Genomic DNA, 72,089 nt, shown 5'->3' on the forward strand with positions numbered 1-72,089 from the left:
AGAACTTCAGAAACTGCTTTTTCCCATCAAACTGCTGAATCTGATCAGCAGAAGAGTAATTTTGTGTCTTTTGATGTTAATATTAATACACTTACAACGGAAAGGTATGAATGAATGTAAGAAAAAATGTGATCAAACTCCTTTACAAAATATAAACAATTCAAATATACAACAGGAAAATACACCAAGATACTCTACACACTATGGACGTGATTCTCCAACTTTCTGGAAGCTCGCCATCAAACTGCCACCTCTCTCCTCAGTTTTGGAATTAGTGGGTCCATGGTGGAATCAAGAAACCGCATTTCTCACAAGTCCTTCCATGTTCCTTATAGTACTGGTGTGAGGACCACACTCAAAATTCACTGCATTAGTAGAATATGGAAAGCACAGTTCTAGTCTGGTAGGGGAGATGAATATTTTTCAGGCAGAACTGTAGGCTAAGGTATCTCTATCAGGGTTAGAACAAAGATTTATTTTCAAGTAAGTGTTTCTGCTTGAACTTTGGTCCTGGATGCTAGTTGCTCCTTTGTGCTTGGCTAGAGTTGAAAGTTTTCCTTCCATAGAGAAAGTGATAGCCAGAGAGGCAGTCAAGCAGATTTGTGCAATTTAAGTCTGTTTTTCTTCCTACTCTTGAGAGGTCTCCCCTGCCTCTGTGCTTTAAGGTGGGGAGCTCTCCCTTTCCAACAGCTCTTCAAAGATCTCATTATGCATGTAAAAGAAAACATACCCAGAGGAAAGTCTAGCGTTTTGCATTGTGGCTTCTTCGATATTTGACACCTTCAAATCATTGAAAGTGAACCACTCCTGCCTCACAAAGTCGAAGGCATCGCAGATATAGTGGCCTGAATCTACGCTCTTCCCAAGATGGCTGAGAACACCAATGAGCCGGTAGGCCTGAGGATCTTCCATCTCAGCTTCTCCTTTTGGTTTCTTGGATGCAGTTTCTGTCTTTTCTCTACCTAAATAGCCCTTTTTTCCAGACCTTTTTTTGAGACCCGATGCACCTGGGGAATTCATCTTGGTTCCCTGGATGCCTGATTCCTTTGGTCTGAGTTTCTCTGTGCACTTTTGCTTTCGAATCTTTGGCTTTGGAAAGCTTTGAAGCAGTGCCAGCCAAAGGGCTTGTTCATAGATTTTCATCCTTTCTTCATGTGGGGTCTGTTCAGCCACTAGGGAAAATTCTTCTGAAATTTTGGCTTTTTCATCGTTATCTTCGGTGGTCTTAGCCACAGCCTGAAAATCTGCAAAGATATTGATTCTCTCGTCCTCTAGTTTTGGATTTTCAGGCACTTTCTGACATATATCTGGGTTGCTGATGGTTATATCTCTCAGAGAAAATGAGCCATCTTCCATATTCATCGTTAAGGCCATTGCTAACAGCTCTCTTGCAACGATTATTGCATCTTCTGAGTCTGCCCATGCGGAATCTAGTATCTTTAGTACAGAGTATTTTCCGTGGTCTTTTTGTTTCTCTTCTTCTCTTGAACCTTCATGAGGATCATCATCTTTTTGTGGTTCGGACTCTTCGTCTGGTACAATGTGTGAAGGCAAAGAATTCATGAATTCCAAGGCCATCTTTGCTGAAGGTCTCAACTTACTGATAGCTGTAGAATTTATGTTTCGAAAGATTTTTAAAACTTTGAGATTCGTAAGATGTGTTTTCTTGTTTAAAGGAAATGGTGGTCTGGTATCTTCATTGCAAAGGGAAGATATCTTTAAATTTTTGGAAATAATGACTTCATGGTAAGCCTTCTTGAAGGACCGAAACTCAAGAAAGTTATAGCGCTTCAGATGAACAATAAGGACCCTAGGTAGCCTACTGAATTTATACATTTTAGAAGATGTCCTGTGTTTACACTGTTCACATGTATACTCAAGATTTTCTGTTCCAAAGAAAAGATCAAAACTAGACTGAATAGAAAAGGGAAGTCCTTGCTGTTCTTGGGGAAGACTGATGGAGAGGTGATTACTCAGTTCTGTCTTAGGAACAACATGCCCACAGGCTTTACAAGTAATGGAGCACAGCAACTCAAACTCGAAATTAGTGCTGACAGGACAAAAGAGCGCTTCCTTGGCTGCACTGCCAACCAAAGATGGTTGAGGTAAATTTTCTTCCTCAGATTTAACTTCAGTCTTTCCAATTGTGCTTAATTTTTGCATGTTTTCTTTCATCTTATTTAAATAATGACCTAAAAACTCATGGGCATCATTCTGCTTGTTGCCAGAGAATATCTCTGCAACTGCTGAAATGGTATTTTTCATATTTTCAAGTAACTTCTTTTTGATATTTACGTTATAAATATCTTTCAAGACAAACAGCTGTGCCAAGTACATGCTAAGTGCATCAGGGGGAATTTTACACCATGGGAAACTCCGACTGAGTAAATCATCAGCAAATGATGGAATCAAAAATAAAGACTGTATAACTGCATTCATGTAACAGGTATTTCCCAAATTGGGGAGGCCTTGCCATAGTTTCTCTGGGTAGTAGTCAAGAGTCAGTTTGAGTCTGTCACAAAATGGGTCATTCTTATCATGCTTTGCTTGTGACAGAAATGTGAAATATATATTCTCAGATAGTTTTGGGAAAAGATTAGTGCCATGTAGGTGAGGACTGTTCTTATATAAAAATTCTAAATCTAATTTATTCTGTTTTAACCCTTTTAACTTCAGTTCCTTCTTCTCACTGTGGCTTACATATCTTAATGGGTGTGTCTTGGATCTCCTCGTTCTCACAGAGCTACTCTCCTTTTGGGAATCCAATGAGGGCTTCTTCATTCTCTTCCCATATCCATCTTCTAATAACTGTTCATAGATAGATGTTGGTGATTCTGATGCAGATGAACGTGAACGCTTTTTTTCTTTCTTAAAAGACCGACTACCTGACTTCTTACCCACTTTTTGAGATGAAGGTTCATCAACTGTCTTCTGTACTGTTGTGCTGGCAAAGGCACTGCTATCCACATCAGGTCTTATGGGTGGTGGAAGATCATCTTGATGGACTCTATCCAGGAATGCCTTCAAATTTTTGATATCTGTAGAGGATGTTCTTTGTATAAACAAGAAGCTATTATCTTGGAAAGTTAAATACATGTGATTCACTTTTTCTCCACAGGATTTCATGATCACGCTTTTAATATTATTATTTAGTTCAAAAGTTGTGCTTTTTCCATTAACGAAACAGACCACCAATCTAGTTTTCTTCTTTCCCACTACTTTTACAATTGCTTCCTTTGGCTTACACATCCCCTTCTTCCTGGTCCATATTTGGACAAAACCATGTGCTACCACAGGAACCATGATTTTTCTACAAATAAAATACACCTATCTTGAATTATTGACAATCTTAAAGTTCCAATATGTTGGCAAGTTCGCCTCTGGAGACAACACCAAAGAAATAGTTCTTTAGTTCTGATCCTGTTTCAAGTGTTTAACCTAGAGTCTCTTCGGGCTCTGGATAATCCAGCTCTCTAGTGATAAGACCAGTATGCTTCAAGAGCTATCCACGGTTGCATGAGGGCAGAGTCTTGATTCCCAAAGCAAGGCCTCTATGGAAAAATAAATCAAGAAAAATTATTTGAGTTATCAGAGAAATGCTTGGATAGAATTCAAACCTTACTCTCACAGTAAATCTCTTTTCCACTGCAATACTAGATTCTATCCTGATTAATTTCCACACTTCAACTGAAATCATTAAACACTTGGAAGACTTTCAGTACATAGCTGAAAGGCATAATGAACAGTGTCTCAAGTGTATGTATATGATATGCTAATCCCCCTGTAACAGAATGACCCCACAGGCCAACCACAATAAGTGAATAAGAAAGTGAGAGGCCCTGCGCAGCCCTCAACCCAATAACAGATGGACAGTTGAATCTACTTCCTTCCAAATCCTGTTATGTTCCTTTCTCACATGTAGCACCAGAGTAAGTCCATACATTCTACCCCATGTAGGGTGGGGGCCTAACTACCACTGCTTACAGCAGGTGTCAAAGAATTGACTAACTCCAGCTCTGGCCACAGGGTCCACATAACTTTAGCTAGCTCCCTGTACTCAAAACCAGCCGGGAAGGATTAGATGTACTTATTCACTCAAAAATTTAAATTTCTGAATAACTCTGTAGTGAACCAATCTGAATTAATGAGTAGCTCAGCACTTAGCACTACAAATGTTTTTTATCAGAAAGCATATGTCCAAGAATTGATTGGAAATTATGTTTTCTCCCTACATAGTTAAATATTATTCCTGAATCTTGTCTATGTTATTAACTTGCTCAACAAACCCTATCTTTATGAATAATACTAAACGAACCTTCTGCTTGATTCCTATCCAAATTATCAAAAACTCAAAATTGGTGAAGCATACATTAATGAGGTTTTTGTTTTATCAAGTATTTTATCTATCAACCTACGTTTACTAAAGTAGGGATTGCACTCATCCATATACAAAAGTGCATATGAATCCAAGTGAGAATGATTATGTTTATCATGGTGGAAATGGGGCCATAAAAACTCTGAAGCACAACTGCAAATTCAAGCGCTTGGATTATTTATAGTTCACTGTCCTACTATTGGTGCTAAGTAAGAGTTTAAACTATTCCTCTCCACAAAAAGTCTTAATTGCTCCTATTTCAACCACTTGAGAGAAACTACAACCCCAGAACCACTTCTAGTTTGCATTTCAAAATGCTGTGATCCCAGTTGATCTGTATTTATCAAAAATGGTTATTCATTCTTTCACATGATAGCCAAGATAATCTAGACTCTCATGGCATTTCCACTCTTTGCTTTCAGAAACACAGTGTAGAGATGTGTTTCCAAAACAATGGCTCTACTTGTCATACTTCTTCCCAGTCCAACTTGCTTCCATTTCATTCCCAAATAAAGGAGACTTCTTTGAGTCCACCGAGCACTGGAAATGAAGATTAAGGACTGTGTTGCTGATACAGTTTAATGGTCGCTGCTCACTTCCTAGCACATCTTTAGCTTAAATCTCCTTTCTCGATTCTGCCTCATTACTCAAAGGCTTTTAGGGTTTCTGATTGGTAGGTTTGGGGGAAGATTTTAAACTAAAATGTATCAATTCTTTAAAACTCATCTGGAGAGAACTTTGTGACTATTCTATACAGCCTAAAGTAAACTTCAGCAGTATGATACTCTTCCTCCTTTGCCAGCCCCTCATCAAATTCAAAACATATGGATGACAACTACATTTAAAAGTTACTAAAGTCAAGGTGCTTTTCTCTCATTTTGGTCCACAAACTCAGTACTCTAAGTTTGATTAATCTACTAGTGCAACACACTGGGCTAGCAGCTGATCTCAAAGTATAGCCAGAAACTCATAAAGTTGCACTACTCCTATCATATTTGGAGACATGGCCTACAGTGTCAAGAACTTGATCCAAAGGTAGAAATACTCCAGGTAGAAATGTCTGCTTTGTTGTCACTCTACTAATTCACTTTACATTGATCTTCTTGGTCACTGAGTATTTGCTAAGCACCTGTCTTATGCTGATTATGAGCTCCTGAGTGTCTGCTTCATGCCAAGTACTGGGTCAGTGTTCTCAGGGACAAAATGATGCGAACACTCACTGTCACTAAACATCTTAGACTCCAAACATCACTGCGTAAACATCACAGTTAAAGGGGCCTTGCTTCCAGTGGGAGAATCTGGGGAAATATCCTTTCACTGCCATTTTCTTGAGCTTAACACATACCACAGGTGGGAGCTGTATTTTGTAAAAGAGATCACCTGGACTGAGATTTCTCAAGCCCTACCCACAACTCTGCAAAATGATGAGGCTCAACCTACTGTTTTGCAGAGCAAATAAGAAACTGGTCCTTGGGGAGAATGCCTGCAAACTTGAGAACCTGGAAACTCAGGTTACTCATTCTACAGTAAGATAACATAATGAGGACTTGTGAGGCTTTTAGAGTATTTACCCTCTGTATCCCTTGTTCCCACCATTCATGCTGTCATTATTTCAAGAATTCGAAGTGAGAGAACAAAGCCAAACCTGGCATGTGGGGAGAAATCCTGCCCAGTTACTCAAGCAAGCCTTAATGGATAGAAATGACGCAGGACCCATGAGGTGGTACGCTAGGCACTGAATGCACTAAGCAGGGAAGATGGGGCCGGGTATCACCAGAGGTTTCCAGTGACTCCTAGGTATCTCCACAAAGCCCGACCAGGGGCTTAAAACACCCAACAATTTCAACTCACACTTACTTTAAACTAAACATAGCTTAGTGTCCTAGGATAAGCCAAACACACTATCAGGGCCAGTAAGATAACTGAAAAATGATCATCTTTTTCCTTTGAGGACTCTATGCTATAAGACTATGATTCTAGGTAGAATATACTTAATAAGCACATTGAATTTCCCAGGACAGTGCAAAATAAACGGTATTTCCCCCACTAATGAGATGACATGTTTTAATCTGGGCTTAGCAACCATGGTCACCATACAAAAAAACATGGTTATGAATATGTTGGTTTTGGCAAATGGGAAGAGGGGATTTTCAAAACCCAACAGACATTCATTATTCATTCATTCCTGAAACAAACTTGTATGGCACATTAGCAAGCATTGGATTAAGCACTAGCTATAGAAGAATGGGAAAAAAAAAACCCCAAGATTTTATAAAACTTTCATTCTAGCAGAGGGATAATAATATACAAACATAAAATACACAGAATACCAGATGGTGGTAACTGTCGAAGAAAACATAAAGTTAAGAGGACAGGGTGTGCCCCAGGCTTGATGGGGATGTACTTGCTGCCTTCCCTAGAGTGGCCCGAGAAGGCCGGACTGATAAGCGTGACATCACATAGCAAGGCCTTGCAGGAAGTGAGGAAGCAAACACTTAGATGCAGGGTGCTCCAGGCCCTCAGGTGTGCTTAACACACTATAAACAGAAAGCAGATCAGCATGGCTGGAGATCAGTAAAGAAACTTCAAGATAGAAGAGAAAGAAGGTGCAAACGTTTTGTAAACAAGCAAACCAAAAGAGTGAGTGGACTGGTAAACTTGCTGAGCAGCACAAAGGGTCCACCTTCAGGCTAGTAGTTGTGAATTTACAGCAAAACCAATGGGTGTGTTTGAGTTTTTCTGCAGCTATACCTAGCTGTCCGGCTGCCACGATGCAGATGTGTAATAGACAGAGTTATGAATTTAACTTTGCTCAAGATTTTGCTATTAATAACCAAGTAAGAAGGAAATAACTAACCTAGACAGCATATTAAAAAGCAGAGACATTACTTTGCCAACAAAGGTCTGTCTAGTCAAAGCTATGATTTTTCCAGTAGTCATGTATGGATATGAGAGTTGAACCATAAAGAAAGCTGAGCGCTGAAGAATTGATGCTTTTGAACTGTGGTGTTGGAGAAGACTCTTGAGAGTCCCTTGGACTGCAAGGAGATCCAACCAGTCCATCCTAAAGGAGATCAGTCCTGAATATTCATTGGAAGGACTGATGTTGAAGCTGAAACTCCAATAACTTTGGCCACCTGATGCGAAGAACTGACTCATTTGAAAAGACCCTGATGCTGGGAAAGATTGAAGGCGGGAGGAGAAGGGGACGACAGAGGATGAGATGGTTGGATGGCATCACCAACTCAATGGACATGAGTTTGAGTAAACTCCAGGAGTTGGTGATGGACAGGGAGGCCTGGCGTGCTGCAGTCCATGGGGTCGCAAAGAGTCAGACACAACTGAGCGACTGAACTGAACTGAACTGAAGAAGGAAAAGTCAGGTGTCAGAAAGGAATGATTATAAATATGGACTAGAAAGGGTGAAATGGGAGTGGAGAACAGAAACATGGAGACATAGCCTAAATCTCAGGAGATAGTGGGTGTGGGGCTGGGGGTGGGGTGGAAGCATCAGGGGACCAGTTCAGCCCCCACTTCTGTAGCTGTACTTCTGCCCCGGGCTTCTGAGCAGCTGTCAACTGCCTGTAGATTTCCTTCTCAAATTCTACTGCCTTCTTCCTTTCGGTTCTTCCATTCTTTCTCCCTTGGCCCCAAAGCTGGAAGTAACGAATGGGAATGGGGGTGGAGAGATGAAAGTTAGGAGTGTGTGGACAGGGTTAGAGGCAGGCAGGATCAGATGGGGGAGGGGGAAGGGAAAACCAGCCCCTCTCTTTTTTCAACTTCCCAAGTCTGGGTTAAAGGTCAACACATCAAGAGGCGCACGGCCTCTAGGGCATTAGCAATTAAATCCTGTCATTATGTTTGGCCCCAGCTTCAGTGCACATGGCTTTTCAAAATGATTGGATCAGGGCAGACTGCTTCTTTCTCTGGTTTAAAGATGCATTTCTGCACTCAGCAAATGTCCGAGTCATTGTACAGCAAAGAAATGCCATTATTTTGCCTCTTGACATACACTGCACATAAATCTCTCCATAGGAGGCCGGGACCAAAATGGGAAGAAATCTCCACTAGCAAATTGTTCCCATCAACTACTCAAGCTTTGAACCTTTTCTCAGAGACAGGTTTAGCAGAGCTTTTTGTTGTTGTTTTTCATTCTTTTAAAATGATTATGCTAGTGCTATTAATAAGACATAGTTGATTAGGAAAACAGAATGCAGATTCTTTTCCAGAAATTAAATATGATTTCATTAAGAAAGTGCTCTTTCATGACAAAGTGCACTTGTTACATTGAAACCAGAATACTTGTTGGTACCTAGTCGAATATGGACATCAACTATGGACAAAACGTGAAGATGAAGCAATAAGGCACTCCTGACCTCAGACAGGTTGTAAGACAAATATACTGAAAAATGGTAGTTCAAGGAAAACGTATTAAGTAAAACTCAGTTAGTGTTGGGCTTCCTTGGTGGCTCACACGGTAAAGAATCTGCCTGGAACGTGGGAGACAGGTTCGATTCCTGGGTCAGAAAGATCCCCTGGAGGAGGGCATGGCACCCTACTCCAGTATTCTTGCCTGGAGAATCCTCATGGACAGAGAAGCCTGGTGGGCTATAGTCCACGGGGTCACCAAAGAGTCGGACATGACTGAAGTGACTAACACACACACACTTTCAGTTATTGTTATATAAGAGTTCATGGGTTTTCTGCCATCTCAGCTTCTTATGGCATTTCTTCTCTGCCTGAAGTTCACACGTAATCTCCCTATTTTTGTCTTAGTTCTACTCTTCCTTTTAAGATCGAGTCCAAGTCTCAGTTCATTCAGAATGAGTGCTAGGGCTGAGTTTTCATGCCTCAGAAACTCAGAGCATTCACTTTTTTAAGACTGTCACTTAGCCTATGCTACCTTGCATGGCTGCTTCACATGAACTGACCACAAAGTTAACAGGTGCCAGAGAATGACGAGTGGGCATACTCATCATTCTGTACTCATCAACTGTACTCCAATTTCTTTCCAGTCAGTGTGGCGTGAAACTGTCTTTCCCAAGGGAAATCATAAAGCTGGACAAGTAGGAGTCCTTCAAGGGTTGGGATCAAAGAACTTTCCTTAAGAAAACAGTGCCCAAAGTTTTAAGATGAGGGCCGGCAGGACAGGAAAGGGGTAAAATTAAATGGGCTGGAACTGCTCCTGGAACATCAAGCTATCACATGAAGAGACCAGGTTAAATGAGATGGGAGACTGAACAGGTGAAAACTACCATCTATAGAATTTCAAAGGCACACACTCTTAAATGAAGCAATTCTATTATGGTTTTGTCCTCAAGATATAATTGCAAAACTGTTAATATTTGAAACAATCAGTATATTTAACTTAAATAACTTTTAAATAACCTAATAAAATGAGAGTTTCCCTCTTTTCTTGCAATATTGCCAAAGATGCAGAATCAGTAAATTAAAAAAAAACACATTATATAAGAATTGCTATACCTATGTAGAATATCAATTAGTTATCAAATATAATTTGAAGTAAGGGAAGTCATTAATAAGGAGCACTGTAGCATTTCCCCTACTCCCACATGGAAGTCAAGTGTGGCATAGGAACTAAGATTGGGGAATCACTTCCCAAAGAGATGTGTGGCTGCATCTCACACTGCTTGCACACTTATTGAGCAGCTAAAATGTTTAATTCCAAAGTCAAGTGCTAGAATGTGAGAGACTTGGGAATACTTGATATGTTTCCTCTGGAGGTGGGAGGGCAAAGAAACCAGTGCCTGATCAAGCTGAAAAGTCAGGATACAGAATGAAGTGACCCCAATCACAGGGCAAGAGGAGGCCACAGTGAAAGCAAGTTCCACTTGCTCTATTTGGACATGAAACTGTATACGATTTGATGGACTAAGTGCAGATAAGTGGACTACAACCTCATGAGGAAAATCATCCCAAACTGTTTGCCAGAAAAAAGGTGACCCTCCAGGTAAGGGGCCCTTGGGAACACTGCAGAAAGTAGGGAGTGAGGAGAGAAACCACAGATTAGCTGGGTACCCTGGTTCTTTCCTGTGTACAACAAATAGCAAAGTCCCATCCCCAAAAAGCTTTGAGGAGATACTTTTAGGATAATTAGTGGAGTGGATTCTGCTGATGTGGATCAAGCAGGATGTTTTTGGTCTCACACAACACAAGGGGGAGCTACAGCATTTTCCTTTCCCAAGGTAAGAAAGTCCAAGTGTTAGTCACTCAGTCATGTCTGACTCTGTGACCCCATGGACTGTAGCCCTCCAGGCTCCTCTGTCCATGGAATTCTCCAGGCAAGAATACTGGAGTGGGTTGCCATTTCCTTCTCCAGGGGATCTTCCTGACCCAGGGATTGAACCTGGGTCTCCCACATTGCAGGCAGACTCTTTACCGACTGAGTCACTAGGGAAGACCCTTTTCTAAAGTAAGGAGAAGGAGGGCAGCAATTCCAACACATCTTCAGCTTGGTTATGGATAAATGTGACACTGTCAGGCCTAGGAAGAGCTATGAGGGAACTTTACAAAGCCACTCTTGGGGAAAACAAACTCAAAAATGTATTAGATGCCACAAGTGCTGGAATTAAAATCTCTTCTCATACCTTTAAAACACCCATCTGTCTTATCTGAAAGATCAGTTAGTTTACCTGAACAGGAGAAATGCAAAGTTGCCTTAACTTGCTCATTGCTTTATTTTAACTTGTCTGTAAATAGTCTTAGGAATGGATTCCCAAAACCTAAGTCATACCTCCAATCCTTCTAAGACAGCGATTCTCATTCATCTCCCTACTTAAAGCAGTCCCTCATTCTGCATACCAGTTTTTTCCCTCTTTGCTGCCATTAACAAAAATGCCTGTATGTGCGTATGTATGAGGGAGAGAACACTTCAAAAAATCAAAGTAAGTGCTCCTGCTTCCAGTGACTCCAACTCATTGTTTGAAAACACAGACCTCCTCTCTCAGCTTACTCATCTTGGAACAAAAAGGAACTCACAAAGCTGAAATGAGAAAATGAGCAGCTGCTCTGGACTTGCATCCTTGCACAGCATCCCTAGAGTCCAACAAAGCACCTCATTCCTTCTTTCTCTGCTGATATTTTAGTGATGTTTATGTGGTGCTAATGGCAGCACTCCTCAAGTGAAAAAGGCAGAGTTAAGAAGCTCTGCTCCAAATGATGAGCTCATTTATAAAAAAGCACAGTCAAGAAAACATACCACCTTGCCTCAGAGGGCCTACAATCCTTCAAAATGTAATACTGAATCAGTGTGCTATACACCTGAAACTAACATATTATAAATCAACTGTACTCCAATTTAAAAAGGAGGTGGGTGCTGAACTTGCTTTCATTTTCTACCCATAGGACTATGACTTTACTAGCCCTGAATGAACTCTTAAAGAAGAAAGGAAGACATGACTAACCAAGTAGTAGTAGCCTTTAGCATGAAACACTAGGTTACCACTCAAATGTTTTAAACATAACCAATGATCAAGGCAGACATAGCTCAAATGTTACCTCTCTCATGAATTTGTCCACCAGTCTTCTGACTCTTTGCAACCCCACGGACTATACAGTTCATGGAATTCTCCAGGTCAGAATACTGGAGTGGGTAACCTTTCCCTTCTCCAGGGAATCTTCCCAACCCAGGGATCGAACCCAGATCTCCTGTATTGCAGGCGGATTCTTTACCAGCTGAGCCACAAGGGAAGCCCAACAATACTGGAGTGGGTAGCCTATCCCTTCTCCAGCAGATCTTCCTGACCTAGGAATTGAACCAGGGTCTCCTGCATTGCAGGATAATTCTTTACTGAGCTATCAGGGAAGCCCCTTTCAAGTCTCTCAATCATGTCCGACTCTGCGACCCCATGGACTGTAGCCTGCTAGGCTCTTCTATCCAGGCAAGAATACTGGAATGGGTTGCCGTTCCCTTCTCCAAAGTAGTAGTAGCCTTTAGCCTGTAGAAACACTAGGTTGCACTCAAATGTTCTAAACTTATAACCAACAATCAAGGCATACATAGCTCAAATGTTACCTCTCTCATGAATCTGTCCACCAGTCTCCCAACTCAGTGCTATGCCTCTTTCCTCAATTCTTGCTTCTTATCTCTGCTAACTTTAAAAAACATAAACACCTGATAGGAGGCAGGGCACATGTATTCCCCCAGTAGATAAGTGCTGAGAACCAAAGTCATATACCCTTTATAGCTTCCTGTCTATATCCGCATGAGTCTTCTATTCCACTATTTTCATCAATATGACCTTCCTACCCAAAATGACTTGGCCCAGAAAGTTACAAGCTGTGAACAGCTTTTCAGTTCATTCCAGCAACTCTTCAAAACAAAGCCTCAACTAACAGTTTATATCCCACGACTTTTTGAACCTCTTGCCTCCAAATCCCTGTTGTGCCATGCCCACCATTCTAAACTATTTTATCATGATCTTTACCCAATCAGAGTCAAGCATCAATCTTTACCCAAGTCAGATTCTCCATGGATTATTACCTGTGTGTCATTTTTCCAAGACACAGTAAGGATTTCCATTTACGTCTTTTGGATAAGTGAAACCTTATTATTATTTTTAATATAAAGAAAGCTTTCTTTTTTCCATAAAGAAAGCTGAGCGCCAAAGAACTGATGCCTTTGAACTGTGGTGTTGGAGAAAACCTGAGAGTCCCTTGGACTACAAGGAGATTAAACCAGTCAATCCTAAAGGAAGTGAGTGAAGTGAAGTCGCTCAGTCATGTCCGACTCTTTGCGACCCCATGGACTGCAGCCTACCAGGCTCCTCTGTCCATGGGATTTTCCAGGCAAGAGTACTGGAGCAGGTTGCCATTTCCTTCTCCAATCCTAAAGGAAATCAGTCCTAAATATTCATTGGAAGGACTGATGCTGAAGCTGAAGCTCCAATACTTTGGCCACCTGATGTGAAGAACTGACTCACTGGAAAAGACCCTGATGCTGGGAAAGATTGAAGGCAGGAGGAGAAGGGGACGACAGAGGATGAGATGGTTGGATGGCATCACTGACTCGATGGACATGAGTTTGAGCAAGCTCCGGGAGTTGGTGATGGACAGGAAGACCTGGTGTGCTGCAGTCCATGGGGTTGCAGAGAATTGGACACAACTGAGCGACTGAACTGTACTGAACTGGGTAAGTGAAAAGAAAGAAAGCACTTATCTAGAAGTAATCACCATCTTTCCAACCTCTAGGTACTTATGCTGGCTACTTACTTTCCTACTGAGGGCTTGAAAAACATGCACAGAAGCTGAATGAACTAGCGGAATGAGTTATGTGAAAAGTTGGATTTCTTTGGTATGAAAAAACTGAGGCTCATGCTCTAGAATACTGGACATGTCCTAACTAATGTGATAGAGTGGGCTGCTGCCAAGCATTTGATTTCAGTGTTATGGCTTTTTCACTATAAAAAGGGGTTAGAAATGAAGGCCTGCTACTGGAAGGGGATGTTTACTCTTCTGAGATGTTAACTTTCACCTCTGGTTATAGCCTCAAGGTGATTAAATGATGGCTAATTGAGGCAACACGGACAAACCAATTTAATTTACATTAAGAAATCAAGAATGACAGCAATAAACCAAATAGGTTCTCATATACTTTTAGTTAAATGATAAGACACTCAGTTTAATATTTTTCATTTACTATTCTTGGAATGGCCCAGTTAAATAAATGATGACCAAAAGAAAATTCAAATACATGGTCACTCTCATTTCTTAATTACTTCTAATATTCCCTATTTTTCTAATGCCTTTTCTTTTGTTCCCCTGTATTGCCCAAAGCTATTTACACATGCTTTAAATCAGGTTTCCATTTACATCTAGCTATTACAAAGAATCTAGGTGATAACAGCCTACTTTCTCTTTATTGCTCTTACAGCATCTTAGCTTCTGTACGTTTCTCTTCCATTCCAGTCCTTCTCTAGGCTGAGGATCTAAAAAGCTTTTCAAAGGGTATGCTTCTAGCTAGTCCTCATCATTTATTCAAGGCTCAGAAACACGTGATTTTATCATCTGGCTTCTTAAAGAGGCAATGCCTTTCAGCCATCACAGAAAGTAAAACAGAATTAAAGCTAAAAGAAATTTCTTTGTCACTGCAATTCTCAACTACTCTCAGCAACTTCTTTACTGTCATTTAGGTCCTTGCTATACTGAAATCTTAGGTGGCTCCATGCCTAATGAGTGAACACACCAGAGTACCCATGTCAGCATTTTCAACCACTCACAGACACTAAAGCACAGAAGAACAACACACTATAGGTATAATTTCTTGAAAATAAGAAGCAATATTAAGCAGAATGACAGCAATGTATGGAAGCCATGCTGTCTACTTAAAAGAATACTGATCAGAACATTAAGAGACCAGATGTCTGGGTTTTGCTTTGCTACTAGCCAACTGTGAAAACTGGGCACCAACCATCCCTTCACTGACCTACTTCACCTAGTAGAGTTCTGGGCAACAGAACTCTCTGCAGAGGTAGAGATGTAGTTTATCTATGCTGTCTAATATGGCGGCCACCAGCCACATTGGCTATTGAACATTTGCACATGGCTAATGAGACTGAAGTCTAGAATTTTCATTGTACCTAATTTGAAATAGCTACCATATGGGACAGCACAGGTAAGGTGACTGTAAGCATAGCTTAATTCCTTGCCAGTTCTGGAAATTCTACCATTATATTTACTTCCGTATGGCTTTCCAATCCCCCTTCCAGACTGTTGAGGACATCTGACACAGTTATCAACAGACACTAGAGCCCAGACATCTTGGAGTGTGAAGTCAAGTGGGCCTTAGGAAGCATCACTACAAACAAAGCTGGAGAAAGTGATGGGACTACAGCTGAGTTATTTCACACACTAAAAGACGATGCTGTTAAAGTGCTGCATTCAATATGCCAGCAAATTTGGAAAACTCAGCAGTAGCCACAGAACTGGAAAAGGTCAGTTTTCATTCCAATCCCAAAGACGTCAAAGTTGCTCAGTCATGTCTGACTCTGCGACTCCATGGACTATGTCCATGGAATGAATTCTCCAGGCCAGAATACTGGAGTGGGTAGCCTTTCCCTTCCCTTCTCCAGCGAATCTTCCCAACCCAGATTTCAAACCCCAGTCTCCCGCATTGCTGGGGGATTATTTACCAGCTGAGACACAAGGGAAGCCCAATCCCAAAGAAGGACAATGTCAAAGAATGTTCAAACTACTGCACAATTGCACTCATTTCACATGCTAGCAAAGTAATGTTCAAAATTCTCCAAGCCAGGCTTCAACAGTACATGAACTGAGAACTTCCAGATGTTCAAGTTGGATTTAGAAAAGGCAGAGGAACCAGAGATCAAATTGCCAACATCCATTGGATCATAGAAAAAAACAAGAAAGTTCCAGAAAAACACCTACTTCTGCTTCATTGACTACACTAAAACCTTTGACTGTGTGGGTCACAACAAACTGTGGAAAATTTTTAAAGAGATGGGAATACCAGACCACCTGACCTGCCTCCTGAGAAATCTGTATGCAGGTCAAGAAGCACAGTTAGAACTGGACATGGAACAACAGACTGGTTCAAAATTGGGAAAAGAGTATGTCAAGGCTGTATATTGTCACCCTGCTTATTTAACTTATATGCAGAGTACATCATGTGAAATGCCGGGCTGGATGAAGCATAAGCTGGAATCAAGATTGCCGGGAGAAATACAAATAACCTCAGAAATGCAGATAACATCACCCTTATGGCAGAAAGTGAAAAGGAACTAAAGAGCCTCTTGATGAAGGTAAAAGAGGAGAGTGAAAAAGCTGGCTTAAAACTCAGCATTCAAAAAACGAAGATCATGGCATCCAGTCCCATCACTTCATGGCAAATAGATGGGGAAACAATGGAAACAGTGACAGACTTTATTTTCTTGGGCTCCAAAATCACTGCAGACGGTGATTGCAGCCATGAAATTAAAGACACTTGGTCCTTGGAAGCTATGATAAACATGCTGCTGTGCTTAATTACTCAGTCGTGTCTGACTCTTTGTGATACCACAGACTGTAGCCTGCCAGGCTCTGCTGTCCATGGGGATTCTCCAGGCAAGAATACTGGAGTGGGTTGCCATACCCTCCCTCCAGGGGATCTTTCTGAACCCAGGGATCGAACCCAGGTGTCCCTGCTGGCAGATTCTTTACCATCTGAGCCACCAGGGAAACCCAAGAACAACAGAGTGGGTGGCCTATCCCTTCTCCAGGGCATCTTCCTGACCCAGGAATCAAACAGGGGTCTCCTGCATTGCAGGCAGATTCTTTACCCACTGAGACACAAACCTAGACAGCGTATTAAAAAGCAGAGACATTACTTTGCTGACAAAGTTCCATATAGTCAAGCTATGGTTTTTCCATAGAGTTGGACCATAAAGAAAGCTGAAGCTGAAGAATTGATGCTTTTGAACTGTGGTGTTGGAGAAGACTCTTGAGAGTCCCTTGGACTGCAAGGAGATCCAACCAGTCCATCCTAAAGGAGATCAGTCCTGAATATTCATTGGAAGGACTGATGCTGAAGCTGAAACTCTGATACTTTGGTCACCTGATGCAAAGAGCTGACTCATTAGAAAAGACCCTGATGCTGGGAAAGATTGAAGGCAGGAGAAGGAGATGACAGAGGATGAGATGGTTGGATGGCATCACTGACTCAATGGACATGGGTTTGGGTGGACTCCAGAAGTTGGTGATGGACAGGGAGGCCTGGTGTGCTGCAATCCATGGGGTCGCAAAGAGTCAGACATGACCAAGCGACTGAACAGCAAAGCAGGAGTCTACCGAGTTTGTGTAGCTGATAAAAAAAAAGATACCTGCAAAGACCCATTTTGCCATTTAACATTCACACTTTCCCTTTTTACCAACTGAACATAAATAGAATAAGGAAGCCTTCTTATCTCATGAAACAAGATGAAGATGAATACTGCAATAAAGAAGCCTTATTAATTCCAAGAGACAACCACCAGAAGATAAAATACAACCAGAATTGAAGACTGGAAATATTTCTTAAAAACATGGTTCCTTGAAGATGCCACTGAGCCACTGCAATAACCATCATATTTATTTATGCTACTGAAGTTCTGTTTTGTTCCTTGCCGTTAAAAGCTCAGGACCACTGGACATGGAATACCATGAGGGTTAAGTCCAAAGGTTGGGAAAGGAAAAGTTGTACTAGATTAATTGACTTAAAAAGCTAACAAGTTCAGGATGGCAGAGTAATATGAAAGCTCATAAGAGCACTGATCCTTAATGAGCTGGAGCTATTACACAAGGAATGAATTTACAACCAACACAATTTCTGTGATGTGACCCTGTAGTTGGCATTACATGCAGTAAAGCATTTTGTTACATGCAGTCAAAACTTCCTAAATGATAGTTTTAATCATTAATTCCATATTCATGTTGAAAAGCCTTAAGAAGTTTTGACAACCCAAGATAAAACTCTTATGTGACAAATAATGAAAATAATTAAACTCCTACTTACGCAAGCCAGTAGAATTACTTAAAATGAACAGTTTCCTGATAGTCTAAGTTTCTATTCCACATTCACATTCACTTCTAGTATGAAATAGATGGGATTCTGGCTGTCAATAAGGGAGCAGTTCAATATAGAGAGAAGAAATTGTAGAAATGAGAGCTCCACATCAGCAAGCAGAAGGCAATGGGAAAAAAACCAAGCGAGAGCAGTTAACAGCTCCTCTGGATGGAGAGTATGGTGCTGAGTCACTAGGATGTGGAATTTAGTGAACCCAAGATGTGGTCCCAGAGATAGAGAATGAAAAAATGATTTATGACAGTGGAGTCTGAGTTCAAGAGAGACTGAAGTAGACAATTGGTTATCCATTTAAGGAGCTAAGACAGCACCCCTGGGTGGGAATGAAATAACATTCAGATTGCAAATGGCACCTGATGCCACATGTATGACCAACTGAATGAACACAGTGGGTCTGAATATTTACAAGGCTTCAGAATGACTTGACTTTTGCATTGCAAGGTGGATTCCTAACCACTGGACCACCAGGGAAGCCCCAAGAATTACCTGACTTTTAAACATAGAAAAGGGAGTGAATGTGTCTGTGACTACCAAAAAGGTGGGAAAACGTAAAATTTGATTTTTATTCCAGTTAAAGACTTCACAAAATGAGTTTCACAATTGCAGAGAGAAGTCCCTCCACAGGTATCACTGGAAACATCAGCTTGATTATATTTCATCTCACTGAGGGTGTGTGAGCGCTGAGAAGACTAGGAATAGTGTAGGGAACGGCTGTTGATTTTGTCTGTTAGCCAGCAATCAGAGCACTGCCTGCCCATCATGGTGACCCAAGATCCCTGTCCACCAAGATTGGTACAGGTGACGCACACAAGCTATGTGGAGATAATCGGATGCCACAGAGCCTAAACCTCTCGTCTTACAATATAGACAACAGGGACACTGGCAGCTGTGTCCTCTTACCACACGGATAGGGCCTCTTTGTGCCAGGTAAGAGCCAAGACTTTCTGGACAAGAGAAAGCAGCGCTGAGAAATAGAATGAAAGTCAATGCTTTCCCCGGTCTGAGAAAGAGACACAGATATACAGAACAGACTTTTGGACTCTGTGGGAGAAGGCGAGGGTGGGATGTTTCGAGAGAACAGCATCGACACATGTATATTATCTAGGGTGAAAGAGATCACCAGCCCAGGTTGGATGCATCAGACAAGTGCTCGGGCCTGGTGCACTGGGAAGACCCAGAGGGAGCGGGTAGAGAGGGAGGTGGGAGGGGGGATCGGGATGGGGAACACATGTAAATCCATGGCTGATTCATGTCAATGTATGACAAAACCCACTACAATATTGTAAAGTAATTAGCCTCCAACTAATAAAAATATATGAAAAAAAAGAAAGTAAATGCTGTAGGTGAACTCAAGTGCCTCCATCAGATTCCTCAGTGATATGCCATTCATTCCCTCTCTTGCGTAGAAGCCACTTTGAATTGCTTTTCTTTCTGACACTTTTATTTAAAGTGACTCCACTAATATACTATGTGTACATTACTTGGTTCAAGATATATGGTCACTGTAAGAAGCCCATGACATGGATATATTAAGAAAGGAGGATATGAACCCTGAATACAGTATAAACTCATGTCTTAACAAAAATATGACTAGAGAAAAATACCGTGTTAATATTTTTTACTACTGATAGAAAACAAATTCATCCTTGAGACAGGCAGAGTAAGTAGGATTAATCTTTTAATGTGAAAATTCAGGGGCCAGGTCAGTGTTATTTCCTAGATGTAAGTAAATCCCCCATCCCTCTACATGCCAGTGGGCCACAGAGCAGGAACCTCTCTGAGGCCGGTAAATGCTCAGACTTAAGAACTGCTGGCACTGATGAGACACAAAAGATCCTTACCCTCAGTCAAGTTTGTCAGGTAAGGACATTCAGGTCAGAGAAGTTTTGAGTGTCTGAGCCAAGACTAGAACTTAAACTTCCTACCTAAGTACTTACCTAAGTGCAGAGTCTCCTTTCCTAAGTACACTCCCTCCCCTTCCAGTCTACTCATTATGTGAAAGGAAAGGGGACACATTCTGGGGATGAGGAGCAATACAGAGATCTAAAGTACAAGGAATCATGTTAGGTTGAAGGAGAGAGTTGGGGTAATGAGAATATTCATTATTTCGGAAACTAAACTGTCCTAGATAAACTCCAAGAACTTCTGCCTTATTTTGATTTCTATTTTCTAGTGCCCGGAGTCTGTTCCAGGGGCTATGCTTCCTACATGTGGACAAGAGATTAATAGCCTTCCAGAGAGTCAAAAGCAGTGACTGAGTCCTCTAGCATTTACTTCTTTAACTTTAGATGGAGCTGACCAGGTGGGCATGTCCTTGGTCTCAAAGCTCCAATTAATTTTTTCTACCTTCCTCTTTTCCACTCACTTTACATTTTCCCTACTGAGTTTTAATGATGCAAACAGCACTGAAGTACCATCATCTTCCATATGTAAACTGAACATGGATTCACATAACAGTTTTACAGCACTGAACATTCAAGTCACAACTGCTGTCTGGTTTGCGTTGCTCTGTCTTAATGGCCAACAGAAAATACTCTCAGAGACCTTTATAGGAAAGCAGAAAACTTCTTAACATAATAGCATCTTAACAATTCACTGGAATGCATTATGGGTTTAGCTGGTTTTGAGAGTCTGTTCTTTTCCAAGCTTCTGATGCACATTATTTTCCCTCTCACCACCCATAATGAACCTCATTCTCTTAATTTATCAGTCACTCAAAATCTGAGTGACTTTAAAATTGAAGACCATCCACTTGGATAAATTATTTGGTGTAATGCCTAATGACACAACCTAAACAATCATATCAAATCTTACCCTTGAAATCCTAGTCCTGCATTCTATTACCCCATTTAACATAGCCCACAGAATAACTGGTACTGTCACGGAACTGCAATGTTGACAATAAAATTACGGGTGTTATTTATCAGCTAAAGCATCTGTTACAGACCTAGAAGACAATCACAGAAATGGCCGCTGCTTACATACAGGGTGGCTGAAACTCCAGTTTCAAAGACCTTCCTGACGTGTAGTAGCCAGTTAGAGAGCTCAGGTACTAATGACATTCTTAAAAGAATGCATTTAAAATCTGCAACAGAGATATGCTCATGAATATTTGAAATAAAAAAACAGTCTAAAGTTTCAAGATTGATTGCACAACCATGTCTGCATTTACTGAAAAGATGGGGATGGAGGGTATGGAAAAAAATATTGCTTTGACTGAGTTTTTAAGAGAAGTGATGTGTTGCAGTTGGTGGGGCTGGGGGTAAAGGATGTAATTAATTATACTCAGTCTAGTTTCATGATTGAATGGAGGATACCCCAACTCTCAGAACGCTGCCAGTGACAGATTGGAGCTACACAGATGCAGCAATGGCCCTTGCAGTGGCAGTCATTACATTTGGTGTCAGGCGATGTAAATCACAAGCAAAGAATGCAAACCCCCACTCAGAGACAGAGATTAGAGTGAGCCATGGAGTTGAATTATTATGTGAAATGTCTTTCTGCTATTAAAACACAAAAGAGACAAGCCAAATTGCCCTTTAAACAACTGTAAATGCCAGACTTCCACACAGGGAATTTCTTTATCTGTGTTTTATATGCAGGCAATACTTTACTTATTGTTCCCACTGATCCTCCATGGCTAAAGAAAGAAAAATGGAGGATGCCTTAGTCAGCTTGGGTTGCCATAACAAATACCAGAGACTGGGTGATTTAAAAAATAGAAATCTATTTACTCATAGTTTTAGAAGCAAGGCTTGGTTTTTGGGTGAGATCGCTCTTCCTGGCCTATAGACAGCTACCTTCTCACTGTGGTCTCACATAGCCTTTCCTCAGTGTGTGTGCACGCAAAGAGATCTCTCTTTCCTTACAAGGCCACTAATCCTATCTGATTAGGCTCTCACCCTTTTGACTGTATTTAACCTTAATGACCTCCTAAAAGCCTTATCTCTAAATAGTCACATTGGTGGTGAGGGCTTCAACATACGAATTTTATAGACACAATTCAGTCTAGATCAGAGGTGATGCTCACTGGGGCTGAAAGCATGATTTGTTACCAGTGAGATCTGTTCTTTCCTCATCGGACTAAGTCACAGGATCTAATAAGCAAAACAGAGTGTAATCAGGGTCCCGCAGCTGTCTATTAAGGACATTGCCCATGCTGAACAGAAATGAATAAGTACTCATCACATTTGGCAGCCATTTTTTAAAGATTAGACACTCTCCGTCTGACTTACTTCACTTAGTATGATAATCTCTAGGTCCATCCATGTTTCTGCAAATGGCATTTTTTTGTTCTTTTTTATGGCTGAGTAGCATTCCATTGTATATATGTACCACATCTTTATCTATTCATCTGTCGATGGACATTTAGGTTGTTTGTTTGTTTTGGTTATCATAAACAGTGCTATGAACATAGGGGTGCATGTATCTTTTTGAATTATAGTTTTGTCCAGGTATATGCCCAGGAGTGGAATTGCTGGATCATATGGTAATTCTATTTTTAGTTTTCTGAGGAACCTCCATATTGTTTTCCATAGTGGCTGCATCAACTTACATTCCCACCAACAGTGAAGTAAGTTAGAAAAACAGATGTCATATGATATCACTGATATGTGGAATCAAAAAGATGGCACAAATGAGCGTGTTTAAAGAACAGAAACAGACTCATGTAGAGAAGACACTTGTGGTTGCCAAGGAGGAGAGGTAGTAAAAAAGGGAGAGGGATGGACTGGGAGTTTGGGGTTAGCAGATGCAAACTATTATACATAGAATGGATAAACAACAAGGTCCTACTGTGTAGCACAGGGAACTATATTCAATATCCTGTGATAAACCATAATGGAAAAGAATATTTTAAAAAGAATGTATATATGTGTATAACTGAGTCACTTTACTGTAGAGCAGAGATTGGTACAGCAATGTAAATCAACTATACATCAATTTAAAAAAAAGATTATATTATGACCTGAGTGAATACTGTAGAGTTCAGGTGCTATCATACTGTGAACACTTGGGCTATTCTTTCCCAATATCTGAGCACTGCCATTTTCTACCTCTTCCCTTCTGTAATCCCTTGCTACCAATATGGAAGATGTGGTGGCAGTTCATTGGATCTTTTGTTCCTCCTGCCTGAACCTCTTGACATTCCTTACTCTCACTCCTTTCTGACCCATATGAATTTTCTGAAAACAGAGAGCTAGAGATTCCTAGAAATAGACAACTGAGGGATTTCTCTTTGTCAGGAGCTACACAAACAGCTCAGTGACTCAGAGGCAGAAATTTTGGACACATAACATTTGAAATTGCATACAATCATACCCATAAAAAGGAAAACACTAACTGAAAAAGATGGATGCACCCCAATGTTCATAGCAGCACTATGTACAATGCCAAGATATGGAAACAATCTAAGTGTCCATCAGTAGATGAATGAATAAAGATGTCATGTATATATATAATAGAATACTACATAGCCTTTTAAAAACTGAAATTTTGCCATTAACAGTAGCATGGATGGACTTGGAGAGTATCATGCTTAGTGAAATAAGTCAAATACTGTATGATATCACTTATATGATATCACTTAGGATATCAAGAAAACTAACTAGTGAATATAACAACAACAAAAAAAAGAAACAGACTCAGAGAGAACATATTAGTGGTTACCAGTGGGAAGAGGGAAGGGTGAAGGGGAAAGAAGGGTAGGCTTCCCAGGCATCTCTGGAAGCCTACTGATCCCTAAACTCAACAAGACCTTTTGTGAGCTCAGCCTTTTTATACACTCTATAATCTGCATAGAATCCATATCCTTCAGCAAACCCTTAATAATGATTCATTTAAAATTGTTTATTTTAAATTGTTATGTTAGAAAGTTTTAGATTTAATGCCCATCATTATCAACAGTGATACATCTCTTGCATTTCTGGTATTAGTAGTTTGTGTCTTCCCTTTTTTAATCTTCACTACCCTGGCCAAATTTTACTCTCTTTTCAAAGATCCGGATTAAATTTCGTTGTTTTTTTCTATTATTTTCTCGTTTTTAATTTCGCTGATCTCTCCTCTAATTTTTACTGAATCTATTTCTTTCCTTTCATTTACTTTAGGCTCATATTGCTTTTCTTTCTCCAGTTTCCTAACATTTGTAAGCTGAATCATTTTTAAATCTTCTTTTCTAAATTTAATGCTATAAATTTTCCTTCAAGCACTGCTTTTGTTGCAACCTTACACATTTTGATTGATAAGTTTTATTTCCCTTCTTTGTTTAGTTCAAGATACTTTAAAATTTATCTCGAAACTTCTTCTTTGATCCATATGTTATTTAGAAATGTGTCGATTAATCTCCAAATATTTGTGGAACTCCTATTTTTTATTGATTTTTAACTGAATCTTATTGTGGTCCAACTACATCCTTTACATGACTTCTATTCTTTTAAATTTGTTTAGGTATTTTTCATCACCCAGAATGTGATCTATGTTGGTGAATGTTCTATGTGAGTTTGAGAATATGTATTCTGCTGTTGTTGGATGGAGTACTCTTTAAGCGTCAATTAGATCAAACTGACTGATGATGTTTTTCTGGTCAACTATGCCATTACTGACTTTCTGCCTGCTTCATCTATCAATTAATGAAAGGAGGGTACTGAAACTGCCAACTATAATAGAGGCTTTGTCTATTTCTTCTTGAAGTTCTACTTGTTTTGCCTTATGTATTTTGACAAACTGTTGTGAGATATAAATGCATTAAGAATTTCATTATGTTTTCTGGGAGAGCTTTCTCCTTTTTCTCACTATGTAATGCTCCCTCTTATTCCTGATAATTTTCCTTGTTACAAAATCTATTTTGTCTAAAAATAATACAGCTACTCATCTTCCTCCATCTCTTTACTTACAAACTACAGAATATTTACATCTAAAATGGGTCTCTCATAGACAACACATAGTTTCATTCACTCTGAAAATCTGTTAATTGACACTTTTAGATCATTTGCCTCTAAAGTGACTACTGATATAGATAGATTAATATCTACTATGGTAGTAACCATTTTTATTCCCTGCTCTTCTTTTTTTTTCTTCCTCTCTATCCTTGCCTTTTCTGGTTTAATCAAGTGCTTTATGAGTACATTTTACCTCTTCTTGTAGAATATCAACAATAGTTTAAAAGAAAATTTAGTGATTCTCCTAGTGTTTGCAATATGTATTTACAACTAATCTGACTTTCTAATAACACCATACTTCTTCACAAGTCATGCTCGTATCTTATAACAGAGTATTCCAAATTCCAAATGCCTATCCTTAATAATATTGCCATCAATATTCTCACTTTATCTAGATGCTATAATCAACCAAATATTCTCTTAGCATTATTTGAACAGTTACCTATCAAATAAATTAATGTTAATTAAGTTAAAAAATTTTATTTCACCTTCATTGATCCCTCCTGAACACTTTTCTTACTAATGTAGATCTGATTTTCTACTTAAGTCAATTTCATTCTCCCTGAAGAATTTCTTCTAATATGTCTTGCAGGGCAGGTCAGCTAGCAATATAAAACTAAAAAATTTAGAAACCCTGAGCCTTATAAAAGTCGAGTCCCTCAAGCATTGCACTGTGGCAGGAAACTTCATGATGCACACCTAGTTGTTAAGAACATCATCTCTAGAGTCCAATTGCCAGGGTTTGAATCCACTAGGCGAGAAATAACTAAACTGCTTAAGGTTCAGTATCCTTATGTCACATTTATACAGTGAGAATTAGTGCTCATCTCACTCTGGCTGGCACATACTAAGCACTCAAGAAAACTAATAATTACGGTTTTGGGTGCTAAGAATGATCCAAGATATGAGATACAATAAAGAGGCCTTTAGAAGTATAGCTGCTGCTGCTGCTAAGTCGCTTCAGTCATGTCCAACTCTGTGTGACCCCATAGACGGCAGCCCACCAGGCTCCCCTGTCCCTGGGATTCTCCAGGCAAGAACACTGGAGTGGGTTGCCATTTCCTTCTCCAATGCATGAAAGTGAAAAGTGAAAGTGAAGTTGCTCAGTCGTGTCTGACTCTCCTAGTGACCCCATGGACTGCAGCCCACCAGGCTCCTCCATCCATGGGATTTTCCAGGCAAGAGTACTGAAGTGGGTTGCCATTGTCTTCTCCTTAGAAGTATAGAAGTCCTGATAATTCCTAATACTCCTATCATTCTACTCTGGTACAATGCATCCTGTTCAACAGATTAGTGTTAAGAGCACCCAAGAATGACAACAGGCCATCGCCAATTCCTTCTCTGTGACCCAGCATTTCCCAGGTCCCAAGGTGTTGAATGCTGAATGACAGAAAGGGGTGTTAATCAAAATGGAATTCAGTATTACAGCAAAACTGAGATTTAGTGTATGAGAGGTTTGGGGTTTTATGCAATCACTCCTCTAAGATGTTGAAGCACTCTTCTGCTGCAGCAAGAGACAGTATGACACACAGAAGTCCTAATAATTCCCAGTAGTACCATTCTGCTCTGCTGAAATGCATTCCGTTCAGCAGACTGGTGGAAGAGCCCAGAAAACTGACAACAAGAACAGATCTTGATCTTGCCTTGAAATTACACACAACTTTTAAAAAACACCACTTACCACTATGTGCTGTGCTTAGTCGCTTAGTCATGTCTGACTCTTTGTGATTCCATGAACTGTAGCCCGCCAGGCTCCTCTGTCCATGGAATTCTCCAGGCAAGAGTACTGGAGTGGGCTGCCATGCTCTCCTCCAGGGGATTTTCCCAACCCAGGGGTCGAACCCAGGTCTCCCGCATTGCAGTCGGATTCTTTACCATCTGAGCCACGAGGGCAGCCCAAGAATACTAGAATGGGTGGCCTATCCCTTCTCCAGATCTTCCCGACCCAGGAATCAAACCGGGGTCTCCTGCATTGCAGGCGGATTCTTTACCAGCTGAGCTACCAGGGAAGCCCACTGGCCACAATATGAGCATGTAAAATGCCTTTTCCCCCTAATACTAATGAAATACTAAAAATTTACATTTTTCTTCCCAGATTGTAAAAATCTTTCTTCTCACAGTTGTTTTGAGTGCTTAAAAACACTATGCAGATTATTACACTGCATTTAGGATCAGAGTAAAAATTAATGTTTTTAAAGTTGTATCCTGTAAAAGGTTCACTAACAAATGTACTAGGGTAATCTTAAAGGCAAACCATATCCAAATCTTAACATCTCTAGGATGGTTTAATGTTCAGCCTCAGAATATAGTAAAAATAGAAAATTATGCTAGTTTTTCTAAATATTAACCACAAACAAAAAGTTTGCTCTAGGAAAATCCTTGAGACATGTTAAAAGGAGACTATAGAAGCAATTAATGAATTGAAGTTGGTGGTTTCTCAGTTGCTAACATACTGTCTTCTAGAATGTCCTCTTTGCTTCGTAAATCCAGATATAGAAAGACACATAATGAATGCTCCAATAAGGCAGAATGGACAGCAAAGTATGTTGAAGCTCTTATTTCTTTTAGTCACTTCTAAGTATGAAAGATTTGTCCCCCTACAACCAGTCACTTCCAGAAAGATAATCCGGGTATGCTTTCACAGGCTGTGAAGTGAGGAATAGCATATGAAACTTTGGCCCTAATAATAAGAGAAGCTTAAGTGAACAATGAATGGAAAAGAAAATACAAGAAACAGTTCTTCCAAGAAACAGAGCCTTCTAGCTCCAAATTGTAAGATCAAGCTCTAAAATCAGAAGCCTGACCCTTATTCCACAATCTTGCTTTGGGCACTATGAGATAGTTTAAATATTGAGAAAAACCTATTTCGTTCACCTATTTCTTGTACCCAGTGACAGTATAGACTCTCAGTTCAAGATGAAGGATTTGGTTAATTACCAGGCAGGAGAAACTGGTAGGGCTGAGTGTGCCAGGAGTCATGCAGCAAGTAGGAGGCTGGATGAGCCCGTCATCTGGAAAGTTTCCATTTAGCACAAAACAACATTACTGCAGGAAAAGTCTCAAGAATTTCTGTGACAGAAGGGATGCTATATATTTCAAGGAGCAAAGTGCAGTGTAGAGCTTAAATTAAGTGACTTGTTGACATATACTAAAGCAAAAACTATTTGGATCACCAAGGTGGTATTTTGGGGGCATTCTGCCAATTAGGGCTTCTCTGATAGCTCAGTTGCTAAAGAAGCCGCCTGCAATGCAGGAGACCCCGGTCTGATTCCTGGGTCAGGAAGATTCCCTACTCCAGTATTCTGGCCTGGAGAATTCCATGGACTATATAGTCCATGGGGTCTAAGGAGTGACTTTCACTTTATTTCTGCCAAATAAGAATGAGTTGATTTGAAGCTCAAAGGAATAGTGCTTACTGTAGATTTTTAAATTTGTAATTATCTGCATAGGCAGACTCCTACACAAATAACCTCCTCCCTTTTTCTATGTGTTACTCGATATGTTTTGAAATGGCTCATTTAATGCATAATCTTGTACTATTTTTATTTACCCAGATTCAAGAGGAAAGGGTATAGAAATCAGATGCGGAACAAGTTCACAAAATAAATTCTATTCAAATCCCAGGCATTAACAGCATGAAAAGCAACCCTCATGATGCGTTGGCAAATAGAAAAGTTTATAGTTGATGCCTATATTGCATAATGATATTCCAAGAGTAAGGAGAAACTATATTTTCATGAGAAATTAAGGGGAAGACAGAGAGGAAAGGAGGCTTATATTTTATTTCTTAGAGAACACAACTAAGATTAGAAATAATGACATTTGTGTCTACTATCACCATAGTCAAGAGTCATAATCATGAGTGAGAAACTTCAGAGAGCCTATTAAGAATATGTCCCATGAAAGATCCAGGTAACAGAGAGTAGGGAGTTCACTGGGGCCTAGAAAAGGGTGTCTGATGAATCGTAAGTTTCTTAAGATTGAGAATATGCTCCCAGAATACAGAGCAAAAGTATAAGACAGAGGTAAGGAGAAATACAAACATAACAGATGATTGGTCCAGGAGACCCAATATCTATCTAATAGAAGATCCAAAAAACACAGAAAAAAGAAAAATTTAAAAAGAAAACTCTGGGCCCATGGATTTGAACACAGAATTCTATACAAGTACCAATCAAGTGTGAGGTCCAAATAAAAATATTTTCAAATAATAGTTCAGAAACTCTGCCTTATGCATACCTTTCTTAGGAGTTTACTTAATGATTTAGCCCACAAAATAAGGTGACTATAAAAAATAGTGTGCTTTTAACAACCTTGATAATGTAAAAGAAAAGGTATGCTTGACAGAGTGCAGAATGTAAAAGGGAAAGAAATGAAGTGAAGGACAGATGTGCAATATACATCTCCTTGTTAAGTATGGACTCTTGATGCAACAAGAGATGAATGTTAAAGTACAGTAGCTAAAATAGTAGAGAAACGGTGATGTAATCTGGGAGGAAAGAAGCTAAAGATGAGAGTGGGGTAAATGAGCCATTAGAGCAGAATGCAATATGCAATCTCCTAAGATAAAAATTTAAACAATGAGTATTAAGAGAGTATATGTAGACAGGGAAATAGCCAAAACTAAAAACAAATATTAAAAAAATAATAACATATTAGAGAAAGGGTAGAGAAACATGGCAGAGAAGGCTCCTGATCATCAGCACAAAAGCAACTATGTTTAAAAGCATTTTTATTTTTCACTCCAAAATATTTTAAATTTAAATTAGAGGAAGTAAAGTCAACATTTATAGTATCTGTCCTCTTCTCCAGTGTGCTGGCATATTCTAACTTAGCCAGCCACTTGTTATGAATCGAATTACTTTGGGCTCTCCCTGTTCACTCCTAAGAAATCCAGGAAACCTGTGCCTTCCTTACACCTTCTACCCTCATCTGTCTGCGCTTTCTCGCTGCTCTTTTAGGTATGATCTTAGCAGCATGAGTGTCTTTGTTACTCTTCTAATAAAATTCTTTCCCCTGTAACATTTAATTACTCTAATTTTCCAGTTGATCTGATTTGTTTAATGTGAGTTATATAAATTTTTCATATGAATGATAAAACATTGATAGTCTGATTTATCTTTCAGACATATTAAAACCAACTAATTTTCTCTTCTCAGAAAATTATGAGTGTTTGGGTGGCATTTGATTATTATTGACTGACATATTAAAGCTCCAGGGTGAGCATAAAGATATGTTCAAATTTAATAACTTTAATATGTCATTATTTGATGTTGATGAATTTCTACTTGTTAGGAGAAAATCTCCCAGAATTAATGAACTTATTTGGACATCCTGATACAAACTTGAAGTCTCAGTTAAATTAAATCATGTTGAAAAAAATAAAACAAACACATGCCTGAAATGAGCAAATGAATTATTTGAAGGCTGAATAAATACAGACACAAGCGGCCTAGGGACCAGTTTACTACAAGCTTTAGAAATGTTTTCAGTAGAGCCTATAATAACATAAACATTTTAAATATGGTTTACTTGGAAACGTTTGTGTGAAACTCCGCTCTTCCTTATACAAGGCACCATCTCCCTGACCTCCTGCAGTCCAATAACAGTAACTTGACCCATTAAGTACTTGGTTGAAAAGGAGTGAGTTTTTTAAAAGTTTAAGAGCAACTCATCAACAAAATAAAAAAAAATTTGCAATAGCCCAAACGGATTAATGATGTGAGCATTCATTATTATATAGAGGCCACATGTAGAGATAAACTCAGTGCTGTAGTTCTCACACACCAGTGAAGTAGTTTCTTTGCCTAAGTGTCTGTTTCAAAGGACTAAACAGGAGCCGTCATCCCTTTTCCCTTTACTTCTTGCTTTTGCCTGGTCCTGGTCACTGTTCTGCTTTATTAGATGCTTGGACCGTGCATTCCTATCTGTACTTAGAACAAGGCTGAGTACATAAAACATGATAGGAGACTTTAGAGATCATTCCATTAAAACACGCTAATCTTATACACAAAACTTAGAGCTGGGGAGGTGACCCCAAGGTCATGGGGCTGCTTAGCAAGGAACTGGCACAGGGCCCAGAGTACATGGCAGGCAATCAAATGTCTTATGATCAAATAAAGAATTAAGTGCTTATAACATGAAGAGGAATTCTTACCGTGGGTAATATGTTGGACTCCTGAGGTTGGCCCCTGAACTCCTAAAAACTGTATGTCTATGGATATGTGCAAAAGCCTTTTGTTTCCCAGAGAGATGGTACACAATGTCAACGGATTATGAAACTGACCTGTGCCCCACCCCAAAAGTTAAAGCAATAGAGCACATCTTCACAAAGAGAACTCTTGGCCTTCCAGGTGACACAGGCTGTCACGTGGTTGCCCTGCTGTGTGTCCACACATGCAGCACACCTAGTGGGTGGGGGAGAGCACGCCCCACAAACAGGCACACCAGCACTGCTCCTTTCGTTCTCCATGCACTCACTTCAAATACATGTTAACGTATGGAGGACGTCTGGGAAGAGAGGGAAGGTGCACAACAGAAAGCAGGAGACAAGATGGTAGTGTCAGCTCAGCCACAGTCTATGTGGTCACTATCTCACTACACTGACATTTCTTCACTTACACAGTGGACAGTGTGATCTCCAAGGGCCCACCTGTCTATGACAGTTTGAGACTATGGACCAAGTACTAGGGAAGAATACTGAGAACGTGGCTTAACTGATCTGATAAGGAACTCAATATAAAGAAGAATATAAATGGTCCTGTGTGCTAATTTCCTGGTACACACACAGATCACCAAGAAAACCTCTGTGAGAAGCTTGAATGAAGGAGCCGGTTTTATTTCTATACTCAGGAAAGCAACTAGTATGTGGCACAAAACAGCCACTCCTTTTCTGACCTTGCAAAATAATCAGTGTTACAACTGTACCTGCATGTATCTACAAGCATCTGTTTGATAGCCTTGAACCACACTGAAATGCTCTGATCAGATATTTTTCTCACCACTTCCTCCGGGGAGGCGTGCAATACTTAATGCAAAACTCAGCCTAAACTGTTAACACAAAACGTTTCTAAACAACTCTGGAGATTTATAGACTGAATGTAGAATTATTCCCTGTTCTTTTACTTCTAGTCCAAATGCAAAGAAATTAATTTTCTGGTCATAATTTCAGCACTTCTGGGGCATTTTTGGGACAGAAGTAAAAATAGAACACCATTATATTGTCAGGTCCTATGGCTGAGTATGACTAATAGCTGCAGTGTCACAGACATAATAATCCAATAAAGCATCTGTATACTCAGGGCCAAGCTGCACCACAGCCGAGAAAGATGTACATCTGGTGGCAGCAGCAAATTTCCATCAGCAACTCAACTTTAAAGATCCCAGGTCCGGCTGTGCCCTCCCACTTTTTTCCCCTTGCCTCACACCTTTCTCCTGAGTGCTCTCCCTCTCCTTTATGGATTCTGTGTGCGTGTGGGAGTGTGTGTGTGCGCCCAGTTGTGTCCAACTCTTCTGCGACCCCATGGACTGCCAGACTTCTCTGTCCCCGGGGTTCTTCAGGCAAGAATACTGGAGTGGGTTGCCATTCCCTTCTCCAGGGGATCTTCCTGATCAGGGATTGAACCCATGTCTCCTGCAGTGGCAGGCGATTCTTCACCACTGTGTCACCTGGGAAGCCCCTGTGGATTCTGACTTTTCCTCTATCCCTGGGAAGCCAAAGCAAGAAGCACCCCACCATTGACCTTTTCTAAGACTTCTCTATTGAAATGGCAATGTTTCCTTCCTCTTAACTCATTATACAGATGAAATGAGTTTAAGTTAGTTTTGTGCCTCTAACTAGATTGTAAGATCCTTGAGAAAAGGATCATTTCTTACCATGTTTTTTAATTCTCTCTTCCATGTCTGGCATTGTCGTGAGTCTATTCAAGTATGTCATGCACTCTGAATCCTAAGCAAATCTATTTTCTTCATTGCTTTCAATTGAGATAAAAAAGTACTATGAGATAGGAAAAGTGCTATGTAGTCTTCGAAAACTAAGTTTTTCTATTTCATGATGGTCCACATTGGTACAACAATGGTCAAATACCTCAGTGCTCTTTGCTCTGTATCCACTTATTTTCTACGACAGTGTCAAGATATATTAAAAATAATTCACACCTGACTATCGAAGTAAAAGAGAACTAATCAATAGTGTTGATCTGATATTTGTGTTGCCTAGAGATAACGGACTTGCACTAACTCTCTTGGGAGAACTATATTTTAACTGCTAGACCAATGTTAAATATAGTATTCCTACGATATTTTACCTACATTAGTCTATGAGTTAAACAACCTATCCTAAAGTTTATGCCCAATGAGCTTTTAAAAACAGTCTATATACCATGCAGCTGGAGGTAACTAGTGAGCCAGTGTTAGGCCAAAATGGAAGTTATAAAGGAAAGAACTATCCAAGATTTTATTTTCAGATAAGGAAGACAAAAGGCTGACTCTTGACTGGCCAAGTGAGGAGTTTTGCTTCACTCACCATGTTGGCATATATTTGCCCCCAAATGTTTTATCTTATTTTGAAGGTTTAACCTGAATTAAAACTCCCTGACTTTGCCTTCATTATCTCTTGTGATTAGTGGCTTTAAAGCGTTGAGGAAAATTTTGTAGAGGTTACACACGACTTTTTCAAGGCTGGTCCCAGGCATCAAAGAGCTAAATAACATATCAGAAGTTTTAGTCATTCTGAATACAGATTTCCCTTTCTACTGAGTTTCAGCAGAAAAAGACTGCATTTAGATAAAAAGGCATAAGAATAAAAAACAAGTGAAACACTTGCCTTATGAATATGACCGCCATTTATATAGTACTGATCATTTACAAAGTGCTTTTGTATACCAAGCACTAAAAGCTTCAACCTCCTCACAGCTCACCGCCTACATTAACATGATTTTACTCTTCAGCTGTCTTACCAAACAATTTAACTATTCTACTGTATTCATCAACATGACTTTACAATTCCAGGCAATTCTTGCTCATGAAGAAAGACATTGCAAATAATTCTGTAGCTCATTCCAGAGATGTTCCAAAGATACTCATATGAATCTTGAACAGACTTTCAGTAGATAGGATTGAGATCAATACCCTTGTCTCAAAAACCTTGCCTTGTTGTGTCCACCAATCCAAAGTGTAATATTATGTCATGAACCTTACCTAATCCTAATCAATCTGCCATACTCCAATAGCCACCTGTAATCATACTCCCAAACCGCATAATTATCCCCATTTAGCTTTCAAAATAGTACTCTTCCTTACCACAGTAAAGATAAACTCAACTTGTCCTTATCAACAAGTTATTCTGGTGATATTTCTGAGGACCCAGTATTCAACAATGCTTTAACTTCTTCTCTCATAATAGCCGCTTTAAGAAGCTGGGGCAGATCCCATCGTCTCCATTTTATACTTAGAGTAATTAAAGTTCACAGAAGTAAAGTAATCAGCCACATCAAAGAACATCAGCAGTGCAAGAATGAAAACAGGTGAAGTTCAAAGGAAGAGTTCTTAAAATTAACTATGAGATCTTATAAGTCAGCCTGTACAGATAGGGAAATGCCAGATCTTTAAGACCAGAAGGGACAAATAAAGGAAATACATGTGAGTCTACATTCTCTCTAAGAGTGTATTGTACAAACAAGGATGTTTAAGTTGTTACAAGATCATAAAGGGTGACCAAAATCGTGGAGAATTTGAGATAGTAAGAAATAATGATATATAAGAACTCAATAATCAGAGGGGGTTGACCACTTCCACTCACTGAAGGAGCCATGAGCAGGAAGTGATTAAGAAGCACAAAGGGTATGAAAATACCAAGTAGGAAAATACCTCTTGAAAATTAAGACAAAAAAAAAACTAGACAGATAAGAAGTCCAGGAGTACCAGTATAAAAGAGTTAACAGACTAACTGGATGATTTTCTAGGGACAATTCCTGTAGGTGGATTGGCATATAGGAATTGTATGCTTCTTAAGGGCACAGAGCAGAGGAATTTGTGGAATTAGGAAACATATATCAAAGCTGAAACATGATACAGTCTAGCCAAGCAGGGAAGGGATGAAGAAAACCAAAGCTGAGAGCAGATTCTAGATGGCCTGCTGGTGTTCATAGAAGAGAGACAGGATTTAGCTGAATAGATGCTTTCTGACAGACACAAACCATATCACCTTCACAAGTGTCATTGCCATGAAACCTCACAAAGAATATACTCAGAAAACAAAGTTCTGGGTTAGAAAACAAAAAAGTAGAGGAAGAAAAGGCACTGAATCTCAGCACACAGAACTAGCCCAAAATAAGAAAAAGAAAGAAAAGATCGATACTACCATCTTTTCAACTAATCAAAGTAATATTTAAAGATGATTTTTAGTGGGCAAAGATATCAATGTAGATGAGATTTGAAGGCAATCTCAGTTTGAGATGCATCAATTAATTGCTTTAAATGCTTCATTTAGATATATATGCCATCTATGGTCTATTTATCAAACACTTGAATAAAGAACTGGTAGCTCCACACTTTTATTTTTTAGCTCCACACTTTTAACACTGTCATCTTTCTTGGTCTGTTATTACAGTGACAGAAAGATTGATGGCTCTTGATACATGAGGAAAGGATGGTAGTATTGATCATCTTTTTATCATCTAGAGCCTGAGAATGGCTCCTTTTAGCCTTGAAAAGTTATTGTACTCACCAAAATGCAGAATATTTGGATCCCACTGTAGTTGTTTTAGATACTAATTTCTTATTGGTAGTTTCTCAACCTGGAAAAATGACAATTCAGTCTTAGGTATATAAACACACATCATGAAGGAGATAGGTCAACTTAGGCAGTATAGAAACAAGTGAAGGAAAAGTGTGTAAACTGGAAGGTACTTAATAGGCAATTCACAGTCAGACCATCTGTAAGGAGACCATCATCAAAGAACTTTTCTCAGTTCTCAGAATTAGTTTATATATTTGATTCATTTTTCTCCAGAGCATCTTGAGCCCACTGGAAAATGAGGAGTTTGGAATTGGATTGGTTTATCTATTCATATCTGCAGTAACATGGGAAGAGCACTTAAGAATTGCAGAGATTTAAGGGTCCCCGGTACAATGCTCCAAGTATGTATAAGAGGATGTGTAGGGAAAAGTGGTATTTGCAATAAGTCATGGTTTTGCCTCCTGATATATACATCTCCTTCCATATTTGCTAGCTACATCTCAGACCACAGTAATAAAACTTCCAAATCTGTAATATCCTTTATGTTACTTGTTTAGTTGAGGAGATGCCGAAGCACAGGGAGGACTGAGAAGAGGAAAGGGGGTAGGAGACACCCCCTGAACCCACAGCGCTCATGATACCTTTGACACCAAAGGCCCTGTCCTTCTGACTGCTTCGTCCTCACCCTCGGGAGCACAGCACTACTGTTTGAAGCCTTCTCCCCATCTCTGGGCTGGGCTGCAGAACCCTGAATGTAAGAGACCATTTCCTACTTATCATTCCCTCTCTGATTCCTCTTCTGAGGATTTATCTGCTGCAATTCTTCTCCCCTTAGAAAAACAGACAATACGTGGCCAAAGAACTACACCTAAAATCCTTTTAGTGCTCTCAGGATTCTCTGAGCAGTTTTCAGCACCAGTTTACTTCTACAATTGCACAATCTCGTGTCACTTCTGGATAAACATGGTGAGCAGGAAATGGAATGGTGGTAGACTGGGGGAAGTATTATTTTGATGAGTAAACCTCATGGAATTATTTTATTCTTTAAACGTCATACTTGTATAAGTCTGATAGAAATTTTTTTAAAAAACACAAACTTTTATTTTGGGACTGGTTTGTGCACACACTTTGTGCACAGAGGGATTGCAGGGAATGCACGCCAGGCCCACAGCTGGACAGTCAGTGACCAAAGGACAGTCTTTTCTGGATCACTTTTGACTCATCAGAACTCCATGAAAAATAGGAATTCCCACAAATGCCTACAAATGACAAGTAGAGTTTACCATGAAATGAGGCAGTAGGGTCATGGTTCTGCTAAGAGAACCTCTCATTTTAATAAAATTATCATTATATCTCTTGATTCTGCTGAGAAATCACAAAACAAAATAACAGAAAGGGAGAATAAAAGCTTTCACGATAAGGGTAGTATTTATGTCATTAAAATGCACCAAGTTACCTTCCATTCTGGGTGGGTGTGTGTGTGTGCGTGTGTGCGCGCGTGTGTGTGTGTGCGTGTGTGTGTATGTAATGAATCCAGCCAAACCACCGACAAGTAACATTTGGAAATTAGACAAAATTGATTCCTAGATTCAAGCAAAAGTTCAAGGTGAGAAGGAGGAGGCGAGGAGCAGACGCCGATGGAAAAGAAGTCATTACCAGCTAGCTCCTCTGGAATACCAATAAACCTTAGTCTTGCGAAAGCATATTTTTATGGAATTTCATAAACATTCCCCTGTGGTCCCTTGACATTTCCAACCTAACTATATACATAAATGGAGAAAACAGGTCTATAGAATAGCCAAAAATGAGAGATGCTGAAATAGGTAGCTGGAAAGATTTTTGCTTAAATGAGGAATCAAAATTCCCACTGTGTTGAAGTACCCAAATGATCTACACTTATACTTACTAGGTGTGTGTGGGGTGACCGTTTTGGTCAAAAGTCCAAGGAACAGATGGGTTTTGGGGTTTCCTTATGGCTGGATGCCAGCTATGACTTTAACTGAGTAAGGACCAGTTTCTTTGCAAAGATATTTAAATTAAACAAGTGACATTCACATCCAAGGCTTCTAGTTGTTTCTAATTAACACTCATGCAAGCTGTGAAAATCATTACCTGCAGCCATTTTGCTTATTCTGTGAATCAAAACGATGTATTAATAAAAACACTTTTCTGTGACTGTCAAATGTCCTCACCTCCACAAAGATCCTGAGAGGCACCAGGATCAGCCCAGGTGGAAACAGTGAAACTGGATCTGTTGAGAAAAGATCATGTTTAGAAAAGTTATTCCCTGACCAGCAAGCTACACATGTACCTTTGTGCACTATGAACAATCATTCTCCTCTACTCTCTTCCCACCATGTTTTTATTTTTTTTAATATTTTTATTTATTTACTTGGCTGCACCGGGTCTCTAGTGGCAGCACATGAGTTCTTCCATCTTCGTTGAGGCATGTGGGACCTTTAGATGAAGCATGTGAACTTTTAGTTGCAGCATGTAGGATCACAGTTCCCTGACCAGGGATCGAACCCCAGCCCCCTGCATTGGGAGCCACTGGGCCACCTGGGAAGTTCACCGCACTGTGCTTTTAGCTGACGCCTCTTGCCTTGCCTCCTCTAAGGAAGCCCTTCTCTAGACAGTAAAGACTGCATCATCAGCTAGAGAAAGACCCAGGTAAGGAGAGCAGAACCTCCACTCTTGACTCTGGAAGAACTCTAGCAGAAGCTCACAGGTTTGCTTTTTGGGGATCGAGCAGTTTCAAGACTCTCCTGAGGCACTCGCGGCTATCCAGAGTCCTAATGCAGTATTCTACTAGAGTTCTCTGCACATTCTGCCTGATCCAACCACAACGTGGCAACCTCATCAGCTCCTTCTAGACTTTGGATAGAACTTCGTAAAAGTGTGGGCTTCCCTGGTGGCTCAGATGGTAACGAATCTGCCTGCAATGCAGGAGACACGGGTTCGATCTCTGGGTCGGGAAGATTCTCTGGAGAGGGAAATGGCTACCCACTCTAGTATTTATGTCTACACACAGTTACTGGTGGAAGCAGATTGGAACTGTGATTTGACTGATTCCAAAGCAATCCAAGTGGCAAGTTATAAAGTACCAAGCATTAGAGCTACATAATGCAGGCATTTACACATGACTCTAGTTTATAAGGCTTATTGTTAGACTGCAGGGGAAGACTGCATTCCAAAATGTACGCCAGAGTGAGCAACAACTCCAAATGTAAAAACTGTGATTAGAAGATGTCCCACGCTGTGATTTGGTATTCCAATATTCTGAAAGTTTCAATCCCAAATTAATATGAAATCTCATCACTCACCAGAAAGGAATCCAGATTCAGCTACTACTAACCTTGTCAGAAAATTACCTGCAAAGGTGAAATCAGGTTCACACACAAGACCTTTACATGTTTTAAAGAAACATCAGAGAGCAATCTGAGAAAAACAGCACCAAACATGGGGAATTCTTACCAATCAAGCCTTGTGGTTTGGCCACTGTACTGACAAGAGACTATGACCTGGACATAGACAAGGGAGAGCATTTGTTATAGAGGAGCTTAAAGGTAACCCAATAACATTAGCACTTTTTGTCATGATCACCTTACCCAAACCCATTCATCCCACGGTGTAACTGAACAGGAAACACAGGGGTCAGGGAGACTTAAGCATGCAAATCTCAAATCTTATCCCCAGCGTCCAATACCTGAATCCGTTGAAAATTTTTAACAGTGACACCAAGTGTTGAATATGTTAGAAGTCAGAGACTCTGACCTGGACATAGACAAGGGAGAGTATTTGTTATAGAGGAGCTTAAATGTAACCCAATAACATTAGCACTTTTTGTCATGATCACCTCACCCAAACCCATTCATCCCACGGTGTAACTGAACAGGAAACACAGGGATCAGGGAGACATTAGCATGCAAATCTCAAATCTTATCCCCAGCTTTCAATACCTGAATCCATTGAAAATTTTTAACAGTGACACCAAGTGTTGAATATGTTAGAAGTCAGCTGAACTACCAGACCTGTCTTACAGTTAAAATGAGCAGTCTCTCTCAAACTTAGAGACTGAAGGCTTAGTATGCATGAAACATGATACGTGGTCCCAGTAATGTCTGTAGGAGCAGGAAAATGCCCAAAATGTATGGAAGGGTAAAGATTTGGAAGCGTATGACCTACATATTACCTTAATTGCTGGCCTATGCCTTCAGGACTCCTACCAAATATCACAATGAGGGTAAGTAGGCTGGCAGACTAACATTCCCTGCTCCCCCCACTTGGTCCATGAATCTCATCCCTCCCCCTTTTCCATAGATAGACCTGGGCTCTAAAATTACATTCAGATCCACATTCTCATACCTGTTGAAACAGAGGAATTTAAGCAGCACCCTGCACTCTTGACTCCCAAAGTTTGTTTTCTACAATCTAGTCCATTCCATATGTCGACTGTCTGCTATTGGCTTTCCTAAAAGAATAAAAAGAAAAGTCAAAATTCTGGTTTTAAAAAGTAGAAGTGAGGTTTCTCTGAAATTCAAGCAGTCTGATTTTGCCAAATGTCTCTGTAACAGTAGCACTCACAGTGTACAGAGGAATACAGACAAGTATGGGTAAAAACATGCTCCTGCCCAATGAAAACAACTAGCTGGAGAAACACGGTCTCTACCATCGAGTTGGGCAGCAGTGTCCAGGAGTGACCCTGCCACTGCTGGTAGTTCCTATCTCTAGAGACGCAGGGAAGGGGTCCAACACCTTGTGTAATGAGCCAGGAGACAGCAGAGTTGCCCTCTGCCCAACACCCCTCACCTCTCCCTACACAGCAACGCACTTATTCATCTGGCTGGTTCTGGTTCTGGTTCCTTTTTCTTCATGTTACAAGTCCACAGATTTATCAGTACTGGACTTTTCCACAGCAGGTCCTCAAAAAGGTAGTAACTTAACAAATCTGCAAGGAGACTTGCCTGAGGGTGGGCAGCTTAGCACCACAGAAGGAAAGTTACTTAACCTGGAAACTTATTTAGGTGAGTGGCTGGAACAAACATCCCTTTTCCCCCCTTATCCAGAGGAACTTTTGGAAATGGTTGGTGGGTACCCAATCATGCAGAGTGAAATATAATGTAAGGGACAGCATTCATCTTGTGGCTCCAAGATCAGATGAGATTGCTACTGCAGAGGTCTGAGTGCCCCTTCAAAGTGAACCACAGTTCATCCTGCTTTAATCAAACATCACAGGGAAAGTATGAAATATTAGGCTAAAAGGCAATGTCCCTTATCTTCTATGGGGGTGGGGGTGCATCTCAAACTGATCTGTTTATTTTATTTTCAACACCATAGCTAAAGACTTTTAAACCTTTGAAATGGGACGCTGAGCTGTTCACTATACTCCACAACAACATTTCATGAGGTATTAGTGTAAGCAATCAGTAACACAGTTAGTTAGAAAATCAGAGACAGCAGAAAGCAGCTAGTATCATTAGGGGTACTTTTATGAATAATCCAAACCATTAAATAACATCGCTGCTGTCTGAAACTGAGCACAGATCCTTCAAGGTAGTAGCAATGAGAGAAAAGTAATCATCGCTAATGTTGGCTTTCGTGGATGTGTTCTTTGGAAAATATGCCCTCTAGGATTCCTACGAGCAAAGTAGATGCAATAAAGGTGCCTTCAAGCCTGACCCTTGGACCTAAATCCCACAGTCAAAAATGGGGTTTAGAACTTGAAACGGTGGTATTTGTGATGCTAGTTAATGTCCCAATGCCTAAAACCTTGGTATATCATGTAGCAGAGGCAGAAGTAGCTTTCAATCCTACCAACAATCCAACTTTTTGATTTCTAAACATAATCCAGGAAGAACATTCGGAAATCACTAGTGTTCTACCAAAAAAGGTGTCCAGCAGTCACCGAGATACTGAATACACATAATTCAGGTAGAAATCAAGAACAAACCAGACAAATTCACTAACAGCATCATTTTACCTCAAAGCAAGAATTGGGTTCCTCCCTGAGTTTGGTCTTTGGGTTTCTGAGAGACAAGGGTTTTCCGTTCACTTAATTCACCCCATAAATACATGTCAGGTAACGGAGGCACAAGCAACCATTACCGTTTAGATTTCAGAAGCCTCCACTCGCTCTATGCTTAAGCGCAAAACCCTCCGCTGGGTGTGGCCAGTAGGGGGAAGCAGCGCGTCGGGGCGGGACTTGGAATTCCCGCCGTTTTTGGTCCTGACTACCCTGGTACCCAACACTGCTGTTCTTCTTGCTTATGAACAGAACCTGTACAAATCATTTCCCCCCTGTGGAATAACAGGGGGAAATGACCTAGGAAAGAGGAACTGGACCTAAATTTTAAAATTACTATTATGTTAAATGCACACTGAGCCTGTAAAATAAAACTCAAAACTGCACAACATGACTTCACTGCCTGGAAACACAAAGCCCTCCATCTTCCCGTTACTTTCCTGATTTTTATCTTTAAATGTCTCACATCTTTCAAAGCAAATATATGCCAAAGGCTAGGGCAGAATATTTTATGGAATATTTTGATTTTACAGGAGATTTTACATGTGATTTTACAGGAGACAAAATCCAAAACGCCACTCAACTCTGGCCAATACCAGGCACTTTTGAGCATCCACTGTCCTAAAACAAGCTCGTGGCCACTCAAAATTGTCCAGGTGTGTATTTTTACACTGAAAATACCATAAGTCTATTGATTAGAAAACTTGTTTCTTATTTGTGAATTGAAGACAACATACGGAGTTTTTTGTTTTTGTTTTTTTTTTAACACAAAGCTTGTGAAAAGGACCAGGATCTACATTTAATGGATTCAAATGATACCAAACACACAATTCCTCTGTAAAAGTGCCGAACCGCACTACAAGGCAGCCTATGACAGACACTTAAGCGCATTCACTATCGTAAAACATTAAAGACTCTGCCTGATTAAATCCTGCATTTGTAAATCTTGAGTACCCCAAAATGTTTTTTTTTTAATTTTTATTAGTTGGAGGCTAATTACTTTACATCATTACAGTAGTTTTTGTTATACAGAAGGCGAGGGTGGGATGTTTCAGGAGAACAGCATTGAAACATGTATATTATCTAGGGTGAAACGGATAACCAGCTCAGGTTGGGTACATGAGACAAGTGCTCGGGCCTGGTGCACTGGGAAGACCCAGAGGGATCGGGTGGAGAGGGAGGTGGGAGGGGGGACTGGGATGGGGAGTACAAAATGTTTATTTTTAAAGAAATTTATGAAATGGGCTATAAAAGCACAATGTAGACAAATAAAACTATACCAAATACACAATTACCAAATAAAAGGCATGCAATCTGACTTAATCTTCTCCCCCTGTAAATCTAAATTTTCACAAAACCTTTCATAAGAAAACTATGAAATCCCCAACAAGGAAACTTAACTGAAACGCAAAGAGAATGAACAAACAATTGTTACATAAATTTAAAAGCCAAACTGCATCCAATATTGGCTGAAGAGAGGCTTTGGGGTATCCACCGTGTTTGTAAAACACCAAGTGCAAATAAGACCAGGCTTTTAAAGGAAAGCACATGAAAAACCCCAGGACCACGTTTGGTCAAATATGATATCAAATACACAAGCACATTAAACAAAAGCATAAAACTGCCCCAACGGTGACTGAAAGCTATTTAAAGCCATTAGGGAACAATCCCGGTGCCAATCAGACCTCTGATTTCCTCATTTCCAAGCTTAAAATGTCAGGTTTTTTTTTCTTTTTAATTAAATCAGCGTCTGAGAGGATTGATTCCAAAAATGACACAAATGAGAACTCACATGTATGGGCACCCACGCGGGCATGCACGCAGGTGGGCACGGACATGGGCATGCATGCAGGCAAGGCCACACAGGTATGGGCTCACATGCAGGCATGCAGGCGGGCACACACGTCTGCAGGCACGCAGGCAGAGGCACACACGTGGGCATGCAGGCATGTGCATGCATGCATGGGCACACATACAAGCATGCACACAGACACGCAAGCATGGGCATGCATGCAGGCACACACGTGGGGATGCACGCAGGCACAGGCACACATGTGGGCACACAGGCCTGGGCATGCAGGTAGGCACGTAGGCATAGGCACACACACAGACAAGCAGGTGGGCATGCACGTGGGCAGGCACACAGGCATAGGCACACACAGGCACCCAGGCATGTGCATGCACACCTTGGCACACATACGAGCACGCGCACAGACACACATGCATATGCATGTATGTGGGCATGCACGCAGGCATGGGCACATGGGTCTGGGCAGACACGCAGGCAGGCACGCATGTAGGCAGGCACCCAGGCATAGGCACACACGTGGGCATGTACGCATGCACATGCACACTTGGGCACACATGCCCGGACGAACACAGGCACACACGTGGGCAAGCAGGCGGGCATGCACGTGGGCAGGCGTGCATGAGCAAACATGGAGGCACGCAAGCGGGCATGCACGCAAGAACAAACATGGAGGCACGCAAGCGGGCACGCACGCAAGAACAAACATGGAGGCACGCAAGCGGGCACGCACGCAAGAACAAACATGGAGGCACGCAAGCGGGCACGCACACAAGAACAAACATGGAGGCACGCAAGCAGGCACGCACGCATGAGCAAACATGGAAGCACTCAAGTGGGCATGCGTGTGGGCGCACTCACGCACGCATGCATAGCCACACGCATGCAGACACGCTGGCACGAGGGCACATACGCAGACACATAAGCACAAAATTACTCTCAAAGGTAACCCAAGCGACTAACTGTCCCAATCCCATGCACAACGCCTCTCAGTTTGTTAAGTTTCTCCTTTTCAGGTTGAAAAGAACAGAAACGGAGGGACCAAGAATTAAATACACAATGACATTTTAAATCATGCAAAGATTTAAAATAAAAAGCCAAAATCAGCTCCCTGGCAGCCCGACTCCCCTCTACCTGCTCAGCTAACCGTCTCTTAACAAACGTTTACAAAAGGGAACCAAGACCAATATTTAAAACAAGTAAAATATTAAAGAGTTATCAAGCTGTACCATAAAGCACAACATTGTGTCCAAGTTCGGCTAAAGGACCCACACAGCCAAAACTCCAAAGCCCTCCAGACTATTAAAGTATATTATCAATTACAACATTATTAAAGTATATTCCTCTGTAAAAAGCACATTGTAAATAGTGAACTAGCAATGACAAGTAAAAATTAATTTAACCTTATTCACCTAAGAGCAGCCACTGTTTTGCCTCACCACTGAGGACCGCCTCACCGCTGAGGACCGCCTCACCCTGAGGACCGCCTCACCGCTGAGGACCGCCTCACCCTGAGGACCGCCTCACCCCTGAGGACCGCCTCACCGCTGAGGACCGCCTCACCCTGAGGACCGCCTCACCGCTGAGAAACGCCTCACCCTGAGGACCGCCTCACCACTGAGGACCGCCTCACCTCTGAGGAACGCCTCACCTCTGAGGAACGCCTCACCGCTGAAACGACCAACTCACTACGAACCCACCAAGAGACCCAGGAAAAAAAGGGCGGTAAGAAGCAAGTGCACTCCTTTTATAGCCAGCTGACGGTCTTCTCACCTATAAAGATCCTGACTGGCTGAGGCAAGAATGATTGACAGGTACACTATCCACTCACTCTTTCTCTGTATATGGAACTCGTGCCTGTATGCCAAGCATCACTCTTACTGGTGGAAAGAATTCCCGCTTCACGTGTTTGCCTTTGAACTGGGGTTGCAGGAATTGTGGGAAGCACGGGACAAACCACGCCGAGAGAGACACAAACCAGACTGTGATTGGTTCAAGCAGTGAGTTCAAACTATTTCAATGGTCCTAGGCAGCTTTGCATTGCGTTTGCCTCCTTCTAGAAAGTTCTTTGCCGCCATTTCTACTCTGGGGGTAAAATTAAAGTGCAATAGGGGAAAATTAAAGTGAGATATCAAATCTCTCAGCAGCGACTTTAATTCCCCACAGCAACTATATTTGAGAGGGCTTGCTTAGGAAGCACATATACTAAAATTGGAAAAAAGAAATGGAGATGATACTGAGCTAGGAATCCATCTGAGGGGTAAAGTGAGCCTAAAGAGCTGCCCACCTGACAACTGCACAAACAAATGCACTAGGGGCATGAAATGGGGTGGGGGGTCCAACCAGTAACGTTTAGATACACAGAATGGAAACTACCTCACTGAGCATGAGCAGTTGGGTGTGCGTTCACACTGCAGGGAGGATGGGCTGTGAGAGAACTGGGGGATGGGATCATGAGGACAACTAGGAAATGGTCAGAATCGTTTGAACTCGTGGCCCTCTAGCCGCAGTGTTCATGTTTTACCGATTACTAGAGTCATCGTCCCTTTTGTATGGTTCTTCTCATTGGCACATCCCCTCCCCCTTTTCACTTCAGTGCCCCTGCCCCCAGGGCCCCGCTCCAGTGCAGCCTCCTGCATGAGGCCTTCCTGATTCTCTTTCCCCACTCCAGCAGGTAACGGGCTCTCTCCTGGTGCTGTCGGGTGGGCACTAGGGGGAAAATATCAGAGCTGGAGTGGACACGAGTGTTGGGGACTCTGGGATCCATTAGCACTGGGCTGGACTAGGTGAGAAGGCTCCAGGGCTGTTATTTTTTTTTTCAGGTTTGGACTTGGTTGCAGACATTCTAGAAATTTCAGAGTAAACAAACAACATAGTAACCCATACCTACCCCTGACTGGTCAGGGTAGTTTAAAGTCAAGCTACAAGTTGAAAACCAACTTGGTAACCTAGGTAACATACAACAATCAACCGGATTGGTCAAAATCACTACATGGTAATAATAGTTCCTACTGGGCAGGAATATACCATCATGACAGGAAACTGGAGGGGTGGATGGAGTGAGCTAAATGATATGAACCAGACAAGTGCCCTTGGGCAGTTAGGGCATGTGATGGGGGTGGTATGGTCTGCTATTTCAATTTTTTCTACTGGACTCTCCAGAGGCCTTCAGGTGGAGAGAACAGGTTAGAAGAATTAAAATTCTCATCCCTTGGAAGTCCTAATTATTTGATTAAGATTGGATGACCAAAGTGTGGTTCTTAAATCCCCTGCATCCATACCAGTACAGGGCTGCCTTTTTTGTTGTTCAGTTCAGGTCAGTCACTCAGTTGTGTCCAACTCTTGTGACTCCATGGACTGCAGCATGCCAGGCTTCCCTATCCATTGCCAACTCCTGAAGCTTGCTCAAATCGGGTGGAGAGGGAGGTGGGAGGGGGGATTGGGATGGGGAATACATGTAAATCCATGACTGATTCATGTCAATGTATGACAAAAAACCACTACAATATTGTAAAGTAATTAGCCTCCAACTAATAAAAATAAATGGAAAAAAAATAATAAAAAATAAAATGGATAACCAACAAGGACCTACTGTATAGCACAGGGAACTCTGCTCAATGTTATGTGGCAGCCTGAATGGGAGAGGAGTTTGGGGGAGAATGGATACATGTGTATGTATGGCTGAGTCCCTTTGCTGTCCACCTGAACTGTCACGACGTTGTTAATCGTCTACACTACAATATAAAACAAAAAGTTTTAAAAAAATTCTTACTGATTTGTTGTTGTTGTTATTAAGGTGATATTCACATAACAGATAATGAAATTTAACATTTCAAAGTGAGCAATTCAGTGGCATTTAGTTCATTTATAATGTGCAACAACCACTTCTATGTCATTCCAGAATATCTTCATCACCTTAAAAGGAAATCCAGAACCTTTTAAGCAGTTGATTCCCATTCCCCATCCCCTCAGCCTCTTGACAACCACCAGTCTGCTTTCTGTCTGTATAGATTTGCCTTTTCTAGAAGATTCATATGAATGGAATCACACAGTATGTGAGCTTTGTGTCTGACATCTTTCACTTAGCTTACTGATTTTGAGATTCCTCTAACACATATTCATAATTATTTGTTTATGCAGATATCTTCTAAATCAGATAGAAGAAAAATATAGTTACCAAAAAAATCCCTTTATACTTTAACACCTATATAGTTACCTTTACTGATACTTTTTATTTCTTCATGTGGATTCAAGTTACTCTCTATTTTCTTTTAATTTTATCATGAAGAACTGCCAAAAAATTTCTTGTAAGGGCAGCTGTGCTAGCAATAAATTCTTTCTTTATGTTTATCTGGTAATATCTTAATTTATCCTTATTCTTTCTTATTTTTGTTGTTCAGTTTAGTTCAGTCGCTCAGTCATGTCCAACTCTTTGTGACCCCATGAACTACAACACACGCCAGGCCTCCCTGTCCATCACCAACTCCTGGAGTTTACTCAAACTCATGTCCATTGAGTGGGTGATGCCATCCAACCACCTCATCCTCTGTCTGTCCCCTTCTCCTCCTGCCTTCAATCTTTCCCAGCATCAGGGTCTTTTCAAATGAGTCAGCTCTTCGCATCAGGTGGCCAAAGTATTGGAGTTTCAGCTTCAGCATCAGTCCTTCCAATGAATATTCAGGACTGATTTCCTTTAGGATGGACTGGTTGGATCTCCTTGCAGTCCAAGAGACTCTCAAGAGTCTTCTCCAACACCACAGTTCAAAAGCATCAATTCTTTGATGCTCAGCTTTCTTTATAGTCCAGTTCTCACATCCATACGTGACTACTGAAAAAACCATTGCCTTAACTAGATGGAATTTGTTGACAAAGTAATGTCTTTGCTTTTTATTTTTTTTTTCTTTTTTTTTTAGTTCTACCACTTTATTGCTACCAACCCATCTCCCTCCACCCTCGTGCACACATGCTCAGTCATGTAATCCCATGGACTTCAGCCCGCCAGGCTCCTCTGTCCATGGACTTTTCCAGGCTGGAGTGGGTTGCCATTTCCTTCTCCATGTCTCTGCTTTTTAATATGCTGTCTAGGTTGGTCATAACTTTTCTTCCAAAGAGTAAGCATCTTTTAATTTCATGGCTGCAGTCACCATCTGCAGTGATTTTTGGAGCCCCCCCAAAATAAAGTCTGTTACTGTTTCCACATTTCCCCATCTATTTGCCATGAAGTGATGGGACCAGATGTCATGATCTTTAGTTTTCTGAATGTTGAGTTTTAAGTCAACTTTTTCACTCTCCTCTTTCACTTTCATCAAGAGGCTCTTTAGTTCTTCTTCACTTTCTGCCATAAGGGTGGTGTCATCTGCATATCTGAGGTTATTGATATTTCTCCTGGAAATCTTGATTCCAGCTTGTGCTTCATCCAGCCCAGCGTTTCTCATGATGTACTCTGCATATAAGTTAAATAAGCAGGGTGACAATATACAGCCTTGACGTACTCCTTTTCCTATTTGGAACCAGTCTGCTGTTCCATGTCCAGTTCTAACTGTTGCTTCTCTGACCTGCATACAGGTTTCTCAAGAGGCAGGTCAGGTGGTCTGGTATTCCCATCTCTTTCAGAATTTTCCACAGTGTGTGGCAATCCACACAGTCAAAGGCTTTGGCATAGTCAATAAAGCAGAAATAGATGTTTTTCTGGAACTCTCTTGCTTTTTTGATGATCCAACAGATGTTGGCAATTTGATCTCTGGTTCCTCTGCCTTTTCTAAAACCAGCTTGAACATCTGGAAGTTCACAGTTCACGTATTGCTGAAGCCTGGCTTGGAGAATTTTGAGCATTACTTTACTAGCATGTGAGATGAGTGCAATTGTGCGGTAGTTTGAGCATTCTTTGGCATTACCTTTCTTTGGGATTGGAATGACAACTGACCACTAATGAGTCACAGTGGTGACTAGTCGCAACTGACCTGTGACCACTGATGAGTTTTCCAAATTTGCTGGCATATTGAGTGCAGCACTTTCACAGCATCATCTTTTAGGATTTGAAATAGCTCAACTGGAATTTCATCACCTCCACTAACTTTGTTCATAGTGAAGCTTTCTAAGGCCCACTTGACTTCACATTCCACGATGTCTGGCTCTAGGTGAGTGATCACACCATGGTGATTATCTGGGTCATGAAGATCTTTTTTGCACAGTTCTTCTGTGTATTCTTGCCACCTCTTCTTCATATCTTCTGCTTCTGTTAGGTCCCTACCATTTCTGTCCTTTATTGAGCCCATCTTTGCATGAAATGTTCCTTTGGTATCTCTAATTTTCTTAAAGAGATTTCTAGTCTTTCCCATTCTATTGTTTTCCTCTATTTCTTTGCATTGATCACTAAGGAAGGCTTTCTTATCTCTCCTTGCTATTCTTTGGAATTCTGCATTCAAATGGGTATATCTTTCCTTTTCTCCTTTGCTTTTCACTTCTTTTCTCAGCTATTTGTAAGGCCTCCTCAGACAGCCATTTTGCTTTTTGCATTTCTTTTTCTTGGGGATGGTCTTGATTCCTGTCTCCTGTACAATGTCATGAACCTCCGTCCATAGTTCATCAGGTACTCTGTCTATCAGATCTAATCCCTTGAATCTATTTCTCACTTCTACTACATAATTGTAAGGGATTTGATTTAGGTCATACCTTAATGGTCTAGTGGTTTTCCCTACTTTCTTCAATTTAAGTCTGAATTTGGCAATAAGGAGTTTACGATTTAAGCCACAGTCAGCTCCCAGTCTTGTTTTTGCTGACTGTATAGAGCTTCTCCATCTTTGGCTGCAAAGAATATAATCAATCTGATTTTGGTATTGACTATCTGGTGATGTCCATGTGTAGAGTCTTCTCTTGTGTTGTTGGAAGAGGGTGTTTGCTATAAGCAAACTCTGTTGGCAAAACTCTGTTAGCCTTTGTCCTGCTTCATTCTGTACCCCAAGGCCAAATTTGCCTATTACTCCAGGTGTTTCTTGATTTTTTACTTTTGCATTCCAATATCCTATAATGAAAAGGACCTCTTTTTTTGCATGTTAGTTCTAGAAGGCCTTATAGGTCTTCATAGAACCGTTCAACTTCAGCTTCTTCAGCATTACTGGTCAGGGCATAGACTTGAATTACTGTGATATTGAATGGTTTGCCTTGGAAACGAACAGAGATCATTCTGTCATTTTTGAGATTGCATCCAAATATTTTTGTTGTAGTAAACTAAAAATAACATGCATTTACTGCTTTAGCTATTTAAAGTATACAATTCAGTAGCGTTAAGTACATTCATAATGTTGTGCAACAATCCCCACTGTTGAGTTCCAAACTTTAAAAAAATTCATCCCCAAAAGATACCCTATACCTATTAAGCAGTCATTCCTCATCATTAATAAAAAAAAGTGGCAGTAATGGAGGAATAGAAGTACAAAAAGTCTATAAGACATAGAAAGTAAATATTAAAATGACAAGCACACACCTTAAATTATGAATAATTAAATTAATTGCACATGAATTGCACTCTAAATGAAACACTGCAATGAAAAGGCAAAGGTCAGTAGAGTGGATTTTAAAAATGATCTGATCACCAGCCCAGGTTGGATGCATGAGACAAGTGCTCGGGCCTGGTGCACTGGGAAGACCCAGAGGGATCGGGTGGAGAGGGAGGTGGGAGGGGGGACCGGGATGGGGAATACATGTAAATCCATGGCTAATTCATTTCAATGTATGACAAAAACCACTGCAATGTTGTAAAGTAATTAGCCTCCAACTAATAAAAATAAATGGAAAAAAAAAATAAAAATGATCTGACTATATATTATCTAAACTATATACACTTTGCATTCAGACAGAAATAAGTTGAGAAGTAAAAAAAATGAAAAAGATACACCATGTAAATAATAATCAAAGAGAGCTGGAACAGCTATTTTAATACCAGACAAAATAGACTTAAAGACAAAAATGATTACTAGAGACAAAGAACTTTTTCTAATGAGAAAAGGTGAAATCACTCCAGAAGTTATTATCATTTATAAATGTGAATGTAACTAACAACAGAATCCCAAAGTACATGAAGCAAAAAGTAACAAAGCTGAAAGGAGAAATGAACAATTTAAAATTAATAGTTGAAGGCATTAATGCTTTCGATAATGGATTGAATAAATAGAAGAACAAAAATCAACAGGGAAAGAGAAGACTTGATTGATATTGTGAACCAATTAGACAAGAAACTATAGAACACTCCACCCCAAAACAGCAAAAAACACATTATTCTGAAATTCACATGGAACTAACTACAGGATAGACCATATACAGGCCATAAATCAAGTCTTATTAAATTGAAAGGCAATGAAATTAGACAAAGTGTCTTCACAAAACAACAATGGGATGTAGTTACAAGTTCATAAAATAAATAAATTTGATAAATTCACAAATATGTGAAAATGAACACCCACCTTAATAAGCAATGGGCCAATGGAAACTAAAATACAACATAACAAAACTTGTGTGATGCAAGAAAAGCAGTACTTTTAGAGATAACTTTGCACATGTAAACACCTATATTAAAGACCTATACATAGAAAACTATAAAACACTGATGAAAGAAATCAAAGAGGACACAAGCAGATGGAGAAATATACCGTGTTCATGGATTGGAAGAATCAATATTGTCAAAATGGCTATACTACCCAAAGTAATCTATAGATTCAATGCAATCCCTATCAAACTACCAACAGTATTTTTCACAGAACTAGAACAAATAATTTCACAATTTGTATGGAAATACAAAAAACCTCGAATAGCCAAAGTAATCCTGAGAAAGAAGAATGGAACTGGAGGAATCAATCTGCCTGACTTCAGACTCTACTACAAAGCCACAGTCATCAAGACAGTATGGTACTGGCACAAAGACAGAAATATAGATCAATGGAACAGAATAGAAAGCCCAGAGATAAATCCACGAACCTATGGTCACCTTATCTTCGACAAAGGAGGCAAGGATATACAATGGAAAAAAGATAACCTCTTTAACAAGTGGTGCTGGCGGAAAACTGGTCAACCACCTGTAAAAGAATGAAACTAGAACACTTTCTAACACCATACACAAAAATAAACTCAAAATGGATTAAAGATCTAAATGTAAGACCAGAAACTATCAAACTCCTAGAGGAGAACATAGGCAAAACACTCTCCGACATAAACCACAGCAGGATCCTCTATGACCCACATCCCAGAATTTCAGAAATAAAAGCAAAAATAAACAAATGGGACCTAATGAAACTTAAAAGCTTTTGCACAACAAAGGAAACTATAAGCAAGGTGAAAAGACAGCCCTCAGATTGGGAGAAAATAATAGCAAACGAAGCAACAGACAAAGGATTAATCTCAAAAATATACAAGCAACTCCTCCAGCTCAACTCCAGAAAAATAAATGACCCAATCAAAAAATGGGCCAAAGAACTCAACAGACACTTCTCCAAGGAAGACATACAGATGGCTAACAAACACATGAAAAGATGCTCAACATCACTCATTATCAGAGAAATGCAAATCAAAACCACAATGAGGTACCATTATACTGCAGTCAGGATGGCTGCTATCCAAAAGTCTACAAGCAATAAATGCTGGAGAGGGTGTGGAGAAAAGGGAACCCTCTTACACTGTTGGTGGGAATGCAAATTAGTACATCCACTATGGAAAACAGTGTGGAGATTTCTTAAAAAGCTGGAAATAGAACTGCCGTATGACCCAGCAATCCCACTTCTGGGCATACACACCAAGGAAACCAGATCTGAAAGAGACACATGCACCCCAATGTTCATCGCAGCACTGTTTATAATAGCCAGGACATGGAAGCAACCCAGATGCCCATCAGCAGACGAATGGATGAGGAAGCTGTGGTACATATACACCATGGAATATTACTCAGCCATTAAAAAGAATTCATTTGAATCAGTTCTAATGAGATGGATGAAACTGGAGCCCATTATACAGAGCGAAGTAAGCCAGAAAGATAAAGACCATTACAGTATACTAACACATATATATGGACTTTAGAAAGATGGTAACGATAACCCTATATTCAAAACAGAAAAAGAGACTCAGATGTATGGAACAGACTTGTGGACTCTGGGAGAAGGCGAGGGTGGGATGTTTCAGGAGAACAGCATTGAAACATGTATATTATCTAGGGTGAAACAGATCACCAGCCTTGGTTGGGTGCATGAGACAAGTGCTTGGACCTGGTGCACTGGGAAGACCCAGAGGGATCGGGTGGAGAGGGAGGTGGGAGGGGGGACTGGGATGGGGAGTACATGTAAATCCATGGCTAATTCATATCAATGTATAACAAAAACTACTGTAATGATGTAAAGTAATTAGCCTCCAACTAATAAAAATTAAAAAAAAAAAAAAAAAGAAATAAATCAATATCCTAAACTTTCACCATAAGGAAGTAAAGTATGAAGAACCAACTAAAATGAATGCAAACAAAGGAAAAATATAATCAAGATTAAAGGAAAAACCAATGAATGGAAATTGCAAAATAATAGTGACTATCAACAAGGTAGAAAGTTGGTTATTTGAAAGATTAGCAAAGTGAAAAATTTTTAGCTAAACTGACCAAGAAAAAAAAATAATACTAAATATACAAAAATCAACTAGAGGACTTTGCCACTGACACTACAGAAATAAATGGAATTATAAGGGAATACTATGAAAAATTGTATGCCCCCAAATTAGATAGTCTAGATGAGAGGATAAATTCATAGCAGTATACTGTAAGACATATAGTATATGATGTTGTAGAAAGTGTTGGTTTTGAGTCAGAAAGTTCTGAGTTTGTCCATCAGCCTAACTATATACTGTAAACTTGGGAAAATTACTTAATCTCTCTGGATTTTACTTTCTTCAACTATTAAAAATGGATAATAATACCTACCTTGTGTATCTTTTTAGAGTTATAAATTAAATGTTATGCATGATACTAGGTTATATATTGATATTAAATATAGGGAAATGTATATTATACATACATTTATTTATTTATACTTATACTTATGTATTAAACATCCATATATTTATTTATACTTCAGCAACTAACTGTTCCTTTACAGGGCTTCTTTCTGGTTCTTTCTCCCTTCTAAATAATTAAGTGCCCAGGGCTCAGGCCTTGAGACTCTTCTCTACCTATCCTTATCCATGTATTGATTTCAGAGTTTAAATACTACATAAAAATATATTTGTACATATATGTGTGTATGAATATTCTCCATGGGATCTTTCTGACCAAGAGGTCGAACCCAGGTCTCCTGCATTGCAGACAGATTCTTTATGGTCTGAGCCACCAAGGAAACCCATAAAAGATAAAATCAGTAGTGTCCGATTCTTTGTGACCCAATGAACTAGCTCTCCAGGCTCCTCTGTCCCTGGAATTTTCCAAGGAATAATATTGGATGGGTAGCCATTCTCTTTTTGAGGGGATCTTCCCAACCCAGGAATCAAACCCACATCTCCTGTGTCTCCTGCATTGCAGGTGACTCTTTACCACTGAGCCACCAAGAAAGCCCACATGTATGTATATACATGTGTGTAACCAGAACAAGACCCAGTTTTCCTCACACTCCGTCTCTCCCATCAGGAAGCTTTCACAAGCCTCTTATCCTCATCCATCAGAGGCAGACAGAAGAAGCAAGAACTACAATCCCATGGCCTCCAGAATGAAAACCACAGTCACAGAAAACCAAAATGATCACATGGATCACAGCCTTGTGTAACTCAATGAAGCTATGAGCCATGCCATGTAGGGCCACCCAAGACAGATGGGTCATGGTAGAGAGTTCTGACAAAATATGGTCCACTGGAGAAGGGAATGGCAACCACTTCAGTATTCTTGCCTCGAGAACCCCATGAACAGTATGAAAAGGCAAAAAGATATGACACCAGAAGATGAGCCCCCAGGTTGGTAGGTGTCCAATATGCTACTGGGGAAGAGTGGAGAAATAGCTCCAGAAAGAATGAAGAGGCTGAGTCAAAGCAAAAACAACACCCATAGTTGTGGATGTGACTGGTGATGGAAGTAAAGTCTGATGCTATAAAGAACAATACTATCAAGGGAGAAACAGATCACCAGCCCAGGTTGGATGCATGAGATGGGTGCTCAGGGCTGGTGCACTGGGAAGACCCAGAGGGGTCGGGTGGAGAGGGAGGTGGGAGGGGGGATCGGGATGGGGAATACATGTAAATCCACTGATTCATGTCAATGTATGACAAAACCCACTACAATATTGTAAAGTAATTAGCCTCCAACTAATAAAAATAAATGGAAAAAAAAATAAAGGTCACAGTATTTAACTTAAAAAAAAAAAAAAAAGATGTGGCATCAGGCATGCACCTCTTTGCGTCTGCCTTCTGCCTTCCTGTCTGAACCGGACAGGAATCCTGCTCCATGATCAGCCCTTTGCTGCCCTCACCTGGCCTGTTGCAGTGTTTGTTATAGTTTTGACTAGTTGACCATTGGCCAGCAGAGGCTCAGACTGGCCTAGTTCTGACAAGGAGGTTCCAGAAATAATTCCCTGGGCAATTCAGACTACTTGTGTCCCTTTCTCTGGGAGATAGGAATGAAGAGGCTATGGCCAGCTCAATCTGAGAACACCAAAAAGAAAAATTGAGGGCTTTCACAACAGTCTGTCTCAGAAGTGTTTAGGGCTACTTGTGGTTATGTCAGCATCCACAGGGAGAAGGCAAAAATCATATGGGAACCCCAGGCCTCATATGATTGCCTTTCTTTTTTTTTTTTCCATTTATTTTTTATTAGTTGGAGGCTAATTACTTTACAACATTGCAGTGGTTTTTGTCATACATTGAAATGAATTAGCCATGGATTTACATGTATTCCCCATCCTGGTCCCCCCTCCCACCTCCCTCTCCACCCGATCCTTCTGGGTCTTCCCAGTGCACCAGGCCCGAGCACTTGTCTCATGCACCCAACCTGGGCTGGTGATCTGTTTCACCCTTGATAATATACATGTTTCGATGCTGTTCTCTTGAAACATCCCACCCTCGCCTTCTCCCACAGAGTCTACAAGTCTGTTCTATACATCTGAGTCTCTTTTTCTGTTTTGCGTATAGGGTTATTGTTACCATCTTTCTAAATTCCATATATTTGTGTTAGTATACTGTAATGGTCTTTATCTTTCTGGCTTACTTCACGCTGTATAATGGGCTCCAGTTTCATCCATCTCATTAGAACTGATTCAAATGAATTCTTTTTAATGGCTGAGTAATATTCCATGGTGTATATGTACCACACGATTGCCTTTCTGAGCTCAGTTCAGCTCTGAACCTCTAAACGCTAGGACCAGGCTTCCCTGGCGATCCTGTGGTTGAGACCCCAAGCTTCCACTGCAGGAGGTGGGTTCCATCCCTTGTTGGGGAACTAACATCCCAAGTGCTCACAGAGCTCAGCCAAAAAAATAAAGAAAGAAATGCTAGGATCTACCTAAGCCATAACTCTATTTTTAAAAATCAATGCTCTCTTCGTAGTCTCGCATCACATGCTACTCTAAGGAGAGGATGAGCAATGAGAACACCATCTTGTTTACTGTGTGTTACATAATATGCCAGCTTGGACTTGCCAAGAGAAATGCATTTTCTTGAAGGCAGATAGCCTGAACCACCTCTCACAACAACTATCAAAAGAACAAGTACAAATTAGAATGGGGGTGGGAGACATTGGGTGAAGGAGATCAAAAGGTAAAAAGACCAAAAAAAAAAAAAAAAAAACAAACAACTTTTAACACTGTAAGACTCTCAGCAACTTGAACCACAGTTTCCCAAGGGGAACACAAGCCTTTTTACCATTGTATGTTCATTAAACAAATATTTTATTGGTTAAAAAAATTGAAAGGTGGTTGTTTTGGGAAAAAAATAGATCATCCATTAGCTATCTAATTTTAAAAAGCATATGTGTGTTTTTGTGTGTTGAGTGGGGGAGACGTTAATGGAAAAAGATAATACCAATACCAAAATGAGAAAATTCAGACAAAATAGAAAAATGCAGGTATATCCTATCTTGGAATATTAATATAAACTCCCTAATTATTAGCAAATAGAATCCATCTTCACATTTATTAATATGGTACATGTAATACATATAACCAGTTATAATACATATAATCAGTGATTTTTTTTCCCAAGAAAGGAAAGAACTACGCAAGATTAAGTATTAATATTATTTGATATATTAATAAACCAAAAGAAAAAAGATTCAGCATGTGATTATCTTAATAAATCCCAAAACAGACAAATGAGAAAATTTTTCTATACCTGATTTGATACTTAATAAAATATGAAACAGATGGATATTTTCTTAACTGTGTCATACAAAAGGTTGTTAATTTTAAAACAACAGAAGCATTTTCATTAAAATCAGAAACAAAGTAATGAAAACTATTATTGACTATTATTTAACATTGTTCTAGAAGTATTAGCCATTGCATTTAGAAAGAGAAAAAATAAAATATATAAAATAGGAAAGACGGAAAATACTGTAACACATAAAATGACTACATATCATTAAAAACTCTGAAATGATAAATTATTAGAAGATAATTTATAAGGTAATTGGTTAGCATTGTTCATAAAAATTCAGTAACATTTATAATTATAATATAGTAATATAAATTTAATGTATACACTTCATATTTATAAAAGTAGTAGTAAAGATTAAATTCCTTGACCTGGTTAACAAGATATGTACAAGGCCTATATGAGAAAAAAAAAGTTATAAAACTCTACTGATAACCGTAAAAGACAACTTTGGTAAATGAAAAAGGCATACATATTCTCATATAGGGGGCTTCCCAGGTGGCACTAGTGGTAAAGAAGCCGTCTGCCAATGCAAGAGACATGGGTTTGATCCCTGGATCGGGAAGATCCCCTGGAGGAAGGCATGGCAACCCACTTCAGTATTCTTGCCCAGAGAATCCCATGGACAGAAGAGCCTGTCCCCATGAGCCCAACCCCATTGTAGTCTATGGGGTTGCAGAGTCAGACACAACTGAAGCTATTTTAGCATGCACGCATTCTTGTATAAGAATGAGTAAATAGATTTAAAAAGTCAATTAATCTAAATACTCAATATAATCCCCAAAATATATTAATATAATATTTCACTCTGAAACTTGAATATATAACTCCAAAATTTATTTAGAATTCATCTAGAAAATAATTATGAGGAAATTTCCAAAACCATTTTGAACAAGAAAAGAAATGAGAGATGACTAGTTCTACCAGATATTAAAATGCTTTCCAAGGATATGGTAAGAAAAACTGTGTTACTGTGGTAAGACTACTAACAAATTAATGGGATATGATAAAAATCTTAAAAATAAGCCCAAATATACACTGAACAAATGGATTATTATTGGGTTTCAAATGTAAGGGAGAAAGGTGATTTATTGAATAAGTTTCCTTCTACCACAGGCTGACAATTTTGTGTGAGCAGAGGACTGAAAGTTAATGCTTATTTTTATTTTTCATGCTGAAAAAAAAGAACAAGCTTAAATTGACACTGTCATTCACCAATGGGCGATTTCTTAGCATACAATGACACGTGATCTTGTGACCTAGAAAACACTCAACATCAGAACATCTTGGTGAAAAGTGATTACGAAGTTTCTGAGGGAAATAGTAGCTCACTATAAGCACTGAAATGCAGGTTCTGACCTTTTCTAACAATTAAGCCTGTCTTTACATTCTAATATGTGATATCCAGAGAGCAAAACATATGTCTTTTTAATTGACTAGAAACAGATTTATAAAAAAGAAATGGAAACACTGGCAATATTCCTCTCTGATATCATAATTCTTTTATTTACCTCAACTCTTGACACTGAGAGGAAATCTTGATTTGTTGCCTCTCAAAGTTTGCATCTTTTGGAATATTCTCATCCATGGTGCCCTAGTTTCCTCAGAGACTTGGACAGTTCCCAAGCAACTTCAGCTTGAGTTCTAGCCGGATATCTAACAGCCCTGTTAGACCCTTACCTCAGTTTCCACCTGTGCACATTGAAAGAGTTAAACTAGATGATCTCTAAGGTACCTTAGAGTTCAAAAAAATCTGTAATTCTAGTGTTTTAAATACAAAGAATTATTTCCTTTACTTATTTCCCTTCCATTAGAGAGTCTTTGTTAGTGCATCAGTTAGTGATCAAGATTCTAGACATATACTGTTTTGTCCATTTCCAGGTGGCAACATTCAAACAGCTGCAACTAACTGCACTGTTTTAGGACCTCTTTTTGGTTCCTGATTCCCCTTCATTTGGAATGCAAGGGCTCAGGCTTTGAGCCTCTTTTCTATCCATCTTGACCCCTGGAGTGATCTCATTTGCTCTCATATCTTAAATGCCATCTTGAACGACGACTCCATAATATGACTCCCGAGACCAGATCTCACCCCTCTACTCCAGTCACATATACGCAATTGCCTACTAGATATCTCTTCTTGAAGGTCTAGTAGATGCCTTTGTTATGATGTGATTTGTGTTATGATTCCTATTCATCTGTGTGAAACTCATATTATTTAAATGACCCTAAGTAGTTCAGAATAGAGTCACAGTGGCCAATGTGAACTTCCACAGTAGTTTTGAAACATCCACTGTAGAACCCTGAGTGTCTTAAAGTGATAAAAAGGAGTACTACTTTAGGTAAGAACTTTGTTGGACAATGCCCTGGAACAGAAGGAGAAATTGGTAAAAGCCAAGACCCCTTCCCCTGAGAAATATTTGCAAATGCTGAGATTAACAAGAGGTTAATATCCAAAATATACAAACAGCTCATACAATTTAATACCAAAAAAAGCAAACACCTCAATCAAAACATGGGAAGATCTAGGTAGACATTTCTCCAAAGAATACAGATGGCCAACAGGCACATGAAAAGATACTCAGCATCACTAATTATTAGAGAAATGTAAATGAATTATCATCTGGTGGAATGGCCATCATCAGAAAGTCTATAAATATCATTAATAAATGCTAGAGAGGGTGTGGAGAAAAGGGAACTTGCCTACACTGTTGGTGGGAATGTAAATTGGTATAGTCACTATGAAGAATAGTATGGAGGTTCCTCTAAAAGCTAAAAATAAAGCCACCATTTAACACAGCAATCCCACTCCTGGGTATATATCCAGAGAAAACCACAATTTGAAAAGATACACGCACCCCAATGTTCATTGCAACTATTTACAATAGCCAGCACATGGAAGCTACCTACATGTCCATCTACAGGGGAATGGAAAAAGATGTGGTATATATAAACAACACAGTACTACTCAGTCATAAAAAAAAGAATGATATTTTGTCACTCGCAACAACATGGATGGACTTGGAAGGTATTATGCTTAGTGAGCTAAGTCAGACAAAGACAAATGCTGTATGATATCACTTGTATGTGGAATCTAAAAAAGACAACAAACTAGTGAATATAATAATATAGAAAGAGACTCACAGACACAGAGAAAAAACTTATGCTTACAGAATGAGAAAGAGAGGAGAGATAAATTAGGAGTATGGGATTAACAGACACAAAATACTATACATAAAATAGATAAGCAACAAGCAATTTACTGTAACACAAGGAACTGTATTCAATATCTTGTAATAACCTATAATAGAAAATAATCTGAAAAATATATATAACTAATGGAATCACTTTGCTGTATGCCTGAAACCACACAACTATACTTCAGTTTCAGGTCTTCCCTGATAACTCAGTTGGTAAAGAATCTGCCTGCAATGAAGGAGACCCCGGTTCAATTCCTGGGTGGGGAAGATCTGCTGGAGAAGGGATAGGCTACCCACTCCAGTATTCTTGGACTTCCCTTGTGGCTCAGCTGGTAAAGAATCCGCCTGCAATGTGGGAGACCTGGGTTTGATCCCTGGGTTGGGAGGATCCCCTGGAGAAGGGAAAGGCTACCCACTCCAGTATTCTGGCCTGGGGAATAAAGTCAGACACAACTGGGCGACTTTCAATATTTCAGTTTTTAAAAAGACAGAAAACAAAAATAAAGAAAAAATGAAAAAATAGACCACCACCCCCATGCCATCCTGAAGTAACTCTTACCCTTAACATGGGACCACTGTGACGAAGGACTTGGAGGCTCCTTCCTGGAGGACCACTGTTCAGAGGCTTGAGCTGTCGTACAGCCCAAGACTCCGGCTCCCGCAGAGTCACCTCCTCCCTGGACTTCTCCCCAGAAAGGTTCCTTGCTCTTTCCCCTTTTCTATTGTCCCTCCTCTGACTAACCTTCTATTGTGTGCTAATTAGGTGAAATAAACTGAGAGATACCTGAATTGAATATTGGCTACCTTTGGTAGATCTCCAATCTTGTGGTTCTTACCTGGTCTCACCTCTGGGCCCTGCAACAAACAACTTCACTCTTAACAGGTCCAAAATGAACTTCCTTATTTTTGCAGTGCAACTAGCTCCTCCATCAGTCTTTCTGTCTTAGTAAATAGCAACTCAGTACTTAACAGTAGCTCAGGCTAAAATCTTGGAGTCCTTGCTTTCTCTTTCTCTCACGCCCCCCATACAATCTGATAGCAAATCCTGCAGTTCCTACCTACAAAATATCTACAGAATGCCATCACTTCTCACTGCTATCCACTGCTACCACCTTGGCCCAAGCTATCATCACATCTCACCTAGATTACTCCACTAGCTTCCTAATTCCTCTTCTTGATGCTACTGCTCTGTGGTCAGTTCTCAAGACAGCTAACAGTGATCCTGTTAAAATGTCAGATTATAACCAGCTATAGAATTTATTCCTCATCTAAAGGGCAAAGCACTCCTGAACAACATCCTTGTCCCCCATTACCTTATTTCCTACCCTTCTTTCTCGCTGAATTCCATACAAAGGATTTCTTTATTTTTCCTCAAGCACATCTTAGCTTCTTCCTGCCTCAGGGCCTTTGCATTTGTTATTCTCTTTGCCTGGAAAGCTTTTGTCAAGTATCCACATAGTTTATCACCTCCCTCACATCCTTCTTGTCTTTGTTTAAACTGTTTTATCAATAGGTGTTCCTCAATAATCTTACTGCAAATTACACACATTTCCTGCCAAACACTCTTCATCTGGTCTCTATTTATCTTTTCTATAGCACTTTTTAACCCTCCTAGACACCATGTGCTTTACTTATTTATTAACTTCTTGTTTCTCCTCTCTAGCTTGTAAGTTCCAAGAGGATGAGGATTCCTGCCTGTTGTTCCAATACCTGGCACATAGTAGGTACCCAATAAATATTTGTCAAATAAATAAATTCAGATGCTTTAGGGATTCCCCCTCCTTGTTAGAGAATGATAAAATGGCTTTACAGAGTGAATTCGACTGTGAACAATAAGTGTAAAATACTGTGTAGATGCACAAATGATTATTTCATTATCTGGCCAATGTACAAGGGACAGATACAAATTGTTCTAATCACAGAATGATGAAAGAATAATGAACAATGAGTTCTTGAATTAGTATAGGAAAAAATAATGAATTATAGTTTAAATGAGATTGGGATGCAGTGGCCTGCATCACAGGCTTGCTTTATCTATGAATATTCTTTGAACACTTTCATCTGGGGTAAATATCCTTTAGACAAAAAAAAAGTAGGTTAGAGAGGCCAAGTGAAGAAATAGTTGGGCCCAGGGCTTGCAGTGAATAGAGTCAATTTTCAAGTGGCTTTTCACTGAGGACCCTTTACTTTCTAGTCCAATTTTCTAATTATTTATTTGCAACAATGGATCAACTGAACATTTTCTCCTTTGCCTTGAAAACAAATTTGCTCTTATTCAGAATTTGTTAACAGCAATTGAAAATTCTGGCTACCTCTGATCAGATACTTTTCCTATCTAAATACAATGAACTGAACAATAATTGGTGATTAAGATTGTTTTCTGAGAGAAGGTTTTCATTTAGGGTCAGTCTACTAAATAGTTTCCATTTCCCTTCATGCATCTTAGTGGCTAGATACAGAATGAGAGCATTTGGCAAGTAAATGCTGTTGCTAAGGAGAGGGCCTTCCATCTAGGTCATCACAGGGTTCAATGCCAAATAATGATTTCTAATTGAGCATATTGTGGAAGGCCTTACTTAACTGTACAAGATGCCGGATTACATTTGTACAATCATAGATTCAAACCAATGAAACCAGGAGCTGAGACCTCCCATAAATGGTGAAACAAAGAAATCTCTAGTCTTACTATGGCATATTAAAGTTTTAGAATTTTCACACCAATAAAGCACTTGAGCTTTGAGAGAGGAAGAACCTGTTTGGCATGTGAAGGCAGTGCTTATAACCAGTTGGAAGCAATGACTTTTGAACAAATAAATGAAGAATTATGCTTCACACATGCCATTTATATTAGAATTTTTGTACGTATGCTTCTTTGATAGGCCTCAGATTCCTGTCTGTACCCAAAACAGAGCAAGAAATAACATTTTGATGCAAAGATAAGGAAAATCAATTGCAGCATCCAAAGTCAGGGCACAAAAAGATATATATTGTCCTCCAGAAGGTCTCTGTCCCTCTGTATGAATGTCTCACAGGGAACTCAGTGATTCCCACCTCTATTAGCAGGAAGATTTTTTTTATCAATGATGAACAATCCAAAAGGGCTTCCCAAGTGGCTCAGTGGTAAAGAATCCACCTGCCAATGCAAGAGATGTGGGTTCGATCCCTGGGTTGGGAAGATCCCCTGGAGAAGGAAGTGGCAACCCATTCCAATATTCTTGCCTGGAGAATCCCGTGGACAGAAGAGCCTGGCAGGCTATAGTCCATGGGGTCACAAAGAGTTGGACATGACTGAGCGACTAAGCACAGCACAGCAAACAAAGTACATGGACACAATATGATTACTAAATGTTTCAGTGTCAGATGCTTTATTGCTGTATAACAAACACCTCTAAAACATCAGAGCTTAAAATAACATCCATTCGTTATTTTTTGTGTGGATTGATCGATGGTTCCACTTCATGTGGTATTGGCTGGGCATCTGGAATTGCTGGAGATTCCAAAATTACCTTCTTCACAAGACTGGCAACTCATGCTGGCTCCTGGCTGGGAGCTCAGGTGAGGTTGTTGGTTGAGGGCCTTGGTTTCCCTTCATGTCAGTCTCTCTATGAGCCTTCGTGGGCTTTCTCACAGTATGATGGCTGGGTTCCAAGAAGTATTCCATACAAGAAGACAAAAACTGAAGATCACTCAAGATGCAACCATCATGTCCGCCACATTCTATTGGTCAAGACAGGTCACCAGGTTAGTCAAAATTCAGCTGTCAATGGGAGGGATGGAAAGACCACACTGCAAAAGGGCTTGTGGGTCGGTAGATAATGTAGCAGCAAGCTTTGGAAACATATCTACCACAGTCCAGAAAATGTGTTTTTTACTTTCCCCTTTGCTGCTTTCCTTCTCCTTTCCCCCGCATATTGGATTTTGAATCAGATAACATAGATGTACCAGATTAGAATATGTTAAGTGCATAAGATGTTCTGATCCTAATTTACAAACTATATCAATGTAGATCAATCAAGGGGGATGGGACCAGGCAATAACCATCCAAGGATTTTAAGGAACTCCAGGGAGAAATTATAATGATGTTCATTAAAATGTGTAGTTTGTGATTCTCGAAACTTACAACAAATAGGAGTTCAAGTTTCCCTAAGGGTCTAGGTGCCAGGTACCATTCTGAATATTTTATATTCATCACCTCATTTAATTTTCACAACACTTTGAGGTCGGTTTTATTGTCTCCAGTCTCTATATGAGGAAACTGAGGTTCAGAAAGATTAGGTGAACTTGTCCAACTATCCACAGCTATTAAACATGTCAACTTGGTCTTAAAATTCAGGTATGTCTGACTCCAAAATCCCTGCTATGACCACTATGCTCTCGCTACCCAAAGAGTGGCCGCATAGCACTATTATGCCCTTAGGAGAGGTGGAAGCCCCAGAAAAATTCCATAAAGGTCAGGGCCCAGAGTAGGGATCCCAGCTGGTAGCATCTAAGGGAAGTAAGTATTCATAGGTCTAGTTGGATAGTTGGGAGTGAGGAGCAGCACCTAGGATTATATAGGTTGCTGAATATCAAACTGGCTAGCAAAGTTTGTAAAGTCTACAACGAGGCTGTAATTAAACATAATATGCTTGAGGAAGGGACTTCCCTGGTGGCTCAGATGGTAAAGAATTTGCCTGCAATGCAGGAGACCTGGGTTCGATCCCTGGGTTGGGAAGATCCCCTGGAGAGGGCATGGCAACCCACTCCAGTATTCTTGCCTGGAGAATCCCATGGACAGAGGAGCCTGGTGGGCTACAGTCCATGGGGTCACAAAGAGTTGGACACAGCTGAGCAACTATGCACAGTACAGCCTTCTTGAAGAAGACAATGTGGTTTCTCTGGGAGGAACTCAGAACAGATTCAGCTGCCCAAGTTCTTTTATAGGATGAATGAGAATATGGTCGATTCATTCATGTGTGCCTACTATGGTAACTTACAGCTTTCCAGAAGCAGTCTTAAAATGAGAAGTGAGAAAACCAGAGACTCCTTTATATACTGAGCTATGTGGTGCTGTTGCAGGAAGGGGGACCCCTTCCAGGGCCTGAAACTGGGCTCTTGTCTAACACTCGGAAATGAATTGTCTGAGGAGACACATGTGCTGACAAAGCAAGAGATTTTATTGGGAAGGGCACCCGGGTGGAGAGCAGGAGGGTAAGGGAACCCAGGAGAACTGCTCTGCCACGTGGCTCACAGTCTTGGGTTTTATGGTGATGGGATTAGTTTCCGGGTGGTCCCTGGCCAATCAATCTAAATTAGAGTCTTTCCTGGTGGCGCACGCATCGCTCAGCCAAGATGGATGCTAGCGAGAGGGATTCTGGGAAGTGGACGGACACGCAGTGTCTCCTTTCGACCTTTCCCGAACTCTTCCGGTTGGTGGTGGCTTATTAGTTCCGTATTCCTTATCAGGATCTCCTGTCATAAAACAACTCATGCAAATGGTTACTATGGTGCCTGGCCAGGGTGGGTGGTTTCAATCAGTGTGCTTCCCCTAACAGTGCTGGAGGCCCCTGCAGTCACTGCTCTAGGGAAGATGCAAAGGCTGGTATCAGGAGAAGTTTGTTCAAGGTCCACATCCTCCAAGGAAGTGGGGAGCAAAATCCCATGGGGCTACAAAGAGAAAACTACTGTGGAGTAATGGAAGAGGTCTTCACTTGAGTATTGTTGCTTTACAATGTTGTGTTAGTTTCTACTGCACAGCAAAGTGAATCATATATATATATAAATATATATCTATATCCCTTCCCTTTTGGACTTCCTTCTCAGCATCACTAATTATTAGAGATCTTCACTTTTGCATAAAGCATATTTGATTATTTTTAAAAAGGAATATAAAACTATTTATTGACCACTGTTCACCAGTATTTACAATAAAGTAAACAATATACAGTTGAATAACATTCTGATTACTACAAAGTTATTGTTTTTCTTGGCTTCTGCTGAACTAGTAACCCAAAATACTGAGAAAATTGAGCCTTCATGTAAGGAATGGATTGGAGTCAAGTCTGAAAAAACATGCAGGTCAAGCATAGATTAGAAAAGTTTGTTTACTCATTTATTCTTGTAGATCGTAAATTGCCAATATCTTTTATCTGATTAGGTTTCCATGAACAAATCTGAGACATCCCATATATCACAACCTTTCCTAAATATAGCATAGGGACTTCAATTTCTTGTAAAACAATGGTTCACCAAAAGGAACCATCAAATGTCCATTTAAGTTTTTCTTTGTTAATTAAAACATACCAGAATTTTTCTACTTTTTTCATTTGGTTGGGGAGGTTGTTATTAGCGATAAAAATTTTCCTTCCAGGGTTTCTGCATATAAAACTGCATTTATGCAGATAAGGATGCAGATTCTGATCAGTTCAGTTCAGTTCAATCGCTCAGTCGTGTCCGACTCTTTGCGACCCCATGAATCGCAGCATGCCAGGCCTCCCTGTCCATCACCAGGGATGCTTTAAAAACGTACCCAATTTAAATTGCTTAATTTGTCTAATTAATTACAAAATTATTTAATTTGAAAGGTTAAGACTTAAATTTTCAATCTAAGTTGAAGTTATTTCTTATATTGCTCAAAATGATGTAATTCCAGAACATGGGCTTATCCATCGTTATGAAAGGCTGTTGTTTAAATATATTTACCAAAACAAAAACCACAACAACAAAAAAAACCCTCCTAAAACATTTACATTTGTATTTTATACAAATACAAGAAACTTAGAATAGGCCTTAGGCATATATGAGTTAAATGCAAATTCTAAATTCTGATTGAGTAATGACTATGGAGATTTCCCCCAACATTTAGAAAAACTGTTCTCTAATGCTGAGGAAATAATATAACCATGGTATCAAATTCTTTCCTACTGAAGGAAGCAACTACAGAAAGCTTTTATTTGTTCAAAGTAACCGGTGCTACAGATGGAAAAAAAAAACAAAAAACCCAATGTAACTTCCCCAATATTACTTCAAAACAAACATATCAAACCTGATTTTCATTAGAATGTAGTTATTTCTTCACACTAATAAATCAAAAAACCAAGACCCACATTTTATATATATATATAAATATATATAAAAGGCAATGCAAACAATTATTGAGCCTCATCTTCTGGACAAGAATGCCAAGTTAGTCTCTCTTCATAAAAAGCAATTACAATTTGAGGACACTTCATATTTGCCTCTTTTGCCAGTACCAAGTCCGCCTCATCGGAATCTTTCCATTTCATGAGGAACATTAATTCTCCACTGCTGTCTGTGGCACCAATTATTCGTTCTGGATCAAGACCTCTGGCAAAACCTCTCGGCTTATCAGCAGCATCTCTTTTCTTCTTTGATTTGCTATCATCAGATTCACTGTCAGACAAAGATTTTCTTTTTGTTCCATCTTTTTCTTTACCAGCTTTTTGAGAATTAAGAAATGCTTCAATTAACTCTGGACAATCTAAATTTTCTTCAGGTTCCCAAGTATTGTCTGCATCTGTAAATCCCTTCCACTTCAGGAAATACTCCACCTTCCCATTCACTACACGGCGATCCAGTACTTTTTCTACTACAAATTCTTCAGGTTCTGCCTCTTCAACTTTTTTACTCTTTCCATTTTGTTTCTTTCCCATTTTTTGCAATGTAGTTTTATTGGAGGCCATTTTTTATTGCAGACTTGAAGAGCTATTATTCACAGCCTCTGAGTTGCCCTAGGTCCCAGGTCTGCAGAGTCTCCTCCGGCCCTGCACGCCTCAAGCTCCAGTCACATCCGAGGGGGAGGGCGTATATTTGATTTTGAAAATGATCTGAAACATACTCCTGTAACCTGTCTGAGATTCAGTTTCCATATCAATAATTGGAATAACAATACCTGCATTTCAGTGTAGATCACTGGTTGCTCAGACGGTAAAGCATCTGCCTACAATGTAGGAGACCCGGGTTCAGTCCCTGGGTCGGGAAGATCTCCTGGAGAAGGAAATGCAACCCACTCCAGTATTCTTGCCTGGAAAATCCCATGGATGGAGGAACCTGGTAGGCTACAGTCCATGGGGTCGCAAAGAGTTGGACACGACTGAGAGACTTCACTTTCTTTCACTTAATTATCACTATCTGCCAGGCACAATTCTAAACACAACAAATTTTCACTCACTTAAACTTTATAAAAACCCCTTGAATACAGATACCATTATTATCTTCATAGCACAGATGAGAAAACTGAAGAACAGAGAGGTTGAGTGACTTGCCAACAGTTGCATAGCTAGCAAACAGGAGCTTCCAGACTTGAACCCAGACAGTCTAGCTTGAGAGTCCACATCCTTATAATGTTACTTAACTGTTAGATTAGGTTGAATTTTCTGAATTTTCTATCATTAAAACCTCATAACAACTTATCCAAACAGAAGGAATTTCTACTGTATTTTATTTCCCCCCATTAAATTTAGCACATGAGTTTGAGCAAACTCTGGGAGATAGTGAAGGACAAGGAAGCCTGGTGTGCTGCAGTCCATGGGGTCACAAAGAGTCAGCCACAACTTAGCAACTGAATGACAACATTAAATTGAAATCTCTGCAAGTCATTCTGATGTGAGAAGAAAAAGCAGGCAGCATGATTGGAAGCACTGCAGCAAGTTACCTTGCATCTCTGGAATTATTTGCCCAGGCACAATTGCTAACTCAAAGGCGGTGGGGCCCCAGAGTCCCAGAGCCCACTCCATACCCAGGGGGTCTTGCAAAGGAACCTTTCGTCACACATCCCCTTTTGTGTCTGCATGCTGGGTCAAGGAGGTTGACAGAGTTTTCATTTTCTCCAAGGTGATCATTAAAGACATAAATTTTTATTTCTCTCCATTAAATTGTTGATTCTGTTCCATAAAAGCGAAAATGTAGTCTCCAAGGGTAGAAAAAAGTAGGCAACTTGCCACGCTTCTGACTTTCTATTTAATTTAGATAGAAAGGGGTTGAGAGATCACAATGCATGATTTAGCCCTAGATATTCCCCAGCACCAGAAACCACCACTTCACAGGAAAGTAATAAAAAGGCAGAATTCACCTTGCTCTTTGATATAGGATTATACCTGGTAGAGAAATAAAAGAATGACTTATAGAGCAAAGTGTCAGGACTAAGCCAGTCCAGTTCAGGCCTAAGAAGGATTTACTTCAACTCAGTCTGTTCTGTCAGGGAGTTGATAATTTAATGAATAAGAACTGTCACTCTTGGGTATGTTCTGCTTCATCGCCTTTCTTACCCAGCTCCCTCCCACCATCCACACCAGCCTGACCCCTACCTATTTGTCTTTCTACTTGGAAATTCCAAACATGGATGGGGCATTGTCCAGCCAAAGCAGATAAAGAATGGCCATAGGGATCCCGTGCCGCCAGTCACTGCCTGGGGCAGGAGAGGGAGGAGGGATTCTGCATTGAGTTTTCTAATTCCCTGTTGGAGCTTTTCAGCCTTCTCCCTCCCACTGCTCCTGGCTGGCTGAGCTGAGCTTTGGCTGGCTGAGCTGAGCTTTGGCTCTACCAATACGCCTTTCATGCTCTGGGGAGATGCCAGGCATAAGAAAGAGCTGCCGCAATTATCTAGTCTTCCTTTCCCTAGACTTGTGGTGTTGAAACCTCAGATTTGAAACTTGAAAGAAAAGGAAATCTTAAATACAACCAGCCAAGCCCTGAAAATGAGTTTCCTCTCCTTTACTCTCCAATCTGTCTCTGTCTTTTAGAAAGATGGTACTGCTTAGGGGTCACTGCATAGATTCTAGGGCCAGACTGACGTTACTTAACTCTCTGATGTTAGCTGCCTCGTCTGTTTAATGGGGAAAATAAAAGGACCTACCCCAAAGTGTTGTGAGAGTGTGGAACACAAATCATTTAGAACAATACCTAGCACAAGTCAATTCTATGTTAGCTATTATTATGTCATGCAGAAATTAGAGATAAATAAAGAGAGAAAAAAACAGATGTTCTAGAATTTTGGAATTTTAAAGATGAAAAAGACTTCAGAGATCAGCTGGGTTTTGCCACACATTTTTGTTGTTGCTGTTCAATTGCTAGGTTGTATTCAATTCTTTGCAACCCCGTGGACTGCAGCACGCCAGGCTCCTCTGTCCTTCACTATCTCCTGTGTCCTCCACTAAATCCTGTGTCCTCCACTATCTCCCAGAGTTTGCTCAATCTCATGTCATTGAGTTGGTGATGCCATTGAACCATCTCATCCTCTGCTGTTCCCTTCTTCTCTTGCCTTCTCAGGGTCTTTTCCAATGAGTCGGCTCTTTGCATCAGGTGGCCAAAGTATTGGAGCTTCAGCTTCAGCATCAGTCCTTCCAATGAATATTCAGGGTTGATTTCCTTTAGGATTGATTGGTTTGATCTCCTTGCAGTCCAAGGAACTCTCAAGAGTCTTCTCCAGCACCACAGTTCAAAAGCATCAATTCTTCGGTGCTCAGCTTTAGCTCTCACATCTGTACAAGACTACTGGAAAAATCAGTAGTGAAAGAGGAGAGTGAAAAAGTCACCCATATAACAGATGAAGAAACTGAGACCCAGATTGATGACACTCTGGATTCCCATGTTGAAACTCTTTCTATAATGTTACATCCAATTAATTCTGTACCAGAAATTGTCTAATTTTGGCTTATTTGTGCTTTCAGACAGTGAATATTTACTGAGCACTTAATAAAGGATTGTCATAATACAAAACTCCAGGAAATTGTGTGATATGGCAGCTCTAAATCTAGATGGTGAGATACTGTGGTTACCATGAACTCCAGCTCCTGGTGTTCACACCATTGTGTGACTCCCTCATCTCAAGTGTTGGCAGGGCCTGTGCCTGCTTCTACCTAATAGGATACAGCAAAGGCGACAGAATGTGTGATTATGGATACATGATTACTGATTATCAGTAATCAAGATCCTAATGCCTGCCTTGCTAAAAGAGATGCTTCCCGCTGCTGACTCTGAAGAAGAAAGCTGCCATCTTCTGGGCTGCCTTATGGAGAAGGACCTGAGGATCATCTGGCTGACAACCTACAGCAAACTGAAAAGAGAAG

General features: G+C 40.1%; 2 protein-coding genes and 1 non-coding gene across 4 annotated transcripts; all 3 read right to left on the reverse strand.

Moving 5' to 3' along the window:
• Positions 1-6: 6 nt before the first annotated feature.
• USP26 (ubiquitin specific peptidase 26) lies at positions 7-38,309 on the reverse strand. Its single transcript, XM_070464686.1, has 3 exons — positions 37,817-38,309; positions 35,613-35,682; positions 7-3,551 (listed from the first exon to the last, which is right to left on the reverse strand). The coding sequence occupies exon 3, from the start codon at positions 3,301-3,303 to the stop codon at positions 661-663; it is 2,643 nt and encodes an 880-aa protein (XP_070320787.1). The 5' UTR covers positions 3,304-3,551; positions 35,613-35,682; positions 37,817-38,309; the 3' UTR covers positions 7-660.
• A 785-nt stretch (positions 38,310-39,094) lies between these two features.
• Positions 39,095-45,156, reverse strand: LOC110152741 (uncharacterized). The gene is made up of 4 exons (XR_011486649.1): positions 45,105-45,156; positions 39,990-40,095; positions 39,331-39,398; positions 39,095-39,145 (listed from the first exon to the last, which is right to left on the reverse strand). It is a non-coding gene; the product is annotated as an uncharacterized protein (transcript).
• A 22,953-nt stretch (positions 45,157-68,109) lies between these two features.
• Positions 68,110-68,750, reverse strand: LOC110152743 (chromobox protein homolog 3). Of its 2 annotated transcripts, XM_070464688.1 has the most exons (2): positions 68,540-68,750; positions 68,277-68,466 (listed from the first exon to the last, which is right to left on the reverse strand). In XM_070464688.1, the coding sequence occupies exons 1-2, from the start codon at positions 68,703-68,705 to the stop codon at positions 68,327-68,329; spliced, it is 306 nt and encodes a 101-aa protein (XP_070320789.1). In that variant the 5' UTR covers positions 68,706-68,750; the 3' UTR covers positions 68,277-68,326. The 2 variants fall into 2 exon arrangements, with proteins under 2 accessions (XP_070320788.1, XP_070320789.1); XM_070464687.1 differs by having other exon boundaries at positions 68,110-68,750.
• Positions 68,751-72,089: the final 3,339 nt, after the last annotated feature.

Source organism: Odocoileus virginianus, unplaced genomic scaffold, assembly GCF_023699985.2.
Source record: "Odocoileus virginianus isolate 20LAN1187 ecotype Illinois unplaced genomic scaffold, Ovbor_1.2 Unplaced_Contig_58, whole genome shotgun sequence".
Classification (NCBI taxonomy): Eukaryota; Metazoa; Chordata; class Mammalia; order Artiodactyla; family Cervidae; genus Odocoileus; species Odocoileus virginianus.

Coding starts and splice junctions, on each gene's coding strand:
- USP26 (XM_070464686.1), bottom strand. CDS start 3,303: ATGGTTCCTGTGGTAGCACATGGTTTTGTCCAAATATGGACCAGGAAG.
- LOC110152743 (XM_070464687.1), bottom strand. CDS start 68,705: ATGGCCTCCAATAAAACTACATTGCAAAAAATGGGAAAGAAACAAAAT.